The sequence below is a fragment of the Cibotium barometz genome, chromosome 1, assembly GCF_041138505.1.
Source record: "Cibotium barometz isolate CiBa-2024 chromosome 1, ASM4113850v1, whole genome shotgun sequence".
Lineage (NCBI taxonomy): Eukaryota > Viridiplantae > Streptophyta > Polypodiopsida > Cyatheales > Cibotiaceae > Cibotium > Cibotium barometz.
This window is the reverse complement of record NC_141046.1, coordinates 40,027,788-40,099,876: the sequence shown is the minus strand read 5'-3', so window position 1 is coordinate 40,099,876 and position 72,089 is coordinate 40,027,788. Positions and strand designations below refer to the sequence as shown.

Genomic DNA, 72,089 nt, shown 5'->3' with positions numbered 1-72,089 from the left:
TCACCCAAAAAAAATAAAAAAAAAAAGAAACAATTGTTTTGTTTGTGTGATTTGTTATGTGTTTTTGTTGTTTGTTTTGGTTTGCATGTGGATTGTTTTTTTTGTGTGTTTGTTTGTTTTCAATTTTAGGTACATTATGTTTCTTGGAAGTTGTAAGCTAATTGTTTGAATGGTTAGTATGTGCAGATATGGTATTTTCTTTGTATTTTTGCATTGATAGGTGCAAGGAGATGGGGGAGTAACTTGGGAACAATGATATCATAGTATTGAAGATTGTTTCTGGACATGGAATTTTTGCTACTCAGAGGATATGCAGTGTTCCCACAAGTATATTTTCTCCAATATAGTTGGTTATTTTTTTTGGTATCACTTGCATGGTGTGTGTAATAATGGGGATTGTGAGTTGTGTTAATCCAGTTGCAATTTGGTACTTGACTTATATGATTCTTTCTTTTGGAAAGATTTGAGGTTTATTAGTCAAGGATGCTAATTCTATGAGTTTCTTGCTGAGCTCTGTAGTAGAAATTGGTCATTACCACATTCATCTTAACTAGGCATGTGCTGCATTGACTATATTTTTTTTCTCTTTAATGGTAGGTAACAGCTTGGAAGTGCTTAAGAACTCTTGTGGAAGGAACTTTTCTCCCTTATTCCTGGGTTATAATGACCATAATAGGCTCAATTTTCATGATGAGCCTGGGGAGGGTTTTCAAATCATTGCCTTTGAAAAATGATAAAAAAAAGAAGAAAAAAAAGAGAAGAAAAAAGGAAGGAAGAAAAATAAAAATTCAAATGTGGTATATGTGGTCTATCGCCTTAATGGTTCTTGGTAGGTGAGGAGAGTCATGCTGGCAGGGTTGTCAGTACTCTAAACCGATGCCTTGGGCTGTTTTGGGATAGCCATCATCATGTGAGCTTGGTAGGTTCTTGGAGTCAACCTAGCGGGAGGCAAGGTCTGAGAATCGCAGCCTAGTTTCATATGGGGTGGTTGCCATTGTGGTGTGCATTTGGTTCAAAAAAAAAAATCAAAAGAGAAAAAAAATTGAAACGAGAAAGGCATGGTTCTGATATAAGGGAATTACAATCAGGCAATGACTTCCATGGTTAGTTGTGCTACTATTGTCTTTATGAAATATGGAAGTGAGTGGACGGTAGTTTTCCTAGAGTTTTGTAGTTATGGATGGATTGTTTCCTATTTGTTAAAGTGGAAATATTATAGACATAGTGAGGATATTGTGGTAGTTGCTAATTTTTACTGTTTTTTGGGATTTGATGTTTACTTAATAAACCTTTTGGTTTATCTATTGGTTAGTGTTATATAAGTCTTGTAGTGGTGTTTGCAACTTGGATTTTCATTCACTCATTTATGTGTGCTGATGTGAAGGTGTTGAAGGTTTGTTTTTGTTTGCTTGTTTGTTTGGTACGGTATAATTCTAGTGTATGGTTGATGACCCCTGGATCGAAGCCATTTTTAGCAATTTTTAGGGTTTAAATAGGGTCAATTGTGGTTATTTTAGATGCATTTTCATGGTATTTGAAAGCATATGTGTGTGGAATGTCATGGTATTTGCATGCATCATGATTGTCGATGTTGTCCATTGGTGTAAGCACATTGCATGGGAATGGTGACGATTTAATATTATTTTGTAGACAGAGGAGGTTGTATGTAAGTGGGTAGAGAGAAGAGAGAGATCGAGGGGAAGAGAACGAGGGTTAGGATGGTTAGGTGGGAACACAAATTTGTAGACCTTAATGTGGTTATAAATGAAAAAAATTCCAAATTAAAAAATGGAGGGGTGGGTAGTTTTAACACCCGTTGGCACCCTCTTGAGAGAATAGAAGAGAGAGAGAAAACGTTTTTTTCTTTCTGGCTGGCGTGGAGAACACGAGGAGGAGGAGGAGGAGGTAAGCCTGTTTCTGTTTTTTTGTTTGTTGATTAATGTGTGTGTAAGAGTTGGTTGCTGATACTGCCAGCGCCGCATAATCGAAGAGAGGGAGAGAGAGAAAGTATGCTTGTGTGCGTGCAAGATGAGAGCCAACGCGTGAGAGAGAGACAGAGGGAGAGCGAGCGAGAGTGCGTGTGTACAGCGTCATTTATGGTGCTGAAGTTATGTGATGATGCTGAGGCTGAAAACACGCTTCTCGCCTACAAATGAGTTGAAGGAGGTGCACAAGGCCACATGGTCGACGCACAGAGAGAGAGAGAGACAGCGGTCTCTCTTCATTTACTGTGCCTTTTGAAGAAAGCTTGGCTGGACGCAGATGGCTGGTTCGTGGAGATGGCAGGGAAGGAGATCGCAAAAGAGGCCTGAATGATAGCCTTGCCGGGGCGTTTTCGTCTTCCAAAAGCCAACCAAGTCTGGGGGGGAGGAGGTCGCCTGTTAGTCACCACCTGTGCAGTGTTCTGGCAGTAAGCGTGTAAGCGTGTATATGTGGCAGTGCACCGTGGAGCCCGCAAAGCACTCAACGTAATATAAACGCTGCTGATCAAGAGGGTTTGAGGATGATCCGCCGGGGAACGTCATCGAGTTCGGTGCAGCCCGGAGCAGGCAACAAGCAACGTGTGTTTTTACAACCAGATCCTCTGCATGTTGTCGTGTTGAATTCAGTCAAAGCGTGGGGGTAACCCAATTCAAAGTGGTAGTTGCGAGACATGATGGCTAAGGTGTGGTGTGCGGAGTGTTGGTCATCATCTCACTGCACACCCTTGAGCCTGAACAATAACATTGTAATGGATAGCGACGTGGAGATCTAGAGTTTGGTGCAGTCCAGAGCATGATGTCCGGATCCGATAGGGCTTTTGAATCCGGACCAAGGAATCCGACGAGGCGTCTTACAGAGCGAGACCGGATGGTGGCACTGGTGATTGGTTCGGTGGCTTACAGATCAACCTGAAGCTTGCAATACAATAGCCTGTCCAGCGAGATAAGAAAGCATGCTGATCCGGACTGTGAACCATCAAAGCCACCTGGTCCGAAAGTCATGATCTGGAAGGAGGAGGAGCCGATCTGGAGCAGCGTTGACACAAAGCCTTGTCTGGATCACCCTTAGTGGAGACCCGCAATGGGAGACGGTGCTAGTGTGTCATCAGCCAGTCGACTATTTGGTAGTGCACTAGTGACTCGATTTTTGGTGAGCCTATCTTGCAGAGCGGGTAAAGTGTAACAGTGCCAACCCATCGTGGCAGGAAACCCTCTGGTGTGGTAGATAGTCATAAGGTTCATAATGATGATGATGTGTATGGTTCTAGTTCACATATTGAGAGAGATGATGTCATAGAGGCTTATGATTGGGATAGCATACATGATGTAGAGGATGGATGTCATGATGATGAGGCTTGTCTTTAGCTTCACCATGATGCAGATACATTTGATGGTGCTGATGTTATGGGCTCATTGGGTCATGATGGGGATATACATAGTGAGGATGTGGTGATGCATGGTGATGTGGATTCCATTGATGATACGAGTGAGGAGGTGCATATTTGTGATCCAGTTTCTAGTTGTGATATGGAGGATGATGATCTACTCTAGATTCTTGATGCCGTTCCAGAGGAGCTAGCCTTGTCTAGCGTTGATGTTGATGGGTTGAGTCTCTTTGGCCCTATTTATGGTGATCCAATGCGGATGTGGAGGCTCACATTGAGTCTACTACACATGATGTTTTTGATATAGATGGCATTCTTGATCCAGATCGAGAGATTTCTTCGACGAGTTTGCCGATATGGGATCCACAGCCAGATGTTTTAGATGATCCAGATAATCTTGATAGTCTTGATACATTGATCCAGATAATCTTGATAGTCTTGATACATTGGCGATTCTACTCTTCAAGAAATTCCACAGTTTCTGGTTTAATTTTTCTTCCATGGGAGTTTGGGGGATGGAAGATTTTGGAGAGAGAGGGAGAGAGAGAGCACCTATGCATTGCCGCCTTAGCATTTGGGATTATAAGACTCGTCGTGAGCACATGATGTAGGGGAAGGGTCTTACGGGCTACCTCGTACAACCAAGAGAGCATAGGTAGCAAAACATTGAAGATGTTGCTTTAGATTAGGAGAGAGGCATAGCCTTATTGCATGCACATGTAAGCCAAGGCTCGCCATGAAAGTAGCCAAGGTGAGATGCATAAGAAGAGGTCCATAGAGAGACCATAGTGGAAGCAAGCCAAAAGGGTGGGTATAAATAGGGTAATCCAAGTAGAGATGAAAGAACAAAGACTTTCCAGATGTTTGGAGAGGACACAGAGAATGAAAAATAGAGAAGGAAGAGAAAGAAAGAAGAAGGAAAGAAGAGAGAGGGCAATATGACTGTGCTATATGTGTGTATATGCAAAATAGGAAAGAGAGAGAAAGAGATTTGATCACTTTGACATGGTGCATACTTAAAAATAAAAGCATGAGAGTGTGAGAGAATGTATTAGATTGTATGCCTCATTCTTGTGTTTGTGTTTCAGGAGGAGGAAGTGAGAAAGAAAGAAGAAAGAGAAAGAAAAAAGAGAAAGAGAAAAGAGAAAGAAAGAAGAAGAAGAAGAGAGTTCACGAGAATAATAAGTAGAGAGAGAGAAGAAAGAAAGAAAGAGTTTTGAAGTGTGAAAGAGAGAGAGTGAAGAGTGGAGTGAAGTGAAGATTAGCCAAATGTTGAATGCAGTGTGATGCTTTGCAGATTGACTGAAACGTGGAAGTGTTGGAAATATCGGTTCTTTTTCATTAAACTATTGGAAACAATCTACACAAAACCATTTTGACATTAAATTTCTTTATTCAGTTTAGAATGATGAAGTTGTGTCTTGAAGATCTGTTGGGTCGTAGTAGTTTGTTCTTTTCCATTTGTGTGTCTGTGTCGGTGTGTGTAAATAAAACATTGTAAATTATTTCATACAAAAAGATGTCTTTTCAGTGTGTGTTTCTAGGATTTAGGCTGTGTGTGGTTGTTATTTAGGACGCGTTCACTGTTTTAGTGGGTATTTAGTGCGTTGGACTAGAGAGTAGGAAGGCAAGTCATTTTTGGTGAGTTCGCCCGGGAGATCACTAGCTAGTTAGTAGCTACGGGATATCTCGGCGCATATATTTTGCGTGTGAGAACCAAGTTTTAGGAGTTAAAAAAAACAAAACAAAACAAAAAAAAAACGGCACGACTCCTAGGATCAGAAGGACTTAGGAGTGGCTGCGAGGAGTCAAATGAGAGAGGGGCATTGGTTGCTAACTGGGTTCCGTACAAAGAAGAACGACAAGAGTGGGAGGACATATTCATTCAAGAATATTACCCTCGGTTTCCCAGGGATGTGATATGTAAGATCAAGGCCACATACTGCAAGGATTATCTTAGATCCATAGACATGCACCAATCTGGTGGAAGTGGTTTATCAAGGCAATTTTAAGGTCCATCAAGCTAGATAATCCAGAGAATCACAAAGAACCTCAGGAAGTAAGAAGTGTATGAGTGAGTCTACTCAGGGTCGAACAATTGACCCAAGACAAGCAAGGGAAGAAAGGAGGAAAAGGAGGGCTGAACGAGCTGAAATCCGTCTCGCTGCGCAATTAGAGTTAGTGAACCTATTTTTGAGAGAGCAAGAACCGAATAGGACACAAGGAAGATCCTTGGATAGCGGTCAATTTCAAGTTAGCGTTCCTTCTAGTCTAAGCGGGGAAGATCTTTCGTGTGATGACCAAACAATAAGGGATTTAGGAGTCAGCAATCGACCTGTACAAGTTGATAGCCCATTAAGAGAGGAAAGAGAGACTATTGATTGCAGGCACTAGCGGTAGTGTGCCTAGAGGACTTAGAAGCTATCCGTGATTACCTAGGGTAAGACCTAGAGCTTTAAATTTCTGGGACGATCCAACTTTTGAGGTATTACCATTTTTCCAAATGGCTGTTCCAGCACGAAGAGCAACAATCCGGTTAGCCGACTTTGTGCAATTTGTGAGACGTTGGGACGAGGATCCTGATGCGCATTTACAAAAGTTTGAGGTGACATGTGTTGCTAATGAGATAATTGATCAAGATCAAAAGCTGCATATCTTTCCGGCAACTTTTAAAGACGAAGCAGCAAGTTGGTATGGCAACTTGGACGCAGCTTCCAAGGCCACGTACCATCTATCAACATCTTTTTTGGCCAAATTTAGAAGGCAAGGTTTTCAAGATAGATTGGCCCAGCAATTAGATTACTTGTTGCAAGGAGTGAACGAGAGCATTGACCATTACATACAACGCATGGAGACCATTGTGAGGAAGATGGGAGTGGCAGCCCCTAATGATGACACACAAAAGCATCGTTTGATTGATTATCTAAGGGATCTAGAGGCTCAGAAGTATGTTGGGCTTCGTCAGCCTGTTGATTTAAACGCGACCAAACAAGAAGCTAGAAACTGGGAAGAGGTACAGCTGGGACAGCAACGACGATGGAGGGAATTACTTTATGGCCCTATGGGGACATCACCTATGGTTCTATGAGACCCCAGGAGGTCTCAACAATTTCCGGTCCCTCACAACCACAAGTGGTTGTTAATACAAATCCAGCATCATACATGCCTCCAAACCCATATATGACTGCACCGGCATACATGCTTCAGACCGAAACACCACCACCACCTTTAGTGAGTGAGGCAAGGGTGGGGGACATTGTGACAAGTGTGTTGGGAAAACTTAAAGAGGAGATCTTAAGTGTTGTGCAAGCTCCAGTAAGGGACGTTATGGCTATAGAGCCACAGCTGCCTACTATGCAAGCCAGTGCGCAAACTCCACCCCGATCGAATATATGGTGTGGGAAATGTCATGGCTATGGCCATTTGGCGACAGAGTGTCCTACTGTATCTCGAGTCGTACCTGATCAACCACGAATCTTGTTTTGTACTTATTGTTTGAAAAACAATCATACAGAGGAAAATTGCTTCATTAAGCAAGCACATGAGAGAAGGCAAGCATAGGGGATGAACACTAATTTTAATTGCATGGATAAGAATAATATTACTTATGAAATTGGACCTCCACCTCGACCTTTCATGCAAAGAGGAATCCCAGAGCCCTATAAGCAACAGTTGCAGCAAGGATTACCCGCACAAGCCCGACCTCCATTTCCACGAGGGCGAGGGCAAGGTGGAATGAGGGGACAAAGGCCAGGGTCACCATATCGGCCATATTTTGGCCGGGGTTATCAAGGATATGGAAGTCCTAATACAATTACCCAAGGAACAGTGATTTGTTGGAACTGCCACCAAGAAGGCCACATTGTTGTATATTGCCCGAATGCAAGGGCACACCAAGATTATGTTCCTTTATGCAAGCAATGCAGTGAGGAGGGCCACGAGGAGAAAGATTGCCCTAAAAGTAATGCAAAATTAATAGGGGACAAAGGGAAGCAAATTGTAGATGAGGGTCCAAGTACTTCAGCAAATTTAGTGGAAGTAGTCCCTATAGTAGGTGCTAGGAAAGAATCGGCAGACAGAAAATCTAGAAAGGTGACATTTGCTCATAATCATCCAATGGTGGGAGTTGTCACTAGATCCCAGGGGAAAGTGCAAAGGACTGCAGAAAGCTTGCCGAAATCAACCCAATTAGAAGGAGGAAAAGTAAGCATGCTTAAGGAGGCATCTTTAGAGGAAGTTGCAGAGAGTCAAGAGCCAGTGACGGATGAGCAATCGTCTGATCAACCTCCCATAGCACGCGTAGGAAAAGGCCCTCACTTCCAACTTGGTGTAACACCTTTCCCTCATAGATTAAAAGTACCACGTGCTAAGAAGGTCGGGATAGGTGCTAAAGTTGATCCAAAACCTCAATTTGATTTATGGGATATATTGGAACGGTGTGAGGTGTCTATTAGTCTACCTACATTAGCGGAGATCTCTCCAATATGTCGAAAGCAGATGTATCAACGACTTGCACGTTCGCGGGTGAGAAAAGAAGTGACCCCTAAAGAACCTTTGGAAACAAGAGTGCAAGTAATTGATATGTTTATGGATTCTGAGGCTCCGACTATTACGGTGGAAATTGGACATCATCAGGTCATGGGGGTACAGCTAGATGGAGGAGCTGCGATGAATCTCATGACTGAACACACGATGGAAGAGTTGGGCCTAAAGGGTTTAGAGCCCACGAATATCATGTTGCGAGTAGCAGATCAACGTCGAGTGAAACCCTTAGGTCTGCTTCAAGGAGTAAAGACTATAATAGCTGGATTGGAGTTTTGTGTTACCTATCTAGTAGTGCGACCGCATTCCTATGGTGTAGCGTTTCCAATCTTGGTAGGACGGCCTTGGTTAGTACAAGCTCGATGTGTTCAAAAGTGGCATAAAGGGATAATAATCATAGGTCCACGCATGGATCGAGTTCAATTAAGGGTTGTGTCTAAAGAATTCTTGAGGGAGTTCATTAAACCACCTTCTACAACCGAAGAAATGACGGGATATGGAAGTGATACATCCGTTGGCGAGGAAGTAGTCCAAGAACGCTTTGCATTAATAAATAAAGATAAGTATGCTCGTTTTCTTCAAAATGGGTATCAAATGCAAATGGTTGATACGGATGAGCCTATAATGCAAAAGAGAGAGTGCTCTAACTTTGCTTTGGATGCTGGTATGGGAGAATATCAAGTGCATTTTTCTTCGGAGAATGACTGACAATGACATTACCGATTGGTTGTCATCACCAGAGGAGTGTTTAGTGGATTGCTTTTGCATGGATACAATCAAGCAAAGGAGAGCAGGCGATGGGGATAAAGCAAGGCACCAAGAGCTATATGCCCTTATTGAGAAATTGCAAGAACAGTTAGAGCTAGAACGAGTTTTTTCTAGTGAGTCGATGGACGCATTATTAAGGAAGGTGAGGCTGCTAGAGGAAGATAAGGGACGAGCTGAGATAAAAATTAGACATTTGCAAGATTTGACCTTGCAACTTGAAGAGTGCCGTCATGAAGAAGAAACTTCTTGGGAAGCCTTACTTTGAGGAAAAGATCGTGAGATTGGTCGTTGTCGACAAGAACTCAAATATAATGCGAGGTATACTCGAAAGTTGCTCAGAGAATGTGAGAGATATAAGCAAAAAGATAACAAGAGTGAGGATGGCTCGTCGTTGCAAAAGATGAGTAGAAGGAAAAATAAGTCATTTTCCAGAGAGTTCTTGAAAGCACAATACAATGAAACAATAGGAGGTGATGGAGGAGAGTTCAATGATTGGACTGATTTCAGGATGATTGAGGTAGTGAGGGATGCTTTTATGGTCCAAATTGAGGAGCCTATCAATGATGAAGAGGAAATAGACCCTTTAATGGTGATACCTTATACCCATGAAAGTCTTGTAAGTGCTCATTCTTCGCACGAAGAAGAGGAGGAGTGTAGCACCAAGCAAAAGTTTCTAGAAAATGTTTGTTTCAAAGTGAGAGACCATCCATCTATACAAGCTAGATCTCGTCGACGATCAGCCTTTGTTTCTGATGCATTAGAAATTACTCAGCGCTGGGAAGTTGAAGAGGGAAAATGCTTTAAATTGGGGAGTCAATTGCAAGAACGAACCTTAACTAGATTGAGAGAGGTTCTACAAACATACAAGTTACATGTCTTTGCTTGGTCCTATAAAGACTTGCAGGGAGTGAAACCTGAGATATGCCAGCATTACATTGATTTAGAGCCAAACGCTAGGCCGGTATGCCACCGTCAAAGGTGCACAAATCCTGTCTATGCAGAGCTTGTGAAAGCAGAAATAACAAAGCTGTTAGACGCGGGTTTCATTTATCCTGTGGCATACAGTGAGTGGGTTTCCCCAATTGTAATTGTTCCAAAGAAAAATCGTAAGATTAGAATTTGTGTGGATTATCGAAAGCTAAATGATAAGACTAAGAAGGATCACTTTCCATTGCCTTTCACTGATCAAGTTCTAGAACGAGTAGCAGGGCATAAATTGTATTCCTTCTTAGATGGTTTTAGCGGTTATAATCAAATACAAATCCACCCAGATGATCAACCAAAAACCACTTTTACAATAGAATGGGGAACTTATGCTTATCGAGCGATGTCATTTGGGTTATGTAATGCTCCATCTACTTTCCAACGGCGGGTGATGATGGCTTCATTTCAAGAGTTTTTACAAAAGTGGATGGAAATTTTTTTGGACGATTTTTCAGTTCAAGGGGATGAGGAGGATATGCCTGAGAAGTTGGCTAAGGTCTTTGATCGTTGTCAGCAAACCGGTATTTCCTTGAATCCAGGGAAATGTGTTTTTGGCATCAAGAAAGGAATCTTGTTAGGTCACGTGATTTCATCTGAGGGCATTACTGTGGATGATAGTAAAATCAATAAGATACGTGATCTGCCTGCTCCTACAACCATAAAGCAATTACGAGGGTTTTTGGGACATGCTAGTTATTATCGGTGATTCATATTGAATTTTGCTTCGGTGGTAAATCCTTTAACTAGTCTTCTTCGGAAGGATGTACCCTTTGAATGGTCACAAGATTGTCAGGGGGCTTTTGATACGATCAAAGATCGATTGATAAAAGCACCAGTTTTGATACCCCCAGATTGGGCTAAACCTTTTCATATTCATGCAGATGCTTCACACATAGCTGTAGGAGCAGTTCTTTGTCAAGCAGACAATAAGAAGGTAGACCATCCGATTTATTATGCAAGTCGCAATTTGACAGGGACAGAGAGAAATTACACTACAACGGAGAAGGAATGTTTATCCATGGTATTTGCCGTGAATAAATATCGACATTATTTATTGGGCAAGTTCTTTACAATTTATGTGGATCATCAAGCACTAAGATACCTTTTGAACAAGACAGATCTTGCGGGGCGAGTAATTCGATGGATGTTACTTTTTCAAGAGTTTAATTTTGAGGTGGTTACTCGTCCTAGAAAATCTCATGTATTGGCAGATCATCTTTCTCGGCTTTTGACTGAGGATATTGAGGAGGGAGTGGATGATGAATTGCCTGATGCGGCATTATTTTTGACCGATTGTAAACTTTGCGGATATTGCAAATTTTTTGAGTACTACTCATTATCCAGGAGGCGCCAGCAAGCATGAAAAAAAGAAAATTTTATTGCAATCTCGCCACTACACCCTCTTTGGTGGTTATTTGTATCGTTATTTTCCTAGGGAGGGGGTGTATTGTCGTTATGTGCGAGAGGATGAGATACCTTCTATCTTACGTGCACTTCATGATGAGCCATGTGGAGGTCATTCTGCGGGGGAATTAACCGCTCGCAAAGTATTGCTAGCAGGGTATTGGTGGCCAACTGTTTATAAAGACTCTTTTGAGCATTGTAAACGTTGTGATAATAAGTGTCAACGGGTTGGTCGACCCACACCACAATTTGCGACCCCTTTAAATCCAATCTTGGCTTTAAAACCTTTTGAGAAATGGGGAATTGATTTTGTGGGTCGTCCGATTGATCCACCCACTCGTTATCGATCCAATCGATACATTCTTGTGTGCACGGATTATGTGACCAAGTGGGTTGAAGCTAAACCTTTGAAAACGGATAGGGCATTGGATGTCGCCAAATTTTTATATGAAAATATCATTACTCGTTTTGGTTGTCCGTTGGAGTTGGTGAGTGATCGTGGTTCTCATTTTTTAAATGAGACTATTACGGAATTAATGGAACTTTACAAAATCAAGCATCGGAAATCCACTCCGTATTATCCTCGAGCTAATGGTCAAGTGGAGGTGACCAATCGAATACTGGGAACGATTTTAACCAAGACAGTATCGAAAATCGACGTGATTGGGATGAGCGATTGTTTGAGGCTTTGTGGGCATACCGTACCACATTTAAGGTTACGACTCAAAATACACCTTTCACTCTAGTGTATGGTACAGAAGCAATTTTCCCAATAGAGAAGAAAATACCCACATTACGCGTTGCCTTGGAATCCCGACTAGCTGAGAAGGAATCTTTAGAGGCTCGATTTTTACTGGCCTTGGTGAGGTTGGATGAGATACGTTTAACGGCTCTGCAAAATGTTGAGGCGATGCAACATAGACGAAAGGCTTGGCACGATCGTCACATTAAGGTGAGGGAGTTTCAAAAGAATGATCAAGTTTTAGTCTATGACAATCGATATTATAAGTTTCCTGGTAAATTACAAATGAGGTGGTTAGGTCCTTTCAAGGTGTTAGAGGCCTTTAATAATGGTTCTTTTATTGTCCAAGACCCTGATGCTGTAATAACTCCTTTTCGTGTTAATGGTCTTAGGGTGAAACATTATTTTGTTTAAGTTGGTAATTACGTGGGTCAGGTTGGTTCATTGTATATTTTTCACATGAGTTTTGCTCTTTATTATTTTGCATTGTTTTGATGTGATTGATGGGTTTATCAGGTTTTGGTGCGAACGATTCGATTTCCTTTTATACAGGTGGTATACAGGTGGTATGGTGTTTTCTCTCAATGCTTTGTTTTATTTTCTTCATCCTTATGTGGTTTGGTTTGGGTGGGATGGTATTTTAGCATTAGTTGTAGACCCTGATTGGGTTGATGAGTTGGAATGGTTGTTTCGGTGGTTGGCTGCCGGGGAATCTCTTCCAATTACCGAGAGCAACTTTGGTCGCATGGCCCAATCTTTGGCCGTTATTGTGCCAGAGATTTTTGGTTCAGGTGTGGACACCTTAACCGATGCGTCCGATGATTCTTCGGATGATTCTTTTCATCCTGAAGATGTTGTGGTAGACTATCTTAATGAGGAGGATAAGGATAAGGGTTTGGGCTTTGGCCTCCCTCAAGGCTTGTATCGGATACTTCTACCTCGAGAGAGTAGTTTTGTTTCGAGAGCTGTACTTTTGAACGAGACAGAGGGCCATGGGGTGACACCTCAACCTTTGCCCTTTGGTGTAGTGAATGGGCCTGTGAGTTTTCGCACCGTTTTTTCTGAGTCCCATGATGATCCTAGAAGTCCTTGTCATCATAGAATAGCAATAGATGCACCCCCCTGAGATCACCCATTCAATTGGTGTGATCCTCTCAAGGAGATATATATTGATAGCCCTCAAAATATTGGACTAGTGGTAATGTCCGAACCCCACCCCCAAAACTAATGGGATCACTAATTGCATTGACATAAGCCTTATCAAGCTTTATCTAAAGTAGAAGTTCCATTAGTGGTCAAGATCTCATCACTCACAAGAGGGAGCATAGGCTAGCATAGTCCCAATCATGCACAATCTTATGGGGAATATACATAACCATAGGCTAGCGCAACCCCAATCATGCACGATCTTATGAGAGAGTAATGTGTGTGGCCATGCCCTTACCTCCTCAAGGCCAGGTGTTGGAAAGAGTAGTGCTATGCCTTGAGGTATCTGAGGATCAACGCCCTTTATTTTTTGATGAAATGCAGATGGACCTGAGACCTTTTCACAAGTAGAAGCTAGAGAAGAACCCAAAGTTTTCAACTTCCCATGGATATCTCCACCTCGAATACGCCTCATCCTACATGAAGCATGGATGCTTTGCACCATGTACAAGTTCTTCCAGGACTATGATATTGTGCCAGATCTTGAATGGCTACCACCATTTGGTTTTTTATGCTCATCATTGTCCTTTTGGTGGAATTTCTTGATTGGAAAACATTTTATGAAGGTCGGTCAATAGGACATGGCCTTTGTCATCAATAAGGGTCCCACACTTTGCCAACTATTACAAGAAATACAATGGATGTAAGGCTGGTGTATGCTCACTTTTGAAGACATGTTAAAAGTACCTTTTGGACATCCTACAATGCCTCTCATCAAACCACCCAACTACCCAATACATGAAGTCTTGCTTTGACTTCTACTGGAACTTCAATGGCTTCTATCAATAGCCTCCCTTTCTCCTCCCTTGCTCCTTCTCTTGTCTACTCTCTCATGCTTTCACTCAATGTGGCTTACACGTAGAGGTTGAGTTTTCCATAGCTCTCTCTCTCTCTCTCTCTCTCTCTCTCTCTCTCTCTCTCTCTCTCTCTCTCTCTCTGCTCTCCACCTATTTGCAAAGATCTCTCTCTCTCTCTGCTCTCCACCTATTTGCAAAGCTCTCTCTCTCTCTCTCTCTCTCTCTCTCTCTCTCTCTCTCTCTCTCTCTCTCTCTCTCTCTCTCTCTCTCTCTCTCTCTCTCTCTTGCTCTCCACCTATTTGCAAAGCTCCTTTATGGTGACAGTAAAGGAGTCAAGGTTGAGGACCCTAGCTCTTCACAAGAGAGAGTTACTCTACCAAGAGTGGCTTGAGGTAGGAATCAGTATGACCCTTATATTCTCCCCTCCTTCTCTATCTTGTAACGCTTGAATCTTCTCTCTTGTGACCTCACCCTCGAGACTTATAGGATCACTGATTGCATCGACATAAGCCTTATTAACTTTTATGTGAAGCAAAAGTTCTATCAATGGTCAAGATCGCATTAACATACACAACCACAAACATAGCCCTACTCATGTACGATCTCATGGGGGAGCAACTTGTGTGGCAGTACCCTTACCTCCTAAAGGCCAGGTGTTAGAAAGAGCACTATTGTGCCCCGAGGTATCTCAGCATCGGACCTCTGTGAGACAATATTCTATAATATGCAACTATTATTCTATAATATTCCATGTGCACCCCTTTATTTTTTAGTGGAACGCAAATTGGCTTTGGACCTTTTTGAGCAAGAGTTGGAAGAACCCGAAGTTGTAGTAGTTCAACTTCCCATGGATACCTCCATCTCAACCAGGAGCTGGAGAACCTGAAGCTACAACTTCCCATGGATACCCCTCGTCCAACATGAAGAATAGATGCTTCACACTATGTGCAAGTTCATCCAGTATCATGATACTATGCCAGATCTTGATATGGTCACCACCATCTACTTTTTTAGGCTCATCATTGCCCTTTTGGTGGGATTTTCTAACTAGTGTGCATTTGATAAAGGTCAACATGGCATGGACTTTGACATCAATAAGGGTCCCACAGTTCACCCAATACTCAGCTACTACATGCAAGTACAGTGGATGCAAGGCTGGCATATACTCACTTTTGAAGACATGTTTGATACTGCTTTCTGGACATCCTACAAAGCCTTTTATCATCACCATATGGTCACTTTCTAACTAGTGTGCATTATGATACTATGCCAGATCTTGATATGGTCACCACCATCTGCTTTTTTAGGCTCATCATTGCCCTTTTGGTGGAATTTTCTAACTAGTGTGCATTTGATAAAGTTCATCCAGTATCATGATACTATGCCGGATCTTGATATGGTCACCACCATCTGCTTTTTTAGGCTCATCATTGCCCTTTTGGGGTGGGATTTTCTAACTAGTGTTTGATAAAGGTCAACACAGCATGGACTTTGACATCAATAAGGGTCCCACAGTTCACCAAATACTCAGCTACTACATGCAAGTACAGTGGATGCAAGGCTGGCATATACTCACTTTTGAAGACATGTTTGATACTGCTTTCTGGACATCCTAAAAAGCCTTTTATCATCACCATATGGTCACTTTCTAACTAGTGTGCATTATGATACTATGCCAGATCTTGATATGGTCACCACCATTTGCTTTTTTAGGCTCATCATTGCCCTTTTGGTGGAATTTTCTAACTAGTGTGCATTTGATAAAGGTCAACAGGGCATGGACTTCGACATCAATAAGGGACCCACATTTCACCCAATACTTGGCTATTACAAGCAAGTACAGTGGATGCTTGGCTAGCTTATACTCACTTTTGAAGACATGTTTGATACTACCTTCTGGACATCCTACAAATCCTTTTATCATCGAACGACCGAGTACATAAAGTCTTTCTTTGACTTTTACTGGAACTTTTATTGGCGACTTCTATCACTAGCCTCCCACAGAGCTTCACTCTGCTGATTCCAAGGATGGAACCGTGATTAGGGAGGGTGTTATATTAACCCCATTGGCTAACATTAGTCTAAAATACGTGACAACTTCTTTAAGCCATATTTTTGTACCATGCAATGTCCTTCATGTAAAATGATTATGTAAAATCTTTGAGCTTATGACTTGTGTAATGTCGGAAGATAATCAAACACCAAGCTTACAACTTATGTAACGTCGGTGATGTATATTTAGGCTAGAAAATTAGCCTAGACTAGTTTATTGGGCCCCTGAACATTAGTTGGGTGATGACTGAGCATTGAGTATTGTATATGAGACATTTTGACTAATGAGAAAAAAACATATAATCATATTCTCACAATTGAGTTTGACCCTTCTTGCTCTTTAAAGTTGCTTTTATGTCTTTCTCATAATTGAGTTTAATTCTTTTTGCTCTTGTTGATTAAAGTTGCTTGTATGCCTTTCTCTTCTTTATTGCTTGCATTCTTAGGGATTGTGTGGGTGAGTAATGGTGTCGATGTATGGTCTCTTCTTCCTTCCTCCTTCTCTTGTATACTCTTTCGTGCTTTCACTCACCATGGCATAGAAGTAGAGGGGTTGAGCTTTCCATAGCTCTCTTTCTCTCTCTTTGCGTCTCCACCCATTTGTAAATCTTCTTTGTGGTGATAACAAAGGTGATAAGGTTGAGGACCCTAGCTCTCCACAAGAGAGAGTTACTCTACCAAGAGTGGCTTGAGGTGTAAACTAGTATGACCCTTGCATTCTACCCTCCTCCTTTGTATCGTACAAGGCTTGAGTCTTCTCTTCTATGAATACTCGGTTGTGAAGAACCTAAGCTAGCATTTATTGGTAGAAGTAAGCCTTGTTGGCCCTGGTAAAGAACCTAGGCTAGTATTATTGCCTAAAGTAAAATTCCTCAACCTTGGTGGAGAACCTAAGCCATTCTTTATTGCCAAAAACGCTCACTAATCTTGGTGAAGAACTTAAGCAAGTATTTATTACCAAAATTGTTGGCCCTAGTGAAGAACTGTTCAAGTCAAGAGCTTGCCTTAGCCTTGCCAAATCATGGATTGTTGGGCTTGCCTTAGAGCCACGATGCAACACCCTGCTAGCTTGTCCACAATGCTCCATTATCACATTGGATTTTTCCTTGATAAGGGGGTGAAGAAAGAGTTCTCTTTGCTTAGATGGAAGAAAATTGAGATTCATCTTTGTGTGGTGGTTCTCTCTCATAAAAGGTGGGGAAAGAAGAAGCGAATGGGGGAACCCTACAGGCAACCTATTCTAGTATCACGTATGAATCCAATAGCTTATAAGCAAGGCACATAAGCAAAAAAAGAGTAGTGAATAGAAGAGCTCACACATATTCTATTGCAATGGAATGATTATGTAGTATTGCTTGGTGTAAAAAATGACTTATTTACAAGTGACTAGGTTTTACAGTAGGCCCCGACCAAACTTAAAAATAGGCCATCAACCTCTAATAGTCTTAAGTAAGTACATAGAGTCCTTCTACTTTCCCTATTTGACATTATGCTCATGGTAAGGCTATTTTACATGTTCTAGCAATGTCTTATAAAAGATAATGCCCGTTCTAGTGACATCTTATAAAAGATAATGCCCGTTCAAAATTGAGTAAGATGGCAAAGCACCTTATGATAAGTTAGGCGATGGTAAAACCATGTTTACCTATGGAGTGGTCAACATACTCCTTTCCTAATGGTGAGACCATGTCTTTGCATCACCCAGGTCAGTGTGATGAAGCTGCTGTTGGGGTGAAAAGGTGTAAAAAGTAGTAGACATGGGGGCCTAACATAGGATAACACCTACTGACCTGCTTTAGTTCCAATGATACTATTGATCTCATAGAAAGACATGCTGAAGGTCTCGTGGGAAAGCCATTGACTGGATTGACACATAATCTCATAGGGATTTCAAAACTCGATATCTGGCATGTCTTGGAAATTGACCAATCTATGGTCATGGAAGGATTTGACCATGCTACCGTGAAGATTTATTTGCTGGCAAGAGTTGGGACCTTCATTGAGGTCGAGGTGGTTATGGTAGTTATTTTAGAATGTGATATTCCACACATTGAGGTAAAAGGTGGTTATGGAAGTTACCTTAGAATGTGAGATCCCACACAATGGGTGGGTATGTGAGCTGTTGTTCATGGATAGGAAAGGATACCCTTGGGTCTTTCCCATCATCTTCACTTGCTTCTTCCTATGTAGTTGGCGGTGGTGCTAGTAAGGTTCAACATTTGTTGCTCAAGCAAGCTCATCCTTATGTCAAAGTCTACTTTAGTGACCAAGTCATCGACCATCGTGTCATCATCCTAATGGTCTTCATTTAAGATGAACATTATCGTCCATTGCATGATCACTATGTGCTTCATTAGCCATATTTACTCCTCTGGTTATCTACAAAAAGGTAAATAATAAAGCAAAATCCATTCCTCTTACACATTAATGAGCTTTTGAATTCAAACTTAAAAGGGTACATTCTGTACTTCAAAATTTCAAATTTGAATCAAAGGATGCCAACTTACATGTATAAAGTCTTGAAAATTGATATGTAGAGGTGCTATAGAGTAAATGAAGGGCTCCCACTTGCTTAAAAAGTCACGAGTTTTTTTGCCTTGATTTGAGTGCCCAAAAGTGACCAATTTATGATATCTACTAGCTCAATTGCCTAGACTGCAAGATACTATGACAATGTAAGGACTTGGAGTACTAACATAAGGGGAAATAAATATGAAAAACTAGCATTTAAGACCTCATGAAGGAGGTGTGGGAAAAATGAAGGGGGATGGCCCCATTTTATAGCCTCAACCAGCCCCACATAGATGCATAACCACTCTATATAAGTGGGTACTTTAGCCCACCATGTAGCCATAGTTAATTAAGAGAACTTGAGTGAATTGTGGGCTCATCATCATGGTTGAGTTCAACTCAAGATCTTGTGGGCTAGGCTTGAGTTAATTATGGGTTAGACTAAGGCTTGATATATGTATGAGCCCCCTTTTTCTAAAGTGAACTATTAGAGGTATGCATGACACCCAAGTTTGGTGAAAACTACTTATCACACTTACCACTCCTAATTGCTACCCATGGTTTTTTTTTCACTTTTCACCTAATGAATCCACCCTTGTTTTTCACCATACCATGGTTTTGCAACCTTAGTCTATTTAGCCTCTATAGGTTTAATTTATTGATGTGCACACTGCTTGCGTAAGGTGGGTTTTATTTATTTTCTTGGGGATAACTATAATGTTTTATGTAGGATAATGTGAAAGGAGTTATGAATACACCAATGTGATGGGATATCCAAACAAAATGTCATTAATCTTAATTAAACAGCTCATAAAATCTCGGAGCTAGTTTAACCACATAGTTTTTCTCTATACTCTTTAGCGATTCCTAAGCCATACGTAATCTCCTTCTTAGAAAGTTATAAGCTTAGATTTCTTATTGGCTTAGGTCATGTATAATGGGCTTGAGATTTAGAGACGGCTTCATGTACTTCATAAAGAATATGGGTATGATCTCTAGTGAAATCACATGCTGCGGGAATAGTATGAGGGATGGCTTCATATACTTCACAAAGAATATGGGTATGATCTCTATTGAAATAATATGCTGCGGTGGAAGTAGTATGAGCGATGGCTTCATGTACTTCGCAAAGAATATTGGTATGATCTCTAGTGAAATCATATGCTGTAGGAACAATATGAGAGAGTTAAGAAGTAGGTGTTGGTAATTTCTTACCATACACGACTTGAAAGGGAGATTTGCCAGTAATGGAGTAAGGTGTGTTACTATAAGAGAATTGGAGCAAATGAAGGTGTTGGTCCCAAGTGTCTAGCCTAGAAATAGTGTAAGACCTCAACAAAAGTGCTATTTGTCACTTCTATTTGGCCACTCTGAAGATGGAAAGCGAAACTAAAATCAATTCTACATCCTAGATTAGAAAATAAAGCAATCCAAAAATGATTACAAAATATGGAATCATGATAAAAAATGATAATTTTAGCTATCCATAGTGTGTAAAAACATGCTTGATAAACATAGGTGCAATTTGTGAAGCAGATGATGTCTTTTTACATGCGATGCATACTAAATCTATCAATGATATTTCATAGCATGTCATTTCTTGCAAATATAATAGCCAAATCAGTATTGAAATCCATTGAGATTTCTTCCAAAGTGGCATTAGTAATAGGTAACAACATGAGCAAGCCATGCTATTTTCCATGGTGCTGCTTAACTTGTTGACAAATTATACATTCAGAGACAAAGTTTGCAACATCATTCTTTACATTAAGCTAATAAAAATTATCTTTGACTACTTTTAAAGTAGTAAACTGTATTCCTCGATGATCCATGTAAGGTGGAGTATGGAATTATTCTAAAAGCAATTATTTAAATGAAAGAGTGATACATAAGTGTTTTTCAAAGAAAATAAATTCATAATTGTATGAGCAATTATTAACAAGTAAGTAATGATTGGATTTTACTTTTAACCATGCATGAGAGGAATCAAGATCATGCTTTTCAAAGAAAAGAAATTCATCATTGTATCAGCAATTATTAATAGGTACGTAATGATTGGATGCTACTTTTAATCATACATGAGACGAATCAAGATATGTATCACACATAACATCAAAAGAGTGAATATCAAGAGCATAAATATTAGCAATGAAAGGACATCTACTTATGCATTAGCTACAACATTTTCTTTACCTAGTTGATATTGAACGAGAGGATAAAAGCCTTAAATGAATGATACCCATTTAATATAATCAAAGGTTGACTAAGTAGATGGATTATACTCCATTGTGATCAACTTTAATCATAAACTCAGAGCCATCAAATAATGCTTCCACATACGAAGTGTATAAACAACAACAAGAAGTTCTTTATCATAAATGATATAATAAGTCTTAGAAGGTTTCATCTTTTGACTCTCATATGCAAGAGGATGTACATCTTCTTGCATTAGGACCACACCGATGCCTAATCCACTAGCATCAGTGACTATAAGAAAGAAGGGTTAGGAAAAATTTGGCATTTGTAACACTGGAGCATGCATCAAGATATGCTTGAGCATGTTAAAGGATTTCTATTGGTGCTCACCCCAACAAAAAACAGTTTGCTCCTTCAAGAGAAAAGTCAAAGGCAATGCAATCAAAGAATTGTGAAAAAAAATTCTATAGTAACTACAAAGACCTAGAAATGAGTGACAAACCTCGTTCACATTCTTAGGAGTAGGCCAAGTTTTTATAGTTTGAACCTTACTCTAATACCTTTGGTAGAGATAATATTACTCTAATACCTTTGGTAGAGATAATATTACCTAAATATTTGATTTCTTTCTAAACGAATAAACTTTTCTCAGGATTAGCATACAATTTATTTTCTTTCAAAAGCCTCAAAACATTTGTGTTGTTCTTCATTTTGATTGAAATACAAGAATACCATCAAAGAAAACAATGACAGAGTGTTGGGATTTTAAGAATATGTGATTTATGATTCTGGTAAATGTAGGAGGTGCATTTGTGAGACCAAAAGGCATTACAAAAAATTCACAGTGTCTTGTTTGTGTGGGAAGAGAAGTTTTATACATATCAAAAGCATCTATACGAACTTGATGATATCCAAAATTCAAGTCAAATTTTGTAAACCCACATGCACCACAGAGCTTAAATCGTCCACATGAGGAATAAGATATCTATTTTTCATAGTCATCTTGATTTAATGAGCGATAATCTATGCACATGCAATAGGATTTATTCTTTTGATGTATAAAAAAGATTGCGATGCCAAAGGGTGAATTGCTAGGTCAAACAAGTCTACAGTTCAAGGGTTCTTCTATTTGTTATTGCATTTCTTTTTAAGGCTTTGTCTATAAGGGGATTTATGAGGTAGTTAACTACCATGAATGAGCTTAATAGTATGGTCTCTTTGGCGAGAAGTAGATAAGCCTGGTGGTAAATCATCAAAAAAAGAATCTTTTCATTGATCGAGAAAAGCTTACTAACTACTTATTATGTGTAATCCACTAATGATGAAAGTGTGAGGGGTGTTGTAATTATTTTATAGGTTTAATTAATGGTAGAAAGGCATGCCTGAGATAATATCACTAGTGTACAAAGGTGCAAAGTAGAAATTTATTTTCTCCTTATAAGGACCAATCATACGAACTCCTTTAATGCCATTACAACATGTATTTTGAAATGCGAGCTTGATCTTATAAAGATATAGATGCATCTCTAATTGTAACTTCTTAACATCATGTTTAGAAATGAAATCGTGTGGGTACTCCCATCATCATGCAACACTATGACATCATGATCATTAAGTTTAGCCTTTATTTTAATCAATGAGTAAGCCAAATTAGGGTTACTTGGAATATCACTATGATATCATGACCATTAATTTTAGCCTTTATTTTAATCAATAAATAAGCTAAATTATGGTTACTTGGAATATCGCTTTGATCTCCATTACTATCATCATGTACTGTATCCTCCGACTAATATGGAGCATAGTCACAATTACCGTCATCATGTAGCGTATCCTCTAACTAATCTACAGCATAGTCACCATTATTGTTAATGTTTCTTCGATGTTGTGAAGTTGAGCAATCGGTGGTTTGGAATTCTTCCAACATTGGGCATCAAAATGGCCTAGTTGGTTGCACTTGTAGCGTGGAGGCGAGGCTTTTTGACAATATTAGTATTATAACTAATAGGCTTGGGATGAATTACACTATTTTAATCATTAGAGTTCTTTACATTTTGAACAAAAGGAGGGTTTGTATTACTATTTCCTACCCAAGGCTTCTTATTTACATTAAAATCATTAAAAGAAAAAGATCTAATAGGAGCACTAAAGGGACAAGGAAAGATTGCCGATTGTTGTTAAAGCCCAAGAATTGGCAGCTATTCGAGTAAGACATATTGAGTTGTTGGTTATTCGGGTAAGAAGCATTAGGTTGGCAAACATGCTTATTTAAGCCTTTCTTTCTTTCTATAGTATGAGCTAAAGTAATAGCATCATCAAGTGACGGAGAAGTGATGCAAGCTTAAACATGTTTACTTCAACTTGTATGGTTTCTTCAAGACCAAATTCATCGACGTTGAATAGTATCTACAAGCATTGCTTCAAGCATGAAAAGTTGTAGGAGAGTTTGCCAAAACTTTTTGGAGTACTAAGGTATAGTCTCTCGATCAGACATAGACAAAGTGTCACATGCACGACGAGCTTTTAGTGCAAACTTTGGTGGTAAAAAGCTTACTTTCACCTTACGTTGGAACTCTTCCCAAGTAGTAGGCTTGTCAAAATTGCTACAGAGAACGATCCACCAAAGTGAAGCACACTTAATCTTATTTTTTTCTAAAAAAGTCTCCTTAGAAAAGTAGTTATCCAATTGACTCAACCATGAGAGCACAAGACGAGCATTTTTCTTACCATCAAATTTAATAAAAGAAAAAGTGTGATGGCTAACCTTATTGTTGTTTTTATTGCTGAAGCATCGAAGGTAGCCTTAATGATCTCCACAATTACATGTATCTTCGGAATTAAGAGTAGGAACTTCATTATTACCAACAAGTTGTTCCTCAAGATGGAGACATTTACTCATTTTGAAGTAACTCGAGGAGTCAAATTCTCTAGACATTTACTCATTTTGAAGTAATTACTCGAGGAGTCAAATTCTCTAGGCAAACGTTGGTCGCAAAAGGGAAAATTGGAAAATCCTCCATCTTGAACTTGATCATCTTAATTGTTGGTGATGATGTTGGCGGTTCTAGGATAATCGGGACTAGACTCCATGGTATGGGTTTAAGAAAAGTGAAGAAAAGCACCGAGAATTGTTGGAGAAGTTTTGATTTTTTTGGGAATTCTAGATTTTCATGGGTTTTAATGGACTTTTGGCACTTTTTAGGCCTTATTTTAGGCTTTGAATAGGCAACAAAATACTTTTTTTTGGGATAAGAAAAACTTAAAAACTCTAATAATTTTTGAAATTTAAGAGAAGATTTGTGAACTTGTGTGGAGCTTAATGAAAATTTCAGCATGGAGATTCGACAAGAAACAACTCTAAAGAGTGATTTTTATGACCTTAAAACCTTACAAACTTGTATTTTTCAAGCTTTAAAACCATGGTTTCCACAAAATTGAAAATCGCATGCAAAGGGATGATATTTTCCAATCACCTTGAGCCATTGGAGCATGACAAGAAGTAGGATCATCCAAATCACAAAACTTAAACTCAAAACAATATAGCGAAGATGGAGAATAATAATTTAATAGTAATGTGAGAGAATAGATGACTATGAGATCCACACCTATGAGGATAGATTCGATGGTTGATTTGGAATTCGTGAGAAGGGAAGTTATATGATGCTATCTGAAGTTCAAGTGCAATAGGTAGTAAGGCAAATAACTATGTAAATAGCTTGTTGACATATGTTTAATCTGGGCATCTGTATACAAGCACCACAGGTGCAATTGAAATAATATAAACATTTCACATCCACCATCTACCTATGCTAGAAATAAGACCCATGGTATTGTTATATATTTTGAGTCCATCCAAAACCATGTGGGTGCTTATCCCCACACCTCATAATAGGGTGTCTAATAGCAAGGTTTACCAACCTCATAATAGGGCGTCCAATAACAAGATTTACCAACCACATACGTAGACAATCATGGGGATGATGGCCCATGCAAGCATGTAGACTCTTTAATAGTGTGCCAAATCTATTTAAGCTCTCTCTACACAGCTAGCCTCCTAGGCCACCTTTCCATCTGAACATTGGATGCTCATGCCCCTTGTCTACAAATGGTCGAGCACTAATATATCCGGCATGCCCCCTTCTCTACAAATGGTGGAGCTTCATGCATTAAGTCTTGCTACTTAACCATGTTAGGAAAAATGACACATGCTTTTCCATGGATTGCATATGTGTGTGTGTGTGTGTGTGTGTCTCTCTCTCTCTCTCTCTCTCTCTCTCTCTCTCCGTCTCTTACACACACACACACATCTTGTTATGATGATTGCATATTTGTCCTTGGTCAATGTGTAAAGAATCTTCTTCTTATGAGACAAGCTCTAAGGTCATGCAAAATGAGCCAACACGTCATAACGTCTCTATGTTGATGTAGAATAAGCTAACGTTGTTGACTCCCATGTGTAACTTGGTAAAAATCTTTGGTATCACAATATGTAGAGTTGCTTGGTTTGCGATTCTCCTTGTATTTTCTCTTTCCTTTGTAGGTTATCGCTTCTCACTTCTGCATTTGAACCAAAGGATCCTTCCTCATGGCTTATAATGTGGGAGAGAGGCAAGGTGGGGATGGGATATGTTGGCCATCGAGTGCCAAATGGTGAAATTTGAGCACCCACCTCCATGCAATGTGTTACATGGTTGAATGAGATAGGAGGCCGTTTTAATGGTACTAACAAGCTTGGTGCCGAATGGTGAAATTCGAGCACCCAACTCCATGCAATGTGTTTACCTAGCCCAATGAGATAGGAGGCTGTTTTAATGGTACTAATAAGGCAATGTGTTTGATTGGTGTGACACCTTTTTTTTGTTGTTGCTAAAGGGCCCATTTCTTTAATCACACTCCTTATGGAGTGAGGGGGAGGGGTGAGTTTTGAACTCGCTACCTTTGCTTTCGGAGCTCAAGCTAGGTTATTTTCCCCACCCCATTGATGTGACACTTATGAGTCATTTTGGAGGTTTTGTGACAATGTGGAGTTACGGCATTTGCTTTGGATACTTTGGGCTAGGTTTTGTAAAGCATTGTTTGGTTTTTAGGAGTTCGTCCAGTACGGTGTTGGGTTCATGTACTATGGTGTTGGGTTCATGTACTATGGTGGTAAAACAACATCCTAGTGCCACTTCCACAAGGGGGTTTACACATTAGTTGGGCACTCACCTTTTCAATTGGCAAGAAATGGGGGGAATATTTCTCGCGTGTTCCTTATGGACAGAATCTTCATGTACTATGGTGGTAAACAACATCCTAGTGCCACTTCCACAAGGGGGTTTACACACTAATTGGGCACTCTCCTTTTCAATTGACAAGAAATGGGGGGAATCTTTCTCGCTAGTCCATCCTGCAACTTTTCGGCTATCTATCTTATCTATTAACTGAAGGTTCCAAGTGGTTGAAAAGCTAACACCTGGTAAGAGGAGGAGCCAGAATTTTGAAATTTCCAAAGAAGAAGCTAACACGCTTGGGTTCACGCCTAAAAAAGATTCACGTTATTTTATTGAACTCGATATATATGCCATTCCAAACAATGTTTTGTTTTTGTTTTTTTGAGCGGGAGTCAGAGACGAGCACGCTCGTTTCTGAGACTCGAGCAGAGAAATGCTTTTGTCATTAGCTTCATCACCTCGATCGTGAGAACGGTTTCGTTACTTCCTTAAGGCATGACCTTGGAAGACCCATTTATTGGGCGGCATGACAGCGACCAAGAACTCCCGAAGGAGCCCAGGTATCGTAGGACTTGCCGTGAGGCTCACCCACTAAAAAACTCTGCAAACCCGGCGGGTTTCCGGAGAGGAATTGCCCTACCCACATTGGGCGTTGGCTCGAAATTCCAAACAACGCCGCAGCAATGTCGCGCGAGTCGCGCACTAGTTGGTGTTACATGGATGAAGGCTCCCTTACACATACACACACGTGCCACAGTGTTTCGACCAATCTCGTTTTCCAAAAATGCAAGTATGACTTATGTGGGGCACAGATACTACTGTTACTACATTCTCAAGGAGGAGGAATTCCAAGTCGAGGAGAGATCTCACTGTTACAGGTAACACCCTTGTGAAGATCAAAGGTTTTGGCTGTTGCATGTGATCTCTGATGATAATATACAGCCAAACGCGAGGCTGTATGCTGCATTGGCTTAATCCTTGCTTCATGTCACTAGTGTAGGCTATTCCCTTTTTGTTATCGTCACTGGCCTCCTGTTTCTCAAATTGCTGTAAGTACACTTTTTGATTGTCTGTTGTAAGATGGTCCCCTCAATACATGTCAGTGTGTTTCGGAATCAAATTATCCTTAAACAAGATTATGAGCACTTAATCATGAGATAAACACAACCACAAAGAGACATTGCACAGTACACCCCACTAGAGGCCGAAGATGCCCCCGGTTCCCCCTCCCCGCCTTAGGTTAGATTACCAAAAACGTTTGTTTCCAAGTACAAGATGACGGGTGCCTAGTCCCCTGGGATTCACCTCCGGCTTGCACGTGATTGCTTCAAGTACATCAAACATGAATACAGAGCAAACAACAGGTTTCCTGTGACCATAGGTCACCAGGCCAAAAGGAAACTCCTGACAATTAAGAGTATTCACAGGTTCATCTGCCGTGCACAAGTCTCTTCACAGGTACATCTGCCTTGCACAAGTATTCTCACAGGTATATCCACCTGCACAAGAGTTCTCACAGGTATATCCACCTGTATAGAGTGTGACCAGTCCAAAACAACAGGATTCTGACACCAGATTCTCACATGTGTTTCAGGCAACCTGTAGATCCCCTTGGAGGTGTATGGCCACGTTCCAACAGTCCCCAGCAGTTTGTACCCAGCCCAAACCTGCTGCAAACCAGAATTTGCAGCCCTGTTAACAAGTCGACCAGCCGAGGGAGTGCCCTGTATGAAGTCGACCTACTCATCCTTCATTTATTTCCAAGAGTGGAATGTCCTAAGTGGGGAGGAATGTTACGTACCTAGCACTAACCCTTGGGGTTAGAGACTAATCTAGCAGGGTTAGGGGAGCCCTGGGATTAGGGAAAGCAGGCGGATTCAGGTGGCTAAGCTTCAGATTTAGTAAATCCAAGGTTATTGGCTATTTATGAGACTGGACTGTTATTTATAGTAGCAATAAGCACTACATAAGTGAGTCTTGGACCTGGACCAAGAGTTTTACTCCTACAATGGACATGGCGGATCACAGAGAATCTTGTCGAGGGCCCCTTTGGGTAGGCATTGGTGGTATGGGATGCCAAGGCTGATTGGCATGGACCTGTGGGAGTGGAACCTTAGCCCTAGCTTGGGGAAGGTTAACCGACACAAACCTATGGTTGGGTGGTGAGCTTGCTTACACCCTTCTTTGTTGTTGTACTAATCTTGTTTTGGCATGTATATTAGGGATGATCTTGGAGGGAGTTTACATCCAGGGAGAGAATGACGAGTGCATGATCGGAGAAAGTAGTGCTTGCCAGAATACGAACCATGCCACCTCATCTGCAAGCCCACTGATCCACATAAAATTGTTCTAATTTGGAAAGGTTGGGGTCTACACTCCTCCTGTCAGATCTCGAGAAGCACAGACTCCCAGGGGACTTGGGAGCCAAGTAGATTTCTTTGCTATTCAGGGTGGCATTTCGTTTCAAGGAGTCAGGTTGACAAGTGCTCTTTCCGACACTCTTCGATGTAGTGCCCCTGCCCTGGTTTGTGGCAGTGATGACACTTTCCTTTCTTTTTATTGGTATCACCCTGTGACGAGCCCACTTTGCCTTTGCCACCACTGTAGTAGAAGGCTTGGTCCCCTCTACTGGCGTCATCTCTAGATCTGTTCTTCCTTGTTTGCTCCTTATGTAGGAGTAATCTCATCAAGGAATTTAGAGAAGCGTGAAACTTTGATAGGACCCAGGTAAGGAATTTTGAATAGTGGTGACCAATTTTCGTTATCAACTACCTCATTACCTTCAGCGGAATCCCCTCTACCCTTCCCATCCACCTCGCTTGACCATGCCCGTTGCCCACCAACCATGCCTCATGCAGCAAACTAGTGTGGTTCACCACTTGATCCAACATTTCTTTGAGCCGGTGGAGATGAGCATTGCTGCCTCTCCGGTGTGTGCTCTTCCTCCAGAGTCGCTAGGCGGCCCCCCTCCTCGAGTTTGGTCCTCATCCATATTTGCATGGTTTTGCATCACTCGAGGCCTTCCACAGCTAAGAGTGGTTTTGCATCTTCTCCTTCTCTCCGAGTGCGGCGTCGGGGATGGACTGGAGCATTGAGTCTATGTTTGCCGCCATTCATGGGCAGGCAATAGAGCTCTCACATTATCTGCAAGATCTGCACATTACTGACGTGCTCACTCACTCTGGCCATTGGCACGGATGGAGATGGGTGGCTCGGCCACAAGGACCTAGGAGGGGAACTAGTGTCCTCTAGTGTGGAGGTGCTTCTCTTCGAATTTCTTCATGTTTCAGTTCCAGTACCTCTCCCTCTACGGGATACCTTCAGTGTGAAAGGTGGAGCCGAGCATATGCATATTCTAGGGCTCGGACACAGTGGCTCCACATGGAGGGCATGATTCGTGCCCACTTGGTGAGGCGTCGCCCCAGGACAAATTGCGATTACTCTCCAACGAAACCCATGTCCAAGACTCTTCGAGTGGAGGGTAGTTCCGATAGTTCCGCCTCCCACCGCTCTTAGTTATGCGGATTGTCTCATGAAACATTTAGGTTTTGGGAGGACTGCAGTGCTTGCAAAGGCGCAGGATCCTGAGAGAGGAGCTTCACAGAGTCATAGTTGGCGGGCCTATTGACATTTTCTTCCTCTAGAGCATCATCTATCTGAGGGTCGTACCACTGCTATTGTGGGAAGATTCTTCAGGGCATTAGTCATGCTTTTTGGTCCCATGCTTTTGGCCCCTACGAGATCCAAGGCAGGGTGTGCATTTCCATCAACGAGTAGCTCTTACTTGTAGAATTGATTCAGGCACCATTGTCACTTGGAGAGCTTAGTGGGTGATCATAAGGATGGGAGAGGGTAGAGTGGACTTCCTGATCCTCTATGCACCGAACTCCATAGCACGCAGAGCCCCTTTTTGGAGCACAATCCGTCAATCTCTCTCACAGGTAGACTTCCGGTGCATGAGTGGTGATTTTAACATGTTAGAGACAGCGGAGGACGGACTCAAAGGTGGCAGAGCCACAGTTTTAGGCACAGAATACTCGGACTGGGAGGAGCCAATTCTAGCTTTGAGGGGACAGGACCCTTGGCGTTTACTGGAGTTTGGATGTAGCCCTCACCAATGTGCAATGAACTCCAAGTATATAGAATGATGAGCTGTCAGACAAGCCACACCCATAATCCCCCAACAGTGGACTGTGAACACATTACGTTCCAAAACCTCGAACAATGAACTCGGAACACATCCTGTCCATAGTCTCTGTTACACCAAGCAATGAACTTGGAACACATCGCGTTCATAGCTCCCAAAGCTGACCTTGTCTTGCTAGATGTTTATGCTTGGAACTCCGACGCACGGTTCCCATGCACTAAAAAATGGAGTTGCTTGTTGGATGGAGGGGGAACACTCCTACACACACATAGACACACACATGCAAAGAGCAAACTTGAACACAGAAAAACGTGAGAGAGCTTGATGCTGGAAAAGTACTCCAATGATAATGATAAGAAAGTACAAGAAGGTACTAAGGTGTAAGTGAGTGAAAGGACACTTACACTTGTCCCAAGGCCTTTTATCCCAAGGCCTAAAAGGCCTAACACACTGAAGTGTGTTCACACAGGGAAAAAGCCCTTGCTAGCTGCTAGCATAAGGTAAAAAGTGCTCGTGTGTAGGACCTGTTCACACCAGGACTTCCTAGAGGCCAAACCCCCCTGAAGTGAGTGGTGTGAACGTGTACAGGGTGTGTGACAGATCACCCTGAAAATGGTAGTAAGCCTAAAGCTTTGTGAAAAGCTTCAAACTTCTTCCTGGAAAGGGGCTTTGTAAACCCATCTGCCACATTGGCATGTGTAGGCACGTAGGTCAAGGCTCTCTCTCTCGCATGGAGCCTCTCCTTGATGCACTTCAATGTGCTTCGTCCGTGCATGAAAAATTGGATTCCGCGCCACTGCCAATGCACTCTGATTGTCAGTGAGAATGGTGGTAGAAGACTGTTGTCTAACACTAAGATCTGCCAATAGATTACGGAGCCATACACACTCCACAGTAGCTGTGAATGCTGCCCTGTACTTAGCTTCACAACTAGAAGTGGCCGTTGTCCGCTACTTCTTGCTGAGCCATGAAATGCATGAATCCCTGAGAAGGAAACAGTTACCACTGGTTGACACTCTAGTGTCATAGCATCCTACCCAGTCACTGTGAGTGTAGGTGGTCAAGCATAAACAAGACGCAATGCCATAAAACAGTGCAAAGTCCAGAGTGCCTTTAAGGTAACGAAAGACACGCTTCAGTGGTTGTCAATGCCTAGTGCTAGGTAATGCATAAATTTGCTCAATTTGGACACGGCATACTGAATATAAAGACGGGTAGTGCGTAGGTAAATAAGGCATCCCACAACTTGCTGATAACTGGCAACATCAAATGGCTTGGAAGAGTCCTCAAGTGATATTTGTAAGCCTAGTTCCATAGGAGTAGAAACAGGTTTGCAATCTATCATTTGGAACCTTTCTAAGAGCGTGTGGAGATAGCATGATGCCCCCCCCCCTTAACTAGTATAAACTGAATACCCAAATAGTAATGCGCATGTCTCTAACATCAAATGCATGCTGTAATTTAGCTATGAAAGCTGAAATTTGCCCCTCATCAGGGCTAGTCACGAGTAAATCATCCACATAAAAGCATTACAGAGTCGTAGTGTGACATGCTCTCTCCCCCCCTCCTGCGATTCTGCCTGCGCTTCTCCCCCCTCATCCCTGCCTTCGCTTGCGCCCCCATCTTCAACTTCACCTCCCATCGTTTCCCCCTCCTAGCCCCCGCTTGCCCTGTTTTGCCTCTCTCCCCCCTGGGACTAATGCGCCTGCCCCCCCTTTCCTTTTCGCTACTGCGCCTGCCCCCCCCCCCTCCCCCCTCTCTGCGTCCATTTCCTTGCCTCCCCTTTCAGCCAGTGCCCCCCTCTCCCTCCCATTCCCTCGCCGCCAGAGCGCGCCCCCCCCCCCCCCCCCCTCCCTTTCCTCCCGTGTCTACCCCTTCCTTCTTGGTAGCCTCTCCTCCGTTGTCTTCAACTTTCTCCTATCGGCAAGTCTCGGTTTTTTCTGGTCTTCACCCTCAGGATTACTCCATGGTAGCCGCTCCGTCAACCTTGACCGAGGCTGCCATTACTTGCTTATCATTTTTTGAAGTGGACCTTCAACTCCTCGCACTATGAGTGTTGCATCATTAGAGGCCTCCACTCTGGTATGCAAGATTGTCGGTAGCCGCCCAACACGCGGACAACTGAGAGATCTTTTGCAAGTGAGCCTCATCAAGATCATAGACATTCATCCTCTGGGGCGTGGCTACTATCAGGTGGAGTTAGACTCACCAACAGTGTCAGATCGAGTCATGCAGCTGAGTCCCATTGCATTGCGTATGGCCCAAGCCTTCTTTGCACAGTGGCATCATGGCTTCGACCTCGTGTCCGACCCTCTGGCTGGTGTGTCGGGCTTCCCAGGCCTTTAGGAAGAAATACCTTCCTCTTCTCCCAGTGATTGGTGGAGCTATAGGGAGAGTGATGGAACCCCCCCCACTGCTGCCTCATCTCTCACACAGGCGGCTGGGATTCCATCCCTTCGCATTTGTGTTGCCTTGCCGGAGACAGTGCCTCATGTCATATCTATCCCATGCCTTTGGGGCGACCCCCATCGTTCAGTGAGTGTTGTACTCAGGCCTCTTGAGCCAGTGTTTCATTTACAGGCAGATGAGCCACCTCGCTAGAGCTTGCCCTCGGTGCCAGCCCCGGAGACCGCTTCCAGTGCCCCCCCCCCCCCCCCCCCCCAAGTCCCCATTTAGATCCTCACCACGGGGTAAAGAGAGAGGCAGGCTCTTAGGCAACGGAGCACTAGGATCCAGTCGTGGATGACCGTGCTGCTGGAGAGTGGCGGACGGTTGGCCCGCACCCGGGCCGCATGCCGACTACAGGAGTTGAGTGTCGCCGTCATGCACGCCAGGCTGGCAAAGTATAGGAGGATTCGGTTCAGAGAATTGTTTTGAGCATTTATCACAGCAGCCACCCGTCGGCGATGGGCCCCCTCCAGCCAACGGAGAGGGTCCCCCTAGCGTGTCCGATTTAGCGGAAATTTCTCCTCTGGTTCTCAGTTTCCAGTGAGGCCAATTGGCCCCATTGAACCCCCCGATGAGGCCCTCCCACCAGTCTCCCTCTCCAATGGATCACTCTCAAGCGGTCCCTTCTCGTTCCCCTCCGCCTCCCCCACCCCCCTCCCCTCCTCCTCCTCCCCGCCCCCTCCTCCGCCGCCGCCTCCTCTAAGCCCGCACTCCTCCCTCCCTCCACCCCTCCAGAGCACTCCCGCCGCCCTCGAGCGGCACCCCGACCTGGAAAAGAGGCAGCCAGCAAGTTCCGTTCGCCGTTTGATCCATAGATTCTCGGAGCTGGTAGAGATGACCATCGCCACTTCCCCAGTGAGGCCTCTCTTGCTAGAGTCCCTAGGTGGGTCCCCCAAGATCTTGGGGCTGCGTGGATTACAGTTTCTTCCGATGTCTCCCGGTGGAGGGGGCAGATCTTTTTGAGGAGACTGTAGAACCCATTCGGATATGTGTGGTGTTCCATCACTCAAGACCTTCTACGCTAGAGTGTGGTGCGATGATCTTTTCTTTTCCTTTGAGTGCAGCCTCGGAGACAGAGTGGGACTTGGAGTCGGTGGTTGCCGCCATCCAGGGGAAGGCAGTCGAGCTTAAACACCATCTTCATGATCTTTGCATCACTGATCTGGTCACCCACCTCTGGCCCTTGGCCAGGACGGAGCTTGGAGGCTCAGGCCATAGGGACTAAGACAGGGAGGTGGTGGCCTCCTGCTTGGAGGTGTTGTTCTTTGTGTTCTTGCATATCTCAGTCGTCGCAGTACGACTCCCCCTTGTTACAGATACCTCCATTGTGATCGATGGAGTTTGGAGTATGCCTACTCTCATGCTCGGACAGAGTGGCGACACATGGAGGACAAGATCCGCGCCCACTTGGCATGCCTTTGCCCCAAGACTGATAGTGATTATTTCCCATCTTAACCCACACCCAAGACTCTTTGAGTGGAGGGCAGTTCCGATAGTTCCGCTTCCCATAGAGATTGATATGCGGATAGCCTTATGGAACATTCAGGGTTTAGGGCCTCAATGCTTTGAGAGACGCCTCGCGTCCTCAGAGCCGAGCTTCACAGAGCTACTGTTGGGTTATCCATTGACATTCTTTTCCTCCAGGAGCACCACCTCTCTGAGGGGCGTACCCGTCACTGTGGGAAGATTTTGTTAGAAGTCATCTCCTGTCTACTTTTATACACCAGGGCCTTTGTTGTGGGTGTGCCCGCCCTTATGAGGTGTTTTATCATTTTTCCTCACTCCCCGTATTTTTTCCCTATTCCTCACTCCCCGTATTTTTTCCCTATTTTTTCCCATTTTTCAGTGGTGTGGAGGGATGCCAGAAGTTGGCTTTTACTGCTGGCCAACTGGATGTATGCAGTCGTGGGCTTCATTTATTGCTGGCCGACTGGATGTATGCAGTCGTGGGCTTCATTTATTGCTGGCCGACTACTCATGCGGTCGTGGAGGGCCAAAACAGTCCAAAACAGTGCTGGCCGACTGCTCACATGGGGCATATAAATAGGCCCCATGCCCCCACCACTTCCTCATTCAGTTTTCTGCGGGATCTTGTGTATAGAGAAGAGTTTACACACCTATTTCTCTGTGTTTCTTGTGCTGTCTATTTTCTGCATTCTACTTGCTCTTGTCTACCCAAGTTTGGTTATCATTTCCGCTGCATATTCTGACATGGTATCAGAGCCCTAGGCTCGTGATAGATCTTGGGAGTTTTTCTGAGCAAGAGGAGGAGCGTTAGGTTGCTGATTGGTGGACTGTTTTGGACTGTACGGGAAGAGAAGTTGCAAGAGGAAGGCGGGCTAAAGGTGCTGGACAGCCACTTGCAGGTTTTACAGATTTTTTTCCCACCCACCCCCCTTTCAGTTTACTCCCTGCGATGGCAGCTTTACTAGAGATGGCTGAGAAGCACGTGAAGATTCCGACTCTCCCCATGTTCCCAGTGGATCGTCAGTTGGACGGGTCCAATTACGGCATCTGGAAGGTCATGATGGAGTCTGTGCTGGAGTCATATGACCTTGCTGATTTCATCATCATCGGGGTTCCACGGCCGGAAGCAGAGGAAGGGGAGTTACTGTCGACGAGGAAGGACCGAGAAGCACAGGCACACATGTGGGATCATGTCAACGCCAGGGTCCGGTCATTTATTTTCCTCAACTGCACACCACAAGTGATCAATCATGTAAAGCACATGACGCTGGCGAGAGGCATATGGGAGCACTTGGCTTCTTTGTATAACAGGGTATCACCCATGAAACGGATCTCCTTGGAAGTCCAGATGCGGGTTATGAACCCTGCAAAGTCCTCGACGATGCGGGAACACATTAACAAGCTGCAGGCCATTCAGCAGGAAGTCCTACAAGTTGGGAAAGAGATATCATCTGAAGACATGGCCATCACTTTGCTGTCCCACTTGCCTGCTCAGTATTCTGCTTTCTATTCTTCATTGATTACGAGTGGCAGGCTCAGCACCATTACCTGGCAGGAGCTTGTGCCAATGGTCTTGGACCAGGAGGAACGTTTCACGAACCCTCCTCACAGCGGAGGTTCGGAGGGCTTAACTGGCCAACGTTCGAAAGGCCGGAATAACAACAAGGACAAAGGGAAGGCTTCACCGGAGAAGTCTTCTGAGAAGAAGCCTGATTCAGAACAAGAGAAGCTGAAGGCCGAAAGATCCTGTAATGATTGTGGTGAGAAAGGCCACTATTGGAGGAAGTGTCCTAAGCGGACAGGGAAGAGTGCTGATTCCTCAACCTCAGCTGCAAAGACTCCGGCATTTGTGCACTTAGAGATGGTGGACTTTGATGCTTCATCTGTAACGTGCGGAAGCTCTGGGTAGTCTTTTTTCAGCCCTAAACACTCTTGGAAAACCTTCTGATGCAAAAACGCACCATCTGATGCAAAAACGCAGGTAGAGAGAGAGTAGAGAGAGAGAGTGAGAAGTGCTGGAAATTCAGTATATACTATGGTACAAAAAGGTACATATCTTTGCAGCCCTTGGCTGCCTTCTTAAAAAGGTGGCTAACCCTAAAATCTGTCCCCTATGGGACCTCTAGTGATCCAATCCCCTAGTGGGAGAGAATGAGATCAAACATGAGCACTTGAGCCCTTTTATATGAGTCTTGGACCATGGAGGAGCTGGCCGACTGCTGGTCGGCCAGTTCAGAATTCTTTTAATGCATTTTTTTGCCAATCCGACCAGCTCTACTCCTGGCTCTTGAGGCGCATTCTGCTGCCCGACTGGACTCCAGTCCACACCCTCATGTGCCTGCAGCCGACTGAGACTTTTCACCATCTTATGATGCGTTTCAGCCGCCTGGCTCTGTGAGCATCCTTTTGGTCCTTCTAAATCCTTGCTCCAAGTCCTGTTCCAATTTACACTGCCATCAGTGCTCTGTGCTCTGTCATCCCGGTTCTTCTGCTGGTTCATAGTCTTTATCTGTTTGCCTCTTCTGGATCTAGCCCTAGAAATGTCCATGGCATCTGTGATGCACATGACATCATCATCTTCGAGCGAGGAGGCAGTTGGCTTCACCGCGAAGGATACCCGGGAATGGATTCTTGACAGTGGTGCTTCTAGGCACATGACTCCATCCCGTGACTTCTTTCTGGATCTGAAACGGCAGTCAGGTCGCATCTTTATTGGCGTCAACTCCACTATTCCGATACATAGTGAGGGCCGGATGGAGATTATTCCCGACGGCAAGGGGGGCAAGCATGCTTCCCGTGTTCTTTATGTCCCTGCTCTGGGTTTTCATCTTCTGTCAGTGCATGAAGTATGCAAGACTGGCTTTCGGGTGGAATTTAAGGAGCATTCAGTTGCTCTGCGGAACCGTGAGACTGGCCAGGTTGTTTGGGAAGGCAGTGTGGAGAATGGTATCTACAAGCTCTCTGCACTCTCCTCGTTGACAGGTTCTCAGGTCGGAGATTTGTGGCACTTTCGTTTTGGCCACTCAAATGTGGATGCATTGAGGTGAGCTTTCCGAGACCAGATGGTGGTTGGCTTCCCAGCTGTTGGTAATAGGCAAGGGCATTGTAGTTCTTGCATACGTGGTAAGCAGCACAGGGAATCCTTTCCGAAGCAGGCTTCCAGGCGGGCTTCGAAACCATTGGAGTTGATTCACACTGACTTGTGTGGACCTCAGCAGACACCATCTTTGGGAGGATCTCTCTACTTTATGCTGCTTGTTGATGATTGTACGAGATTCACGTGGGTCTACTTTCTTTCCCAGAAGGACCAAGCTTTTGCACGGTTCAAGGATTGGCACGTGATGGTGGAGAAAGAGTGTGGATTTCAGGTCAAGAATCTCAGGGCTGATAAAGGAGGTGAATTCTCCTCGACTGTATTTCTCAGATTTTGTGCAGATCGTGGCATCAAAAGGGAACTAGCCAATACAGGATTGCCTTCGAAGAATGGAGTTGTCGAATGCAAGAATAGGACTGTGGTGGAGATGGTGAGGACCATGCTGGAGCATCGTGATCTTCCTCGTCCACTTTGGGGAGAGGTTGTGGCAACGGTTGTCCATATCCTCAGCCGATCTCCGATGACTTCAGTACCCCATATGACTCCATTTGAGGCTGGCCCCAACCTCTCCCGACTTGACAGATTTTATGTGGATGAGTGGGCTTGTGGCCGTGGGGCCATGATCGGCATCTTAGCGGGTACTACTTTTTCAGATCATGCTCCGGTTATTCTAACATTAGAGAACCCCTGGAGGCAGGACATGCACACGAGCTCTAGGATTCTGGACAACCCTATTTAGAACCCCAAGATATGCAGTAGCAGGATAGAGCAGATTTGGGCAGGATTGGATTTTATTTCAGGCTTTGCTGCGTGCACCTTGGATGCGGTGAGATCAGTAGTTTTTTGCAGGATGCAGCTTAGAGTAGATTGGAGGGATTCTGTGAGCAAGAGAGGAGTCTGAGGAGGGGTCTAGCTTCTTTTCAGCGGCTTGAGAGTTCCCCCGATAGCACTTGGATTGAGAGTTAGCTTGCTGTCACCCGTACAGTGATCATATCCATCGAGGAGAGGAGGGTGGAGTATAGATACCATGCTGGAGCTTCCTTTTGGACCAAGCTGGCGATAGAGTTACAGGAGACTTCTTTGAGGTAGCAGGTCCCCACTGTTGCGTGGATAGGATGGAGACATTCTTTTTGACCCTCCCCATGTGAGAACCATTGCCACTGATTTTTTCCGATCTCTCCTCACGGGTGCCCCATTATCTCCACAGGTGATGGATGCACGCAAGAGGGTATGACGGCACACGAGAGGTGGTTCCCCTCGCTCTTCAGTCCTTCTTATTGACTCCCTTCATCGCAAAGGAGTTGGCGGAGGCATCGACCCGTCTTCTTAGGGGAAAATGCTCGGGGGCAGACGGACTCCCAGTTTCTTTCTTTCTTCGCCACTAGGATCTCATGGAATGCGGCCTTCGAGCAGCCTTCAATGAGATTATGATCATAGGAGCCATGCTAGAGAGGCTTTCAGAGGGTTTGATACACTTGATTCCTAAGGAGGGTGGTGATAGATTGGAGATCTGGCAGTGGAGACCCATCACCCTTCTAGGGAATGCCTACAAAATCTTGGCGAAGGCCATTGCTGGAGACTTCAGCCCATAGTAGCAACGAAACTCGTTTCAGTCCATTTGAAACGAACTGAAACATTTCACAAAAGTTTCATACTTTGAAATGCGTTTTTTATCTTTAAAAAAAAAAGGTCTTATCACATCTTTTCACCCGACGTGTACTTCATGTACTCACACAGCTGCACACGTTTCGACTTTCGAGTTGCTGCCGCCGCTTGCGTTGACTGAAGCTGTCCACGACTCCACCCATCACCTGTGACCCGACTACTTGGCGACTCCCGACTGCTGTGACCTGTCCACCCTGTTCACGATTGTTGGCCAAGTCCCGACGACTGCTGTTCACGACTAATTGGCGACTCCCGACTGCCTGTGACTTGTCCATTCGTGGCCGGCTGCTGCTGAGGAGCTTGTGGTCGACTGCTGCATTGCTGTGGCCGACTGTTGTGTGGTCACCTTCACCCGACCGAGTGCTGTAGCCTGTGTAGTGTGACTTGTCCACCACCCACCTTCATGAGTCACGACTGCTGTCCAGACTCCAAGCCTACTGCCCAGTGCCAAGTCTCAAGGCAAGCCTAGCTGCCTAGGTGTTTTATGTTTCTAGAATCTATACTATTGTGTTTTATGTTTCTATACAGCATACTATTAACTATACATAATACAGGCTGCTCTAGCCTACTGCCTTCAGCCTATATCAGGCTTTTTTTCCCATAACTAAAATAGGGATTTTATCACAACCTATGCAGGCAACAGGTTACAAGGTATTTCTCTTGCTGCTTGCAACTTTGCAAGATGCCTTGCGCACAGGATCCCTTGTGGAGCAATGTCACATGGGAGAGCAAGTATGTAGGCTCGGGCTCGGGAAAATGGAGGTGCAATTTTTGTGCAGAAGTGCATCCTGGCAGCATTACACGGTTGAAGGCACACTTCACACATACAAAGGGCCATGGGGTGGGACCTTGTAAGGCCGTACCAAGGCACATTTATAAAAGCCTTAAGGCTTGGAAGGCTAAGGATGTAGGCGTTCCTGTTGAGGAGATCGTGGATCCTGAGCATTTAAGAGAGGCTGCCATGACTGTGGAAGAGCAAGATTCTACAGTAGGTGACATGCAAAGTCAGTATCATGGGACTTTTACTATTGGGGGTAGCTCTAGTTCACAACCTCAAGCAAAGAGGACAGCTTTACCTTTGTTGAAGAAAGGGCATGTGAAGGCAAGGTTTCAAAAGGCTGCCATGAAGGAGGCAACAAGGGAGATAACCAAGCTTTTTGTGCAGTGTGCATTGTCCTTCAATATTTTGCGGACTCCTCGATGGAGGACCACAATAAGAGCAATCTCACGTGTAGGTTGTGAGTGGGATGGTCCCTCATATGAGGCCTTACGTACTACAGAGCTTCGGAGAGAGAAGCTAGCAGTTATAGATGTAGACATACATATATATGTTTGAAATTGAAGTTATATAATTGACTTCCAATTATCTCGAATTTCTCATTTAGCTTTTCAATTTCAAGTACTCGTACACCCCATTGCTGAAATTCTTCACTAGGAGCCCAATTTCATACTTTTTCCCAATTTTTCACCTCCATTGCCCTCTTCCATCATGCCTCCCCACAAATCCCCTAATCAACATGACATTTGAAGGTTTAACAAGTATGGGACTTTTGGCACAAAATGTATCTTTTGCAAATTTTGTGGAGTATGTCTTGAATGTTTCTCTTTCTATGTTATAGACATAAATGTGACTTGTATCAATTAGCAATATGCTCATATGTCACTTCGAAATGTGTCTCTTTCTTCCAAAGAGACGAAACGATGGAATGAAACAAAACCTTTCGAAACGACAAAACGTTATCTTTTGATTATGACGCAAAGTGGTCTCACAATGTTCAAGATCTTGGATACCTTGGATGAGGTTTGCTTAGATCTTTTCCGTTTATGGAAGGGCACTTTATATGGACACTGTGCAGTTAAGAACAATTGTAATGCAACTAGGGGGAGAATGTGACACACCACACCTGTGGTACACAGGATAGCATGTACAGGTCCATGGGTAGATGTAGGTGTGCCACATGGAAAGCGATGACATGGCAATGATGATGTGGTAGGTCGTGGACGTGGCCAACAATAGTAAAATCAAACCAGCCAGCTGTAAGAATAAGGCACAGCGGAAACAGATACTGCCATAGAAAGTACACTAGACAGTGCAATAGAGAGAAAGAAAAGAATTTTAAAATTCTGATTATACCAAACAAGAGATAGGTACAATATGATGGTGCTGTCCACCCGTGTGCTCTAGTGTAGAGCTTAGATGGCGATCTAGAGAGACTCTGGATGGAGAGCGTACTGAGAGTACGGGGAATATATGCTCACAAGCATTGGATGCCTTTGCTTGTGCCAACTATGTCCATTTATAGTGTTGTAGGTAGTGCGGTGGACGCATCCAAGACGAGGCCAGCTACGTTGCATCGACGCGGCTCACCGCCCGCGTATTCATAACGCGTCCCGGCTGACCACTGTCCACTAATGATGAAATTAGTATCCGAGGGAATATTTCAAGGAATATTCCCTATACCTTTTTGGGATAGGGCTACGCCCCAGATCCCAGCTAACACTTGTACCCCTCATCATCTCCTAACCATCAACGGTCACAACTACGATCCCTTCCATCATCTAAGCGGGGATTTCCACTAAAGATATGTGCACCAATGGCTGCTCCTCATAATGAAGGCCGTACAAATGTGCACCATACATTAGTGTGAGATACATGCTAACATGCGAGCATTGAACATATACTAACACCAGCATATGGATGTGTATATTTACATGCTAGCTTATTCGTCATTTCCATCAACATTCGTCTAGTGTTTGGGTCCTACAGATCAATAGGGCTAGCCAAGGGGGCCTGAAGCAGAGCATAGGGTTACAACTTGTGTCTGCAATCTTAGCCACTCTCAAGGTGCAAAGCAATGTTGAATCCACGGGCACACACCCGTGATCTTGTACTTGGAAGCAGACTCCTTTTAGTAATACAACCTTAAGGGGGAGGGTCGGCTCATTTGTTATTTGTTGTGGTTGTTCCTTGTGTCATGATTTTGTGCTCTTAATCTTGTTTACAGTCAATTCGATTCCGAAATATGTGCTTGTCTATTACACACGTGGCATGGTAACATAAAACAATCATTTCTTAGCCAAAAGTTACCGAAATCGGCCGTTTCTCGGGAGGAGTCATTTGTGTTTCTGTTTTCTGTTTCCTAATCTCATCTAAGAAATTTTCCATGATTTTTACTTGGTAAGTTTTTTTTTCCCCCCAATTTTCCTAGTTGTCTCTATTAGATTATGATTTATCCCAAGTTTCTCCTCTATTTCTCTCCCACTTTTTCCATAATTACTATTTATATCTACTATATAATGTTAAAGACATGCTGTTTCCTACCATTTTCGTTTCCTAGTTTCAAGCCGTCTCCGTTATGGAGACATCATCCATTTCCATTACATGCTACTATAACATGTGGACTTGAGTTTCCGTGAAGACCGGAAATTGTCGTTTGATGAATATCTACATGAAGTGATGCATGTAATTATGGACATGAAATGTATAGATGGCGAGCTAGGCTTTGGATAAAGTGGTTCTTGAGTTGGAACTAATTGATTTTGAACTCATAGAGTTAGATATGGATGCATCTAGGGTTAGATTTTTATGTAATAGAGCAACTACTTAAGCAAGCCGTAGATTCACCAAAATCAGCCATGGACTCGGTTGGAGAATAACCTGCATATTCTTCCTTTTGAGGAAGATGGACTTAGTTGGAGCAAAAACCCCCCTATTCTCCCTTTTGAGGAGATTAAGGGAGAGTTGTGCATGAATTCGTGTAGAATTCGTGCATGAATTCGTGTAGAATTCTCGAATCTATTTTCTTCAGAGCTACTTTTTGGATTGTTTTGTAGGGGAGAAATTGTAGCTTAAGTACAATTGATTTAAATGTAACTAAACTAATTGAGTCTTGTCGTAAGATAAGATTGAGAGGCAACTTTTGGATTGCCTTCTTTTGTAGGGGAGAAATTGTAGCTTAAGTACAATCGGTTCAAGTCCCTTAAGAGATATGCGAGTGGTTCAATGGTGTGAACTATATATAACCATAGCATTTGTGGTGCATCTTGTTGATCTTAGCAGTTATGCTATTGGTTGGGTGTCCTGAGTAGGTCCCACTCCCCCCATCCTTAGTTATGCAGATCGTCTCTTACGGGATGGGGGGCCCCGCTTCGTCTCTTCCACCGCAGAAGAGGAGTTCTTCTTTAGGAGCTTTAGAGAGCCTGTGTAGGAGACCTAGTTGATCTTTTGTTCTTGCAAAAACATCACCTTTTGGCAAGTTTTACTCGCAAATGTGGGAAGATTTACCCTGGACGTAGCCATGCCTTTTGGTCCTCAACTTTTGCCTCTGAGGGGAACCAGAGAGGGGAAGGTCTCATCATAATCAATGCCCTTTTGTTGGGCATACCCCTTTGCAACAAGTTTGGCCTTGTAGCAATCAATTTTACCATTTGCTTTGCGTTTTAACTTGTCAACCCACTTAGTACCAATGGCCTTCTTGCCATGAGGTAGATCTGTCAAATACCAGGTGTCATTCTTGAGTATAGAGTTATATTCATCTTGCATAGCATGCATCCAATGATCATCATCCTATGCTGCCTCAAAGGAAACAGGTTCCTCTTCATTACATAAAAGTAGAAATGAGAACATGATCCACATGAGAATAATCTGCATGATGAAAACGTGCACGAGTTCTGCAAGAGGTAAAGGAGCTGCCAACTTGCTATCCCGCAATGTCTACACAAGCCATTTTGGCATATGCCTAGATTCTTCTATGGCTGCTCTCTCCTCATCCACTACATCCTCAATAATTGCCTCATCAAGCACAAGGGCATAAGCAAGACAACCAAAAACACGCAAATGAGCCACAAAACGTTTCCTGTCATGCCAAACTTCATAAGGAGTTTTAGATTGCAAGGCCTTGGTAGGGCATTTGTTCAACACATAGTTGGCACACATAGTTATCTCTAATCAGAAACTAAGAGTACTGAAACCAGCTCATCAAGGGCATTTGGATTTCCCTTCATCATGAGTCTAAGGGTAGAGACAAAACTCTGATAAGAATCCGGCAATGCATTGAGAACATTGGGCACCAATGTACTGTCAGGATATATCTCATCCACACTAGCAAGCTGCTCCTTAAAATCTTTGAACTTGGTCAAGAAGCTGTCCATCGAGTCTTCCTCACTCATGTGCTGAGACTCCAACTGTTTGCACAGATATGCAACACGTGCTGGTTCACAAATGCCCTCTAATTGTACAATTAAGGAGTGGAAGAAGGAGAGAAATCAAAAAGGGTACTCAACACCTTTAATAAAAAGGTGGGGCATTTGAGTCAGCTATAGAAGTACAGTGCGACAACGTATGGATGTAAAGGAAAGGTAGCTTGTCTCACATGATTGGTAAGTTTTTTTCTTTACCATGCATCACTAAGTTTAATTCATTTATCCTCGTGAATTTGATACCTCATGCATGTTGAAATTTGTTGAAGGAAAGGGTAGTAGGTCGCCTCCCAATGCTTGAGAGAATAGGTACTGCAAGCATCACAAGGAAGATGAGACTTGGGAGTGGCTCAAACATGAGAGAATGGTCACCGATGCAAATATCCAAGGAGCTCAACCGAGAAACTTAGTGATCAGTAGTTGAACTTGAATTTTAATTACCACCCATGTCTCAATTTCTATGTTGTTTTGCTTATGGCTAACTTTTTACATGGTTTCAGTATTTAACATAGGAAGATGCTGTTGAAAGTGGTGGTGAGGGTGAGGAGAATCTTGATGAAGATGAAGACAATGTATTAGTTATTTACTTAGTTCTCTTAGTCATCTTCATCTTTTGTAATTTGCAATCTAATCCATGACATCGCACCTGGTAATGCAGCAGTGCATTCCATGCTTGTTTTAAAGTCTTACATGATCGAATATGAGGAATAATGCTTCGCTTCACAAAAAGTGCAAGCAATGCATGTGCCTGTGCATCTCTTCCATCCCATCTCGTTTGAGCAGCAGTGGGAGGTACTGGTCGTGCATGTGGAGGAGCCACATCTGTATCAGATTTTACTTCAGATGTACCTGCAGCACCTGGTTGCAGTGGTTGGTAGTTATGAAACATGACGAGTTTCAATACCACAGACCACATTCCAAAGGCCTTTAGCAACCAGTACATGCCTCATCATATAGGACCACAATGGGTAGCTAGTCCCATCAAGTTTGTCCTCAGTAGACAACATGTTGAATACATCACTACTACCAGCCATGATTGTCTACCAAATGCAAAATCTTTCAACACACTGCAAGTACTCAGTATTCACTGAATGCAATCTCGGATGGCTGCTGCCAACTGACTGAAGTACATGTAAAGTGTATGAAAAATAACACAGAGTAGAGAATAGAGTGTTACTAGTGAAAGTATGATGGCCGATATTGTTGAAGACACTGTAGATGCTGCTGCACACCAAATCTTTGCCGCTGCACAGCCCAAACACCCAAAATCGAGCAGAACCAATCCAAAATGACACCTCTCCAGAACGTCTACAGAAACCTTGCACCACCAGTACTTGCAGTGTGTTGAAAGATTTTGCATTTGGTACACACTCATGGCTGGCAGTAGTGATGTATTCAACATGTTGTCTGCTGAGGACAAACTTGATGGGACTAACTATCCATTGTAGTCCTATATGATGAGGCATGTACTGGTTGCTAAAGGCCTTTGGAATGTGGTCAGTGGTAGTGAAACTCGTCATGTTTCACAACTACGAGTAAAACCAGGTGCTGTAGGTACATTTGAAGTAGAATCTGATACATATGTGGCTCCTCTACATACACCACCAGTACCTCCCATTGCTGCTCAAACGAGATGGGATGGAAGAGATACACAGGCACATGCATTGCTTGCACTTTCTGTGAAGCTTCCTCATATTCGGTCATGTAAGACTTCAAAACAGGCATGGAATGCACTTGCTTCATTATACCAGGTGCGCAATGAAGCACGTGTTGCATATCTGCGCAAACAGTTGGAGTCTGAGCACATGAATGAGGGAGACTTAATGGACAGCTTCTTAACCAACATCAAAGATTTAAGGAGCAGCTCGCTAGTGTGGATGAGATATATTGTGATAGTACATTGGTGTCCACAGCTCTCAATGCATTGCCATATTCTTATCAGAGTTTTGCCTCTACCCTTAGACTCATAATGAAGGGAAATCCATATGTCCTTATACTTGATGAGCTGGTTTCAGTACTCTTACAAGAAGAGCAGTCTAGGCAAAACAGATTTGTTATGCGAGTTGGTGACCAAGCTTTTGTTGCCAGTTAGAAAGGCAAAGATAAAACTTCTTCGCATGGTGGCTATAAGCCAAAATCAGAATCCTCAGGTAAGGATGCAGAGAAAGAAGGTGATAAGCCTAAAAAGAAGGGCAAGTGTCACTATTGCAAGAAACCAGGGCACTACATAAATGAGTGCAAGAAAAAGCTAGAGAAGGAGAAAAAGAAATAATCGGGCATGGCTATGGCTGATGCAACTGCACCAAGTGCATAGAAGAAGGAATTTGCAAGTTTTGCTCAAGATGATTAGGCATAGACTGTACATTGCAGTTATGACCCTTCTCTTCATGATGTATGCATGTCAGTGGGGTTGAATCGGATGCTTGGTACTTTGACAGTGGTACTAGTAAGCACATTACTTCACAAAAAAAAGTTGTTCTCATCTCTGGAATCTGTCCCAAGTACAAGAACCGTCACATGTGCAAATGGTTCCTTATATCCTGTCAAAGGAGTTGGTAGAGTTGTGCTCACTGCTGCAAATGAGGGGGACATTTACTCTTTCTAAAGTTTTATATGTGCGAGCCATTAAGAACTTGCTGTCAGTTTCAACCTTAGACTTGTCAGGCTTGATGGTGAAATTTGTGGATGATAGACGTACAGTTTAGGATAGAAATGATGGTTATTCTATCATTGCCTCAGGCACCTTGTTTCATGGCCTATATAAGATGGATGTATTTGAGAAGTTACAGCATGATGCTTGCTCAGTCTCTACGACTCGTGTTATGAGTGATGCAAAATTATGGCATGCACGATTTAGCCATCTGAATTATGGTAGTTTGTTACGCCTTCAAAGGCATGATATGGTGTCTGAGTTGCCAATTCTTGAGACCCCTGTATGTATGTGAGGAGTGTATTCTTGGTAAAATGCATCGGGCATCATGTCCAAAGGATGAATCTGTGAGAGCTGTTAAGAAATTACAGCTTATACATAGTGATGTATATAGTCCTATGAGGATACCATCTATTGGGGGATATCTCTACTTCGTCACTTTTATTGATGATTACTCTAGATATAGTTGTTTGGGTGTATTCATTAAAGCAAAAGTCATAGGTTTTTATGTACTTAAGGCACTTTGTATCCATGGCTGAAAATGCATGTGAATGTAAATTTGGCACCCTTCGTTCAGATCGAGGAGGGGAGTATATAGCCAAGGAATTTCATGCATATATGGCTGAAAAAGGCATAAGGCATTAATGTACAGTGCCATACACACCTCAGCAAAATTGTGTGGCTGAGAGCAAGAACAGGTCTCTCATGGAGATGGCACGATGTATAGTAAAAGCCTAAGATTTATCTCATGGTTTTTGGTGAGAGGCAACTATGTGTGCAAACTATGTGTTAAACAAATGTCCTACCAAGGCCTTGCAGTCTAAAACTCCTTATGAAGCTTAGCATGACAAGAAGCCTTTTGTGGCTCATTTGCGTGTTTTTGCTTGTCTTGCTCTCGTGCCTGAGCAACAACGCAATAAGCTTGATGATAAGACAGTTAAATGCATATTTGTGGGATACAATTCAATAAGCAAGGAATATATACTTTACGATCCGGCCTCAAAGCGGATTTGAGTTAGTAGAGATGTTTTTGTCGAAAACTCAATTCAGCCTATGCTTTCAGGCAAAAAATAGCAGAATGTATGCTTATAGAACATGTTTGATTCGCTCCTACCTTTGTTTAATGGAGGGCAGCCATATATAGAGCAATTGAATGCTCAACCAAGTGCTGAAATTCAGCCTTTGCAGGTGCAAAATCAGCCTTTTGATGAGGCAATTATTGAGGATGTAGTGAATGAGAAGAGAGTAGCCATAGAAGAATCTAGGCGTATGTCAAAATGGCTTGTGCAAACATTGAGGAATAGCAAGTTGGCAGCTCCTTTACCTAGCAGAACTCGTACAGGATCTCATCATGCAGATTATTCTCATGTGGATCATGTTTTCATTTCTACTTTATGTAATGAGGAGAAACATGTTTCCTTGGAGGAAGCACACGATGATGATCATTGGATGCATGCTATGCAGGATGAGTATAACTCTATACTCAAGAATGACACCTGGTATTTGACGGATCTACCTCATGGCAAGAAGGCCATTGGTACTAAGTGGGTTTACAAGTTAAAATGCAAAGCAGATGGTAGCATTGATCGTTACAAGGGAAGACTTGTTGCAAAGGGGTATGCCTAACAAAAAGGCATTGATTATGATAAGACCTTTGTACCCACATCTCGTATGACTACCATTAGGTGTCTCATTGCTTTGACAATACATCATGGGTGAAATGTACATCAGTTGAACATTAAGACTGCATTCTTGAATGGTGATTTACATGAGGTGTACGTATCGCAGCCTCCTGGTTTTGCTGTGAAAGAAGAAGAGTCTAAAGTATACAGGTTGAGAAAGGCTCTTTATGGCCTTAACAGGCTCCTAGAGCATGGTATGAAAAGATTTATGCATACTTAGTTGCAAATGATTTTTGCAACAATCCAACAGAGAGTACCCTCTATGTGAAAAGGAGGAAGGACACATTTTTGGTCATCGTTCTATACGTTGATGACATGCTGCTCACGAGACCCGATATAGATCAGATTTTAGCCTTTAAGGCTGATTTGCAGTCATCGTTTGCGATGTCAGATTTGGGGATTCGGTTTATGCAACGCAATGAATGGCATTGTTATGTTGCAGTCTAAATATATACAAAAGCTATTGAAGAGATTTAATCTTGAAGACTGTAAACCTGTGGCTACATCTATGAAGAGAGGTACTCGACTTAGTCCTCAAGATGTAGGAGACTCTTTTAATGCTAGTTTGTATCAGCAGGCTGTTGGATCCCTTCTTTATGTGTGCAGTACAAGGCCAGATATACAGTATGCGGTCTCACAGTTGAGCAGAATTATGCATAGCCCAGGTATGAAGCATTGGCAGGCTGTTAAGTGGATTTTCTGCTCTTTATAGGACACTCAGTATTTTGGATTGTTTTATCCAAAGGGAGGTGAGTCACAGCTGCATGCTTTCAGTGATTTAAATTGGGCTGGATGTTATGACAAACAAGTGTCCACTAGGGGGTTTCGCTTTCGCCTTGGTGATTCATGTATATCATGGCTCAAAAAGAAGTAGCCTACAATGGCTACTTCCAGTTTGTGAAGCTGAGTACAAGGCAGCTTTTACAGCTACAGTTGAGTGTGTGTGACTTAGACCTCTTATGGCTGATTTGGGTGTTGGACAGTCGTCTAACACTACGATTTTCACTGACAGCCAGAGCACATTAGCAGTTGCGAGGAACCCAGTGTTTCATGCTCGCACTAAGCACATTGAGGTGCATTACCACTATGTTAGGGAAAGACTCTCTGCAGGCAGAGATCAGCTTGGTCTATGTGCCTACACATGACAACATGGCAGATTTATTCACGAAGGCTCTTCCTCGTGAAAAGTTCGAAGCTTTTCGTAAAGCTTTGGGGTTACTGGTTTTTCAGGATTAATCGGCCATACCCTGTACATGTTCACATCATCACTCCAGGGGGGATTTATAGCATTATATGGTAGTGATGTGTGTGAATACACTTAGGATCACCAGGGTAATTTGTGAAACTGTGTTTGCTCTTCAATCACGAGTTTGTTGACTGATACACTCGAAGTTGGTCGTCTATGTCATACAATTGGAGGTTGTGAGATGTTAAGGCATAGCTTAGTTGGTTTATCTCTAGAACCTTTAGGATTTAGAGGAAATCATTTTTTTATAAATTTCTTTCTTGATATCATGGGCACGTGAAGAGAATTTTCGGACTTGAGCTGTTTCCTTAAGTAGCAAACTCAGTATGTGCCACTAAAACATATTTTTGAGTTTACACTTGTGAACATGATTGTTCTAGAGTGGACAAATCATACTGAAAGTTGAGAGCTTATATGAGATTGTGGAATCTCAAGGAGTTGCTTCCTATCTTTTGGACTTGTTACCACTACGACAGATGTGTGGGGGGTCTAGAATAAAGGAGGGAAAAGCTTACGAGCCCAATTGGCCTTGGCCCGTAATGGCTAGCGTGTAATTTTGAGGCTAGGCTTGTACCTAGGGCTGCCCAAGAAGGGATGGGAATAAGTAGCTTATGGGAGAGGGAGAAAGCCTATTTATAACTATAAATATCATTAAAAGTGTACTCTCTTGCTTTATTATTAGCCCTGAGATATATAAGTGGGATCGAGACCCAAGCAAGGCATAGATCTTGAGCTCTAGCTGCACACCTTGGGTGTGGGACACTGGGGCCAGGTGAGGAGTGAGGTCATGGTGTCGATCTAGCCTCATAACTCGAGGGTGCTCCGTGGGAGCCATGGGATATGCTCAGGAGATCCTGTGGCAGTTGTATTATCAGGTTGAAAGCAAGATGGCAATGGTCTCACCTTGCATGAGCTCTATAGAGCGCATGGAGGATGATCTCCCTCCAGAGAGCCAAACGCTCCCGTCCTCACAAATTCAGAGCCATTACCCACCAACTTCAGATTTGGGACATTCTTCGGTGTCATGGAGAGGCACCGGCACAAGTGGATATTGCAGCCTTGTACCGTCTCCATGAGCAGGATGAAACATGATGAGACCAGACACATGAGGTTTTTCTGTTTACTCCCTTGTATACACAAGGCCTTTGTATTTAGTAGGCCCTTTCGCTTTTGGCAGCTAGTTATCCTTTTTCATGTTGCCGTGACATCCAGTTTACTCATGGATCATATGTAACATTTTTTTGGTCTCATTGACCGTATGGGTGTTTTGTAGACGTTAATATGATCTTTCTTTGTTTCTCCATCAAGTCAGAAGGGATGGAGGTAAATGAAATGAGGCAATCCAAAGCTCTTCAGATCTGTGTGGATGGTTACCTAAAAAATTGTACTAGGATGAAGACGAGGAGGAATACTTGAGTGAACAATTAGCTGAAGCCATGTCAATGATTGATTAGAAGTTAGAAATGTTTGGTACAGTACATGTTCGAAAACGAGTACAAAATGTAATGATAAGATAAGGTACATTAAGTACGATACTCTTTTTCTAGTTTAAATAGTGTAGATATAAAATATGGCACATTGAAAACAATTATGTACACATAATGCACAGGGGCCGTCTAATAAGGTGTAGTACAAACATGAACTTCACAATTTATATTGAAGCTTTTGCACTTTTCTTTAGATCCCATATGATCAGAAACGCAAGAACTGCCAATGGGAAACGGAAAGGTGTTGGAAAGGTGGTCAATGGAGTAGCAGTATCATCTGGTAGAGAGGATAAAGATTATGAGGAGACTACCACCAAGAGAAGAAAAGGCCATTGGAGAAGAGGGAAAGCAGCAACCATGCATGCTTCTCCAACCAATAACAAGGATTTTGCGCATGAGGAAAAATTTGTAAACTTGGGTGTGGTTTTGGAGGTAGATAAAAAAGATGGCAGAGCACATGATGGCACTGTTCTGAAGGCCACTAGGCAGAAATCTGTGGTACAAAGCAAGCTGCAGGCCAGACGATTCGTTGATGGAGACGACAACATGTTTCTTACTGAGATGCTCAGCATGGCAAGGTCGGATGTTGGTCATCCTGTGAGGAATCAAGATATTGATTGGGGGCTGCTACACTCAAAAATAAACAAGAGATTTGAACACGATTACACACGCATTCAGGTGTACGATAGAGCAAGGAAGTTAAAAAGCAAGTATTTGACTATGTTCCTAAAAAGGAGTGCAGGCCAGCGTACTTCTTTCAAGGATGCTAACGAGGAAGAAATGTACAGGCTATCCCAACAGATATGGGGAGATTGTGGGGTTCTAAGGTTACATTTAGAAGAAGACGATGAGGATGGACCTGTGTTGCCACAGGATAGACTGGAAAATAGTCCAACAAGAGATATTGCTAATAGTAGTCATCCAGATGACTCTCATGGCTTTGCAGCTGGAGACACGGGAACTCATGAGAACATGGAAAGAGGTAATGTTGCCATTGTGAACAGAGACGGGAATGTCCCTTTTATTGAAGAAGTGCATGTTGCAGTTGAGAATTCTTGTCAGGTCCTTGGGGAGAAGCTTGTGGGAGACATACCGACAGAGCTGAGAAGTCCAACAACAGAATGGAATGCCCAAAGAATGCATGAAGTGCTCCATAGTGAACATTGGGAGGTCCTTAAAGCTTTGGAAAAGAAGTGCGATTCAGTGTTTGAAGAAATGCAGGTCAGGCTGATGACCGTGGTTAACACTGCTGCGAAGGAAACAAAAAAACAAGCTTCAGGGGGAGGTTTCCTGGACACATTTCAACCTGCAGCTTTAGTTTCTGCTCCCAGTTTTGTCGGAAAATTGATAGCTGCACCCAGGCATGATTGTGGTAAACCGATTTCAGAACATCTTCAAGATCGATGGAAGCAGCTCCGCATAGAGGAGCTTAGGTTGATGTCGGACAGGTTGCGGTTAATGCTAGAGGAATGCCAGATTGAGCAGGCAGAGATGGAAAGACAAACCAGGAAGCCCTAACCGTGGTTATGTGATGAGCTTTTTGTAACAATCACTTTTTTTGGAAGACAGGCTTTGATTTTACTCAGTTTCTTGGATGATGATTTTGTGCAGGTTTTGCAATGATCATACCTGTAAGCAAACTGTGTATCTTGCAGGAAAAAAATATGTAAAGAGCATGGTTGGATTGATTATTCCAAAAGTAATGAAAACTGTTCCCAAGAAAATGATTGTATAATTACATCAATTCCACCATGGTGTAAATTGCATGAAAAAACGAGGATGATTAAAATGAACTATATCATATTTCAGTAAATTATTGGTGATGAAGAACCTTAGCCTACCCTTAGGATTAAATGAAGGCAATGAAATAGAAACCTTAGCCTGCCCTTGGGTTTAAGAGGCTTAAAGTTACTCTTATTAAAACCTTAGAAGTGATTTTCAGAGGACGCATTGCATGAACTTGTAAAGTTCCATAAAGCGCTACACTACCACAGCGTTAAAAATAGATGCTGTAAAACCACCCAAATTTCTTCTCAAAGCTTTTAGGGTAAAATTATTCATCCCCTTAATTTGAAGGCTAAAAATGCCTTACAAGGGGCTCAAAAGGTTTCAAATCAGCCTTCACCTCCACCTCCACTTCCATCCTTTTCATTGTTATGATTTCCTTCTCCCCCTCCTTGGTCTAGCTCACCATAATCACCTCTCTTTTATCAAAACTTGAATCCATATGAATTTTCCTTCAAATTTCTCCACCTAACAATGTTATAGAAATCCACCTTTCCTTTCAAAAGGCAAAAGTTCCTGAAGGAAAAGCAGCCAATAATCATGTAATGCAAGCCTTCCTTTGGTTAGTCTTTATGAGAATAGCATTCCTCGGGGATGGTTGCTTGATGAGCAAGAACAAAGGAGGGAGGCCAAGAGAATTATGAGAGTGAAACGAGTTATTTTTCTCTCTTGCCAACCCATTTTGTGGTTCCCCCTCTGGCTCAAGAAACGAGGTCATAGTTGAATAGTTCGCATACATTTTGGCCCCATGTACTTTTGAATCAAATTAGGAGCTCGAATCATGAAGAAATATTGATTCGAGTATTCGTTCGTATTCTGAAAGATGTGTCATACTAGAGGTGCCAGTCAAGCGCAATCAACAACCCGTATCCTTGGGGAGCAGAGAACAGGTTGAGATGGCTAGAGGAGCGGAATGAAGTTCGAAATAATCAGGTAGCCTTGAGGAGGCTCCTAAGAAAGCAACTTCTCTCTAGCGCCGATATGATTGAAGTGGCTTGTCTTGCCTCTAGGGGTCCTCTAATGTTAGAATAAGAAAAGATTCGTGAACTATTATTGCTACCAAATGACACACCCTTGTGACATAATTTCGACAATGTGATGGGAGGGGATGTGTCTTGGATAAAGTCTAAACTCTAGAAAAAGAAGAAAGGGCTATGGGCACGTATAAACAATAGCTCCCTTGTGTTTGCCCAATTGGGCAGTTATACATGGTTGTTATGTTTTCTTCTTTTTTTCCAACACTCTCTCTCTAGGCAAATAATATCGTTTGTTTTAAAATATTTTTTTTTAAAGGATTGAATTCCTATAAGTAGGTGGTAGTATGTGGATACAACCTTCATCCCAACTTTTGGTGTTTAATGGCTGTCTCAAGATTCTTTGAGGCTTAAAAATGGCGCAACTGAGCCTCCTTCCTTGACCAAGTTCGGGTCTAAACCAAAACCCACGCTGAGGATGGTGTGTCGTCCAACATGTCGTGCACAACATGCCTTCCTCGACTCACTTTTGGGCGTCACCTCAACCACGCTCAGTGGCCCTCCACAGCTTGCACAGATGCAGAGAGACTACTCTATCTATTTAACACGAACCTAGTAATATTATTGATTGTGTTATTGATGGTTCGTCTCTTTATTATTATTTTTACGAACTTAGAAAAAAACAATGATCAATAGAACCCAAAATAAATAATGAAATAAAAGTGTGTGGGTATACAATGCATGCAATTATGGATAAGGGGGGGTGATATAAAACCCACGAAAATTACAGAAGTGAACATACCAAAGAGGGAAACGTTTCTGTTAAAAAGAAAACCCATTTACGTTAATCAGCGTGGACTACATCGCACAAGCCAAGGGACCCCAATCTGAATCAGTAGTGTGTGTGTGTGGGGAGTAACCACACTGTGAAGAAAAAAAACATCTTTTCAATAGTGAATTAATATGAACCACACACGATGTGAATGGGAGGGGAACCCCACATAGAACAACCCCCGTCATAAGATGTGGGGATCATCAAGAAAATGTGTGTTAGATGCTCTTTTCACTTAGCGATGTTAATTCAAGAGTTTAACAAAATTAAAAGATCTATGATTTTTTAAGTCTTAGATCAAATGAAAAGTTCAAAAGCTCAATGTTTTGTTAATGTTTTACATAGAAGGATTATACCATATACACACATACTCTCTCGCGCTCTCTCTCTCTCTCTCTCTCACACACACACATACTAACTCTCTCTCTCTCACACACACACACACACACACAATCACTCTCTCTCTCTCTCACACACGAGTAGTAGGATTATACCATATACACACACACATACTCACTCTTTCTCTCTCCCTCTCACACATACACATACTCTCTCACACACACAATCTCTCTCTCTCTCTCTCTCTCACACACACACACGAGTAGTAGAAGGGAAATAAGGAATAAGTAGCAAGAGGACCATTCGATCAGGCCCAACAATGACAGTTACTATCGCTTAGCAACATAATTTTGTTTATAGCCAATTGTGGTACCTAATGTTGCTTGCAACTTGTTAAGTGCGACACACCCAGTGACAGAGATATAAACTCATAAATGTGTTGCTTGGAGAAATGCATCATCTTCATTTATTGCAGTGAGAAGAAAGTCTATAAAAAATAGGTTTAAGCGTGCATTAAGAATGACTAACAAAACTAAAAGTCTGGCTTATGTAAAATTGTCATGGCTTCCCTATGGAATGGAGCGACTGAGTGCATCCTAGACCTTGGTTGAAACCAAAGCCTCTCCATCCATGAAGGGTCATATGTTAAAGTTTGAATATGCAAAATATTAATCTACGTCCTTCCAAAGTTTATACTTGAACATTTTGTATTAGCAAGCCATTTGAGTCATGAAGATAGCCATGCCATCATCTAGAGAAGTCATGATAGAAGAGTCATTAGAGTCAAGAAACGCTAAGTTGATGCCAAATGACATGAACCACTTTTTGAACTAGGCTCTTGATCTAGCTTGACCATTATCGTCAACCATTAACCATTATTGTCAACCATTGACCATTGTTTGTTACCAAAAGGGAAGGATATCTTCCTAAAATATACAATTTGATAGAAGGGAAGGGCATATTCTTGGATTTTAGTGAGGAGACAATGACATGATGGTAATACCATTTATCGTCTACCAATGACCATTGAGCATCAATTATCTACGTTGGCCGTCGATCATTGACTACTACTAGAAGGAAGGGACTCGTTCCTCAATTTTACCATATTTCCAATACACTTTTGTGTAGTCTTTTAATTTATCAATGACCATTGACCATCAATGATCAACCTTCGCTGTCGATCATTGACTATTACTAGAAGGAAGGGACTCGTTCCACAATTTTACCATCTTTCCAAATACCCTTTTGTGCAGTCTTTTATTTTGTTAGTAAGAGAGAAAGACACATCCCTAAATTTTAAAAAGTTTGGAGAGGAGCAAGCTCTTCACAATAGTTATATGTGGCCTGTTTTCCACTAATAGGTTTCTTGAATTTTATAGGAAATTGTCAAGGAGTAACATTATTGATCCTTTTCAAGCATACATGATCAATAAACAATTCCATTGACCACTAACAATTATAAACCATCCATTGACCATAAAAATTTGACAATTGGCCATTATCATTAACCATTGCCTATTGATTGTTTCGATGAAAGGTGTGAACAAATCAACACCATGATACTTCTTAAAATAGTTATCATCCCTCAAGGGTGTGCTTACCAAATTGGGGGTATTGACCTTTTTGTTATGGCCTTCTCGAATGGATGCTTGTCATTAGAGTTATATGCATCATGCTCTATATTATTAACTTTTGATAACATATGTGCTTACCCAACAACTTTGGTTGATAGTGATTGTTACTAGCACTAATTAAAATCAAAATACATTACGGTTCTATGAACCATTCATAGGCCATTGCCCACATCATCACTCATTAATGTTGTGCCCAAACCCAACCATGCGTTGACTCATACATTACCATGACCCTCAATATCTTATGTGGTGAAACACAAAGTTCTGATGGGCACCTAAAGACTCATGCCGTGGTAAAAAATCAAAGGTCTTCTCAAAATCCATAAAACAGTTATATACTCTCATCTAGCCTCGTCAATGATGGCTATGAGGGTGAAAATATACTGCAACATTGAGTAAGTCTTCTTAAGACCTACCTACTCTTTGGCTTCTTCTAACCCTACCTCTCTAACAATATGCTCATCTAAGACTCCAAAATTGATCCATATACTTTGGCATCCCCTGGTTAAGGATCGAGACAATGGTATTGGTGGACAAAGAGGATGGGAAGGCTTCATAAATAGCCCTATTGAAGATGTTGACAAGCATAAGGGTTATAACATTATAATTATGAGTGAAGTGCTCTCCATGGTGATATAATAGGCCTTCACCTTAACATTTTTTGGTGACATTGGATGGGATAAAAAGGGTAGCTAAATTGTCACCAACAGACGTGTGTATAACCAATGGAATTCGATGAGAGAGATTGTAAATTTAACACGCAAAGGTTTCCCAACCCATACGGTCACTAATGGGAGTAGGTGGCAACTTCTTGCTTAGAGCTCTGCAAGTGTTGTTGCTACCTATGTTCATGAAAGCTACTATAAATCCACCTCACTTGGCTGAAAACAGCAAGGCAAGCATCGAAACCACCTCTACATCTCACATGCGGAGCACTATCCCAAAGCCCATTCCGTGTAAGGTAGAGGCGGCATTTCATCATCATACCAACTATTTTAGGGCTGTGACAATTCACATTATTGTTCTGCACGATCTACCCCATTCGAACCAACTCAATGAGGATTAGTGTAATTGCAGTCTGCCAAGACATCCACGTGGTCAAGCTAGAAGCTGGCTGGCTACATTCATGACCTACCCCACTTCCATTGTAAAGTTCCAAATCACCTTGCAAACCAACTCAATGAGGATTAGCGTAATTGTAACCTGCCAAGAGATTTCCACATGGTCAAAAGCTAGAAGCTGGCTGGCTGCATTCATCTGTGTGCGAAAAGATATATTAGTAGGCAAGATTATTTTCCCTCAGATGTCATACAATCCCCTACCCTACCCCCCCACCGCCCCCCCCCCCCCCCCCCCCCCACACGCAGGCAATCTTACAACCTTCCAAGTGACACCCATGTAGGGACAAAGGCAACCACTTGGAATGGTCTAACTTAGCCTTGACCTTTGAGCGCCCTACGATTTCATATGCACCTCAAGTCTACTACTTGTTCAGATTTGAAAGACATTGATATGAACACAGTCGTCTTTATTATCATGATGATCTCACAATCCCATCGGTTGGCTTTCAACATATTGCCTTGCATTTGCCATATCAACCCCATTTTGGGAGGTGGTACCCTCTGGCTTCACGTGCACTCACATACACACTGTTGATATCTTATAAAAGAACACGAGAGTCTATAAGACCAAGATAACATCAGACCTATCATGCACATTAGCATGAAAATAAGTAAAAACACTTAAAATTAAGGCCGTTATGATAGAAGCAAAACATGACTTGACTATAAATCATTGATATAAAGCATGAAGCTCATGGCTATGTGACAAAAGAGATGTACACGTTTGTAGCCCTTACAACATTTCCAACAAGGACCAACCAACTTGACATCTTTAGTATACGTGCATCACATCATTGCGCCACATCCAAGAGTTTGCAAGAGTGTGCATTGGGCACTGTAAAAGTGTGAACCAAGCAATCCATTAAGCAATGTAAGTACGCACCAATGCAAGACTCCGCACAGTGTGCATTCACACTTGCATCAGCGTAAGAATTTGCACATGTGAACCAGCAAAGACCATTTATCTAACACCATGAGACTAACTTTACTGTACAAATCTAGCCTTGGTGTAACACAAAGCACACCTGTGAGCCATTCTAAACCTCCAACCTAGCTGACTAAGCAAGTCAATCACGCATACGTGAAGTGCCAACTCATTAAAAGCACATCCACAATCTGCGAGCTTTCAAATGTTTCGTCACTGAAGCATTTAACAATCCACTTAAGTTGTTGAAGCAGGCGAACAAGGCATGCAAGCCCAAACAACAGTTTGCAGAATGTTTTGAGATGATCAACATTCACTTGTTACATCCATCGATATCTTTTTGGACTCCCTGATATATTTGGAGAAAAAAGCTAACCACGATAATTTATAAAGTAGCTAGTAAAACAGAGAGTCACTCCTTCATAAGTAGAGAAGGTAGAATGCAAAAAGCAACGCAAATAAGATGCCATCGACATCACCACAATCCACTTCCTCTAAAGTTTAAACTCTCATTACCTACCAGGGTAATTGTTTTTTGTTCTTACCTTCACAAGTGTATGCAAAATCCGCTAGTTCAAAAGAACAACCAAAAGATGTGCTTTGTAATTGTAAATCACTATGGGTTGACACAAAGTGGGAAGGAATTCAAGAAGCCTTCCAAACCCAAGGGGCACAAGCCCTTAAACTTTACAACATCACCTCACACTGTACAACGATAAAGAAAAGCACAACCTTTAATTCATCTTCTTAAAAAATCCTCCCCAATCAAGAGTCACTTAAATGCATCTACTCTACAAATTTCAGCAGCAGGCATGGCCATGTGCGCACGTCTGTTGCAGCTAGCTTTTACAAAGCTAATTCCCTACTTTACACTCACACCAAACAAACAGCTTTCCATAAGGCTCTGAGCTCTTCAGTGCTTAGTGATCACTTCTTCCGACCCTTGTATGCCTTTGCATCGACCGCAAAAAAAAACTGCTTTTCAAAACAGCAGAAGAGTTGCTCTGTAAGAAGCCTACCTCTTGTTTGAGAGAGAGAGAGAGAGAGAGAGAGAGAGAGTAAACTTCACAGCTTTTCAGTTTCAAAAAGCAACGCAAATAAGATGCCATCGACATCACCACAATCCACTTCCTCTAAAGTTTAAACTCTCATTACCTACCAGGGTAATTGTTTTTTGTTCTTACCTTCACAAGTGTATGCAAAATCCGCTAGTTCAAAAGAACAACCAAAAGATGTGCTTTGTAATTGTAAATCACTATGGGTTGACACATGGGAAGGAATTCAAGAAGCCTTCCAAACCCAAGGGGCACAAGCCCTTAAACTTTACAACATCACCTCACACTGTACAACGATAAAGAAAAGCACAACCTTTAATTCATCTTCTTAAAAAATCCTCCCCAATCAAGAGTCACTTAAATGCATCTACTCTACAAATTTCAGCAGCAGGCATGGCCATGTGCGCACGTCTGTTGCAGCTAGCTTTTACAAAGCTGATTCCCTACTTTACACTCACACCAAACAAACAGCTTTCCATAAGGCTCTGAGCTCTTCAGTGCTTAGTGATCACTTCTTCCGACCCTTGTATGCCTTTGCATCGACCGCAAAAAAAAAACTGCTTTTCAAAACAGCAGAAGAGTTGCTCTGTAAGAAGCCTACCTCTTGTTTGAGAGAGAGAGAGAGAGAGAGAGAGAGAGAGTAAACTTCACAGCTTTTCAGTTTGAGATTTATCTCTCGGCAGCGAATTTCTCCAGGAGGGAACCTGAAAGGAAAAGAAAAAAGAAAAAGAAGAGAAAAAGCGCTACTTTAAAAAAAATGAATTCCCAAAGAAGTCTTTGGTTTGCCAAAACCAAGACGCTACTCAGTCCTATGAGATAGACACCAAGTATTTATCATATAAGCAGATGAATGCATGTGCCCTTGAACAAGCTGATGAATATAAATTGGTTATAAATTTCCCACCCAACCCAAAAGATCTCCTTAAATACCCTCTCACAGATCTACAACATAAACCAAGCTATAAATGTCCCCTTACACACATATGTGATGATACAAAGACAAGTAAAAACTGATCTAATGTAGTCATCTAACTAAGTCCATCCTTCATAGAAACTACACCAAAGATTTTTTACCAATTGTAAGCTAGCCATAAATGTTCTCCTATTTACATACACAAAGAAAAGAAATGTTTTAAAAAATATATATTCCTCATCGATATAGAAAAAAACAGTCCTGCCTAGGAGTACCAGAAAAATGATTGTTCACTTTCCTCTTAGGAGGACCAAAAAAGCTAGTTCTCCTATCAAGACCAAAAATGATCCCGAACACAGTCAGTCCTGCCTAGCAGAACCAAAAATGCCTAGTCCACTGTTAGAAGTTGTAAGCAAGGGTTTGATACAGAACAAATAGTCCTGCCTACTAGTAGGACCAAAAATGTGTAGTTCACCCTCCTAGAAGTTGTAAGCAAGGACTTGAAACGAATAACGTGCATCTGCGTAAGGTAGTTCTAAGCCAAGACATATCATTAGAGGCCAACACTACTCTCCATTTCACGGTTAAACCCAAACAAGATGGAAATGCAAAATACAACTCTGATCAGTACCAGCACTCCCTTTCCTAACCTTATAGATGGCTTTACCTCACTCACCAGTTTCAAGGCGTGCACCTATGTTCCCAGGAAGATGTGTACAAAAAAGGAGACTCCGGGAACCAAGCTGCCGGAGTGGGCAAATGATCGCCTACTCCGCCTACAAAAAGCCCATCAAATAGTGGTCAGTGTGGAGAAGACATTATTACATACAAACATTTAATGTCAAGTACATCGTGGTGATGGCATCCATTAAGTACCTTAAAATAAGAGAAACGGCCTCTCAATTCTTGTATATTTTATCCTTTATTCTTACAGACTAAAGATCAGAGATATGAGACGGCTTGTGCTGAAAAGCCAAGCTGATCAATCATGTAGGAATGAAAATTTCAAAAAGTAGGAAATCCAGCCTAAGCATTGGTCAATGCGTGCATGTTTGAAAATTTGGATCCTTGAATAAGGGTAATGGTAGTGATAATATAACCTCTCTCTCTCTCTCTCTCTCTCTCTCTCTCTCTCTCTCTCTGGTTTCTGTGAGCAGAGGAACGGTACCAATGTACGTGGTGTGTAATTGACTTGGTAGTTGATTGTGGTGTGTAATTGAGTTGGTAGTTGATTGAACTGTTGAGCAAGAGGTCTCAGGTCCCAGCGTGCTGCAGCTGATGGACACCTCATCATGTGGTGAGGGTTGTAATCCACCCATAGGTGGACGGACATAGGGGACTCTTAACCATCATAAGTCAGAAAAGAAGGAACATTCACGAAGGCAGACTACAAAGCAGCTCTCAAGTGGAGCAATATTGGCATCCCTCATTCGAGGCAAAGCAGAAGGGGGCTCCCTCCCCTGCTGGCTCTCAACCGGATTCTACATCAGGGGGTGACTCCAGCCTGCTGTGGGGGTCTCGCCAAGATATCCCAGCAAGTGGCAATTCTCTCAAAGCCACAGATGCCATGAAGGAACTTTGAGATAATAGGGATCAATATGCCATTGGCAATCGTGGAAGCCTTATCTGTATTATGTACAAGAAATAAGTAATAGAATTGAGTCTCTAGTGAAGTGGATATGGCTGAGAGAAAACGTCGACTACAGTCTTGTGACCTACTGTTCTCTTGGCTAGCACTTGGCCTACAGAGAAACGTTATGTGAAGTCCAATGCTGAGGCAAACACATGATTATGATGATTTGGCTACCCACATATATATATGCATTAATGCTACTAGTCAGTTTGTTTTACTGTTGTCAGCCAAACCACAACCTGCCACGTGTCATCGCCGCCATGTCATCATTGCCATGTGGCACCTGTGCCTGCTTGCGGGCCTGTACATGCTATCCTTTGTGTGCCACAGGTGAGGGGTGCCACAGAGGGAGGCTTCTAAGGGAGGAAAGGAGGACAGGCCTCCTTGCACGGAATAGGCTGGCCGCAAACTTGACCGGAAAGAGAGACCAAGCTTTCGGAGAGGAGCTGCTGAGAAGATCCACCTGATGCCACAGTCCTCCACAAGACAGCGTGCAGGCTGAGATGGGATCAAGGAGGAAGTCCCTCCATGGTTCTCCCAGCTAGAGAGCTTTGCAGTTGCTCATTATGGATGCTAAGCCAACCACCTGTATCTTTGCTACCACCGACGGCAGTCGGTATTGCCATAGGCTGCAGCTGCAATATATGGCAGTTGAAAGTCGCTACAGGCTACAGCTGCACTTCCATCACAAACCACGAGTTGGGCAGCCTCTTCCAGCACAGCTGCATCTTCTAATCTAGCAGACAGTGGAAACTGATGGCGGCTAGCACCAAACATAGACGGCCACCAGCAAACAACAGTCAGTAAACGGTGACCATCACTAGCAATGGACTGACAAGGCCAGGCAGATCTGAGAGGGGGAACCATCTCCAACAGCTGCAACTTGAATTGCTCCATGCGGCACCCACCCACCCTCAAGCCAGCTTTTCCGGAATAGAACTTATGTTCTGCTTTGCTCCATCTACAGTTCTATCCCCTCCTAGAAAATGATCGTATAGACTCAACCAGATAAATTTGAGGACATCAGGCGCATGGAATCCGTGCTATCACTTCCTACTGGAGCTTTGAGCTAAGAGTTTAATATGCCGAGTAGATAGTATGTCTTTTGAGGATTTGCTTATTGATAAATCCCTTTGAGAAATACAGTGAACTACCATTTGCCTGCTTCTCACTACATCTAGCTTTTGGCGCCTGAGAAACCAACAGGAATTCGTGACTGGCCGTAACACAACATGCTAGGAACATCGAACTGTGAACTTGGTGGAGCAATGTGTGATTGCATTTCACCCTGTACACTGTATACGGTTGCACCATATACACACTCCATCTTCGTAAACAAGCCAGAAATAAGAGTCAGTTAGAATTTCATAAACCACGATGCTGTCAGGCCAGTAAAACTTACAAAAGTAGCCAATGCAACAAGCAAGATGAAAAACTAGCTGCATATCAATAGTATTCTGATCTGAAAAGTTAAGGTGTCCCTAAACAGCAGTATCTTTTGAACAATTTAGCCAAGATACCTGTATGTAAAAGCCACTGAAAACGGCTCTTCATATTATAACTCAGAACAGCAACTGCGTGCATCAATACCAAAGAGAAGTATAACAACAGAAATCGCCATCAATAGCTATCTTTCAAGAAACAGCCAAACTCAGAATCAACTCAGCATCAAAAATGACAAACCTCTGAGTCTTTTCAAAGCACGCAGGCATAGTTACACTAGAAACGAAAATTAAAACTGAAAATTTATGAGACACTGGATGGAGAAAGAAACAAAAATTAAAACTGCGAAAATTTATGAGACCCCTTGTGACAAACAAGCATTTGGGAGGGAAATGGGAAACAGAAAAGCTGCAAACAATGAAAAGGGTCCTCTCTGAACTGCCTTGAGATAAGGCCCTAAAACCAGGAAACCATCATTACACCTCAGGTGCCACTACCAGGGTGTATCTGTCAACCCCTTCAAAATCTCCTTTAAGCTACAGACACCATCAAGGTCTTTCCTAGGCATAACTCTAGTACCAAAAAATATTTTTTGAAATTTCAACACAACTTTGTCTATGACACCTGAGGGTCAGAGAAAGTACACTTGGAATGTTTCCTTTCCATGAGCATCCATCAGTACTGATATGTGCAAGAGAACAATCAATGCACCATCTGCATTGCAAAAAAAAAAACTAAAACAGGAAACCCATGCAAACTTACCTTTTCTTCCTAGCCACGTTTTTTATACCTTAGCACAATACATAATCAGTCTCCCATTTTCATACTTGCAGCTGCCAAACCAAGACAAACTGGAACGGCACAGACAGTATTTGTTAAGCATCCAATTAAAAAGAACCATGGCATTGACATATACACTTCATCAAGCATACTCCAATCAGGCTGAAGAATCTGTTTAGGACATCCAAGAACATGGAAGGTTAACCTTCTGAAAGTTCCATAATTGCAAACTTGATTCACAATCAAGCAGCTTTCTTTCCTTGCTAGCAAGCTTTTTACCTGTGAGTGGTGTATTATCACTTTAAAGCAGCCAGCCTGCCAATTCCAAAATCCCTTCACAATATGGCTGCCAACCAACCCAAAGTGAAGTTGCACAAGCACATGTTAAGCATTCATACAATCGACACGATCCCATGAATTACATGTATAGATTAAAGATCTCACAGTTGCTGTCCTACCATCCATTAAACCTAGAAGCTTCCACAAACCATTCATCCATTGTATGGCATGACTCCCACATTCATAAAGCCAGCAAATACTGCCAACCAACAAATCAGCATTTAATTGGCATATATGGGCACAAAAAGAACCAAGAGGGTGAAAATCAGCGTGATTGCTGAATGCATCTTAGACATGAAAAACCTCCACATTGATTGAAAGAGTACGGTGAAAGATACTTGCAAAAAAAGTAAAGCTCAAGACTGGACACTTGGTCAATCACAATTCAACCTTGTCCCTGACCAAAATGTACAGCCTCCTTTCTGCTAGCCTGCAGCCTAGACCTGGAGGCACAGATATAACAAGCTCAAGTAGCAATAAACAGACCAGACAAAACTACAAACTCTACTTAATTACCACAGATTGCGCAGGGTCTGAACAAGCTGGCCAGGATTTACTGGCTCAAAAAACTACAGATTCACACTACATAAATGAAAGCCATGACCACATGAACCACAGAAGTTAATCAATAGATGGAGCGCTTGAAGGCAGGGACTCTGATACATCTCGTTTTGAAGTCTTATGCCTTTTGGAGCTTTTTTTCCTCCCACCACTGTTACCTCTTACCTCACCTTCATCAGCTGAAAGACCCTCCTCTGCAGAAACTGAAGGAGACTTGGTTTTATGCTTGTGTTTCCGTTTCTTCCTCTCTTTGTGCCCATGCTCACCCTCCTTGTGCTTTCTTTTATGCCGTCTTCGAGATCCATCATCATCATTGTCTTGATCAACATTCTCGTGTTTGTGTTTCTTCTTGTGTTTTTTGTGTCTGTCCCTGCGCTTCTCATGCTTGGACAACTCACCTTCATGCTTCTTGCCATCCCTTGACCTTGACCTACCCCGACCCTTTTCCTCATACCCATCTAATTTTGCAGCAATGTCCCTGGTGCCAGTATCATTATCTTCAACATCCCTCATATCCAGGGTCTTCTTCTTATCAGGGGCCGACAGGGGCATCTTTTCAGCAATCGGGATTACAAACTCAGAATCAGTGGGATATGGATCAGAGTCGGCTCTTCCTGCTACCCTCTCTGTCCTTTCTTCACCACCTGCATTTGCAGGTTTAGGTCCCTCGAAAATTGCATCTTCATCACCATCTCTTTCAATTTCATTGCCTTCTGTACCCCCCTGCATGAGCTCCTCTGTACCTACTGAAACCAAAACATGCCTTCTCTGCAAGGGCGGATATTTTGCTTTTGCACTTGCAATCAAAGGTTCATCACCTTTATCTGAATTGGCATCCTGCTCTCCTGTTGCCATTGTAGAACTGCTTAGTTCTTCAGAGCTGGTCCTGTGTGGAACCCTGTCCTGATTTAAATTAGAGTCACTGCGCTTATGTTTCATCTCACTACTCAAGTCAGGCATATGTGCTTCACTTATGTAACTTTTTCCCCTGTCTTCATTTCTGTCTATTTCTTTACCTTTGTAAACAGAACGTCCTTTTCCTTTCGAGAAAGTTTTTAGGTCATCTCGCCAGTCATCCAATGCTTCATCACTTTCACTTTCTTCATCAAAAATGGCATCAGAACCTCTGGTAGGTTTTCTAACCCTGTGTCCTTCAGCAGAAAATCTCTTGGTAGGATAGTGAGTCTTCTCACAAGACTCGTCAGCCTGAATAGATTGCTTCTTTCTGTACTTCTCCTCAAGTACAGAAGGCCGCATGGACTGTTCACCGTGTTCATCTGGAGACCTCTGCTTGGCATCCACTTGATTTGTAGCCTTCTGATAGCTTTGATTATCCAATGAAACAGAAAGCGACCTGACGGGGGAGCTGGACGACTGCATCCTTGCAGGACTCGACACACTGAATCGTTTATGTTCCTTCATGAGATTGCTAGCATTTTGATCCTCATCCACTTCAGTGCTCAGCTCTGCAGGTGAAGACCGATCTACATTACTTATGTTATCACCCCCACCAACTTTCACCTTACTGGGACTCCTGCTGCTGTTTTTTCCTGAAGGGCTAATGCTGATGCTTGCACTACTAACCGAAGGGCTTCTCACTACTTCTCTCGATACAGATTTTTTGGGGGTTTGCCGAGATTTTGTTCCCTCTCTCTTCACCCTCGGCGAAATACTTTTCTTTCGAGAATGTCTTGGAGATCTAGTGTGAGACCTCCGCCTCAATGAAGGGGAGAGGGTTCGCGACCTCCTCCTTTCTCTGCTCCTGCTCCGCCTTGGAGATCTTGACTTTGATGTTGACCGTCTCCTTGCTCTGCTCCTACTTTGCCTGTGATTATAATAATCCCGATCTCTTCCATACCTGAAGCGAGAATAGTCATTGTAGCTCCCTCTATAATAACTCCTGTAGTCGTGACCTCTGTATCCATGATAGTCCCTTGCGCGATAAGATGAATAGTAGTCACGCCTGTAGCGTATCGGGGACCGTGAACCAGAGCGCCCACGTCGATATCTGATGGGGGAGCGGGAACGTGACTTAGACTTTGATTTCGACCGTGAAGGAGACCGGGATGCTGATTTTGATACTGACCTGTCATCATCACAAGTAAAAAACTTAACACGTGCTTTGTGAACAACAAGGCCTCACATTCTCAACCTCACTATACTACTTAGAGAGCATAATCAGAAAAACCTGCTCTTGCTCCCTTCAGTTGGTTTTTTGTCATCGTTATCACTTCCTTTTAGCTGCTTGCTTATCTCTGCTGCACGAGCAGCAGCCACTTCAGTGGCGGACTTCAGTACTGCTGCCCTGGTAGCTGCCTGTTGTGCAATCACCGCCTGCTGCACCATAAGGGCCTGCTGGAACTGATATTGCTGCATGGCCACAGCTTGCTGCATCATAACTGACATCTGAGGAGCCTGGATTGAAGTCGAGGTTTGTGCCCCAGTTTGCCCGGAAGAAGACTGAGCCATGGACGGGTTTGGGCTGGCGGGCTGGACTGCAGACAAGGGTTTGGAAACATCCATGTCTTTGACGTCGGTGCTTTACCTGGGAGGAATTATTATTTGATTGAATCACACACAACTTTACTACCAAATGCATACAGCAAAAATAGAAAGTTCAACACCAAGAGCTCTAAAATTTTGTGTTACCTGTGAAAAAGGTATGTATCAATCCATAGCATATACAGCTTCCATTTATCCTTGAGCTTGCTTAGCCACCATAAGCCTACACATGTTAAAAATAGGCAGTTATACATCAATCATGCCCAGGATTTAAGGCATAAGTTCCGTACATCAAAACTCCAATCGGCATACAGCTGTGTATAACATAAATTCCAACATGAATTTCTTTACAAGATCGTTCACAAATTAAAACCAAAAGATGTGGCACATCACAGAAAGTAAACTGAGCTACTACACGAGGGCTTAACATGAGAACACCCTATTCCCCCCCGACACGCATCAGAACCCCAGCAAATCAGGCCACAAATACTAAACGAAGTATGTTTAAGAATATCAAGCCACAGATTACTTCTTGTTTAATTATCCATGTCCGCATAATTGGCAAGTCGACCAAGAGATGTTTGCATGCACCTAGAATAAACTGGGCCTGTTAAACGTTTTCTTGTCTGAAGGGAGATGACTCACATGAAAGGCATATCCCCAGTCCTAACCTGACACAATCTCGTAGTTCTGCTCATCAAAAAACCTAACAAACTAACCCAAAAACTCAGATCAATTGAAAGTAGTGCAAGAACTTGCAGTACATCACCACAAACAACTCCGGCCGGGGACAAGATTAACATGTGAAGCAAAACATGTGCTAGAAGTGGATGCCACTGACCTCATCGAAAAGCTTCCAAGTGGGCTCTGTAACACGGGTTTTAGAGCGCCCTGCACACAGCAAGGAAACAAAAAAGAAGAAGCAACAATGTCAAAAAGCAGCCACAGAAGCCATTCAAATCAAATGAGACGCAGAAAAAACCCAAAGGTTATACGCAGGCAAACCTGTGGTGGTCGGATGTAGCAAAACCCAACCCGGCGGAAACCTAATCGTTGCAACAAGAAAAACCTATGCTTTTCAAAGACTAATAATAAAATGTCTTGCCCAAAACTTTTTTCTTTAGTCGAAAGGTGGATTACTCCATCCTCTTGCCCAAAACTTTTTTCTTTAGGGTCTTTTAACACCGCCTAAGGGTGTGTCACAATAATGCCCAACATGTGGGCAGCTACACTCTTGAATGGGCGTACCCCATTACTCACCAACTGCCTATGCTTGCGTTTATTAAAAAAGTGACTACCCATGTATGGGCGCCCCCTTTACACAACTTACATGTCCACGTGCCCAACAGCCCTAGCAGCTTGTTGACCTACGTATACATGCATCTCCACCAGCCCCAGCAGCCTTTTAACCTACGTATGCATGCATCTCCACCAGCCTGTTAACCTGCGTATACATGCAGCATGTATCCACACTGAGTCAGTACAGATTAAAACACCTGGTATCTATTAGATGCTAATCAAAGAAGATGCATACAGATTAAAACTCACATAATATATTTAATGGAAAGGCAAAACAACATTTTGATGCCCTGTTAGAAAAGTTGATCTAATTTTGAGGATAATTAAAAACCTCCAAAAGTTGAAAACCTTTAACAGAAATTGTGAAGCTCAAACTAAAAATATTGTGCTAAAACTCTTGCGCTTAATGCATGATGCACAGTCCAAAAACAAGGCTTGCAATCAAACCCAAGGTCGAGGTGTGAGTGAGCTCCCAAAACTTGCTACCATCATGCATGCTGCATCGTATTGTTCACCTTCCCTCAAAATGAGATGAGCAGAGACGCTAATTCGGTAGCATGTCCCCACTTAGATGGTCATAGGGGTTGGAATATGAGGAAACCTGGTTAGAGAGACAATAACATGAACAAGCTATGCACTATCCCCTCCAAAGGAGCTGCTACTACTGATACTGGTGACTTTTTTGCTATCTTTTGGATATATGACTAAGATGTGGTCTTATGCCATTGGCAGAAACATGCAAGCCCATGGTCGTAGATTCGTCAAACCACCACAAATGGGACACTTGTTGTGCTTATGACAGAAACATGCAGATGTGATGGAGGAATACACAATCTTCTTTTGCATACGGAATATAGAAGATGTAGAAGATACAGAATACAGAAGATACAGAAAATACAGAACATGCAGATGATTATCTTTGCATGTTAATGATGATTAACAATAATCGGGACACCTTTGCATATTGAATACAAAAGATGCAGAAGATACGGAATACAGAAGATATGGAATACAGAAGATGCAGAAAATACATAACATGTAGATGATAATCACCGAGAATACAAAAGATGCAGCATGATAGAGATAGGGCTGCATGCCGCGAGGAGAGAGAGGAGCAATACAAAAAAAATGCTAAAAAAATTTAAGGGTTACCTTGAGAAACTCGAGGAAGAATGCCTCCCAATGCCGAGGGAAGAGGAAGGCGCTGGAAATCGGTCTGCAAATGCCAAGCAACAAGACCCATCTTTTCTTTGTGTTCTGGCGGGAAGGAATGCAACCTGGTCCACCAATCACGCTCCATTGGCTCGAGATCGATGTGCCCAAGATTGGGCGTCAAGATCGGCTGCCCACGTAGAGGCGAAACAGGGGCAAGAGGTGGAGACTAGCGTGGCAATTGGCACCACATGCAAACAGGCGGTGTGTAAAGGGAAGTAACATAGCGATGGTCGCGATTGGCCTAGCGCAACCATGTAGGTAGGGCGCCTCGCGGTGTGTAAAGAGCCTTAGTCAAAAGGTGGATTACCCCATCTACTCACAACCAACCCCCATCGCTCAGCTCACTAGCATTGAAGCCGAGCCCTCATAATGTCTATCACTAGATTACGTGCCCGTGAGCTTGCTCAAAACTTTTTAATTCGCATTAATTAATTGTTGCGGATTCCACTTGATGAAGGATAACCTTAGGACCTTTTTTTTCCAAACCTTGCATGCACTCCAAGTGGTGTTTCTGCATGTGAGTGCACAAGAAGCAGGAGGAACCATGCTATGTCCTTCTCCCTCTCTTTATTGTATGCAAAACTAAGGGGGGAGACACACTTTCTATCTATCTTCTCTCACTAAGCCGTACGTATGTCTATCTTCTCTCACTGAGCCATATGCATGCCTCTCTCTCTCTCTCTCTCTCTCTCTCTCTCTCTCTCTCTCTCTCTCTCTCTCTCTCTCTCTCTCTCTCTCTCGGAGCTTCATCTCACCACCGTGAGTCAATCACACTTCTTCGTACTACATTTACCTCTGATCGATAATGTCCCCCGCCGGCAACCCCCCAGCGAGATAGAGGAATGTCATGGGACCTCATGTACTTCTTGAAGAATTATTCAAACCCACTTGTACATCGAGGATTAAAAACTTAAATCAAATTGAGAAGATTGAGCATAGAGATAGAGTAAACATCACCATCAACACACTATTGGGTGCAACATTCCCCCTCATGTGTGCAGCTCCTCCTTTCACAACATGAGTATTTTGAGAATTGTATATTCAAAATATAGCCCAAGGAGCTAATAATAGTTGAGCGTACGAAATTGGGCTTGCTTTTCCACTTTTACAAAAATAGCTTATGCACTAGAGCTTATTCACACATTAAGTGTAATTAACTAAAACTCTTCTAACATATGTGCTAATAATGTAGTAACATCATGCACAAGTGTGCATAAATAATATGTACAATCATTTAGGACCTGGCCAACAAACTAACTAAAACTCTTCTAATAATGTAGCAATGCCATGCAGCACAAGTGTGCAAAAATAATATGTACAATCATTTAGCACGTGGCAACCAAAATAACTCATACGAGTAAATAATCTGAGATGATATTGACAAGATCCTCCATGTGTGACATGCGCATTGCTCATCACTTATCTCACAAATGTAAACACATTAGCTGGTCCAATTAAATACTATCTCCACAACAATTAATCCCAATACTATCTCCACAACAAGTAATCCCAATATGAAACGTTGACACAAACACAACATACTCACCACTTGTTACACTACGATGAGAGTATCATCGTCATTTAGCATGGCGTGTATTACCCCCACTTGTTACACTTCAATTAGCATGGCACATCATTTGCATAAACCACTTGTTATGCTTCGCCCATGTACAGTTGTCTTGCGTAGTCCACTTGTTTCACTTAAACCATATACAGTTGTCAAGCATGGCACTACTTATTACACCTCAACAACATACACCCGTCAAGCATGGTCTCAAGCTATACCAATAATACTAGGAAACCAGTATTTAATGCGGGGTCACCCATGATACCACTACGATGAGAGTATCATCATCATTTAGCATGGCGTGT

At 42.7% G+C, this 72,089-nt stretch overlaps 2 protein-coding genes across 47 annotated transcripts; one reads left to right on the top strand and one right to left on the bottom strand.

The window, feature by feature from the left end:
- Nucleotides 1–26,521: 26,521 nt before the first annotated feature.
- On the top strand, nt 26,522–52,553 carry LOC147641994 (uncharacterized). 4 transcript variants are annotated; one of them, XM_086802077.1, is made up of 3 exons: nt 26,522–26,660; nt 26,783–26,831; nt 51,062–52,553. In XM_086802077.1, exons 1-3 carry the CDS (start codon nt 26,582–26,584, stop codon nt 52,383–52,385), a joined length of 1,452 nt encoding a protein of 483 aa, XP_086658203.1. In that variant the 5' UTR covers nt 26,522–26,581; the 3' UTR covers nt 52,386–52,553. The 4 variants fall into 4 exon arrangements, with proteins under 4 accessions (XP_086658203.1, XP_086658205.1, XP_086658211.1 ...); XM_086802079.1 differs by lacking the exon at nt 26,783–26,831 and having other exon boundaries at nt 26,528–26,660; XM_086802085.1 differs by lacking the exons at nt 26,522–26,660; nt 26,783–26,831 and adding an exon at nt 26,969–27,240.
- A 6,642-nt stretch (nt 52,554–59,195) lies between these two features.
- LOC147641993 (uncharacterized) lies at nt 59,196–68,834 on the bottom strand. 43 transcript variants are annotated; one of them, XM_086801897.1, is made up of 13 exons: nt 68,709–68,834; nt 68,545–68,594; nt 67,851–67,926; nt 67,390–67,746; nt 65,372–67,287; nt 64,979–65,083; nt 64,760–64,839; nt 64,581–64,647; nt 64,284–64,372; nt 63,599–63,652; nt 61,122–61,221; nt 60,184–60,236; nt 59,196–59,452 (listed from the first exon to the last, which is right to left on the bottom strand). In XM_086801897.1, exons 4-6 carry the CDS (start codon nt 67,722–67,724, stop codon nt 65,019–65,021), a joined length of 2,316 nt encoding a protein of 771 aa, XP_086658023.1. In that variant the 5' UTR covers nt 67,725–67,746; nt 67,851–67,926; nt 68,545–68,594; nt 68,709–68,834; the 3' UTR covers nt 59,196–59,452; nt 60,184–60,236; nt 61,122–61,221; nt 63,599–63,652; nt 64,284–64,372; nt 64,581–64,647; nt 64,760–64,839; nt 64,979–65,018. The 43 variants fall into 43 exon arrangements, with proteins under 43 accessions (XP_086658023.1, XP_086657980.1, XP_086658183.1 ...); XM_086801854.1 differs by having other exon boundaries at nt 65,031–65,083; XM_086802057.1 differs by having other exon boundaries at nt 65,367–67,287; nt 68,709–68,833.
- Nucleotides 68,835–72,089: the final 3,255 nt, after the last annotated feature.

Bases quoted from the DNA above. Each gene is read 5' to 3' on its own strand.
- LOC147641994 (XM_086802077.1), top strand. From the start codon at position 26,582: ATGTGGGGCACAGATACTACTGTTACTACATTCTCAAGGAGGAGGAAT. The intron at 26,661-26,782 runs GTAACACCCTTG...TCACTAGTGTAG, and splicing joins GAGAGATCTCACTGTTACAG to GCTATTCCCTTTTTGTTATC. The intron at 26,832-51,061 runs GTAAGTACACTT...ACTTTTCTTTAG, and splicing joins CTCCTGTTTCTCAAATTGCT to ATCCCATATGATCAGAAACG.
- LOC147641993 (XM_086801783.1), bottom strand. From the start codon at position 67,724: ATGGATGTTTCCAAACCCTTGTCTGCAGTCCAGCCCGCCAGCCCAAAC. The intron at 67,288-67,389 runs GTTTTTCTGATT...TGATGATGACAG, and splicing joins ACTGAAGGGAGCAAGAGCAG to GTCAGTATCAAAATCAGCAT.